Here is a 51,347-nt window from a genome sequence, read left to right on the forward strand (position 1 = left end):
CACCGACAACCAGACTTCTTCTCTAGATCTTTACTCAGGATTTTGCTAAGCAGGAATGGCCCCGAAGGAGGGAAGGACAGAGCTTAAGTAACAACCAAGTACCAATCAGCTTTTGCCAGGTGCTAACTCCTCATAGGTCAAAGTCAGAGCAAGGCCGCTCATCACAAGATTGTCCGTTACCCCTGCACAGCCCTTCACCATATGAGGACTTGTTTATCCTGGAGAGCACTCGCCAGCGGGAAGGCGGAAGGCGGAAACCGGTGCCATGTCAGGGCACGGCACTTCGCAGCTCTCCACACGGATCCTAGTTTTTTCCTCAGTCCCTACCACAAGCACAATGCCAAGATTCTAAGTGTCTTCCGTTTGATGGATGATTGACCCGCGATCTGCTCAGACCATTCCAGGATCCCTAATCCCAGCAGGAATGCTATGCTTAGTCCAGGCCTTAAGGAGTGTGTCCCGCTCCAGAATCCTTGCAAAGCTGGGTGTGCTTCGGGCCTTGCTTCTATTCCTTTACTTACTTTGGGTATCGAGGATGGTACATAGGGTCTCCTATACTAAGCAAGAGGACCCTGATTTGTATCCCCAGCGCTTTCATCGATTTATTTTCATTTTAAGATAATGTCTTAAATTCATTGTCACCCAGGCCCTCCTGCCCCATCAGCCTGTACCATCCGGCGGACATGAACGTGAATTTCCTGACACGGTTGGGATCGTTCCGGGGGGCAGCGAGACTCAGTGTCCACAGGTTAAGATGCTCATGGGCGGGATGTTCACAGACTCTTGACACCAGCCGGGCAAGTACGGGTGTAGTCGACCGCGCGGATTGGCCAGGCCGGGTATGCCCCGCCCTCCCGAGCGCAGCGGCCAATCAGGGCGCCGAGGACTGGCGGGCAAGCTCGTGGGCGGCAGCGGAGCTTTTCCGACGCCGCGGCCTGTGCAGCAGAGTCCGGAACGACGACGTGCGACGCGCGGTTCTCTCCTCAGAGCCATGTCTAGGCGGGAACCCGCAGCCAACGCTTCCTCCTCGGGCGTTGCTCCCCGGCGAAGCTCGACGGGGTCCCGAGGCGCCGAGCGGACGGCGACGGAGGAGCCGAACCGGAGAGGCCGGGCCCGTAGCAGGGGTGCGGGCGGCGCCTGGAGAGAGCCCTCGAGTACCGCGGAGGCCACGGCCGCCGGCCGCCGCGAACCGCCGCTCTGCTTCGGGGTGAAGAACGACGTGGTGGGCGCGGTAATAGGTGAGCTCGGGCGGGCGGGCGGGCGTGCGGGGCGGTGGCGCCAGGGCTACGGCAGCGCGGGGCGCAGTTCTGGAGCGGGCGGAGGTGTATGCGGGAGAGAACCTGCTGGAAGACTCGCGCAGCGTCCGTCCGCGGTGAAGCGGGTCTTTCAGGTGTGTGGCAGAGGGGCAGCTTCTCTGAAGTCGCCCTCGAGGTCGTTACCACAGAGGTCGCGTCAAGTCAGAGCCTCGGCTTTGTCTCTGTCTTAGTTTAACTTGGAGGTAAGTTTAACTGTGGAAAGCGGGGGAAACGGAAAGGCTGACAAGTGCAATCTTCAACTTCTCTGAGATGCATTTACGACGATGGGGATGTTTCCTTCAGTTAGTTACTGGCGTTAATTCCTGGTTCCAATTCTAGTTTGATTTTTGGTTCCCTGGGACTTTGATGTTAATATATTTAGTTCTAAATTTCTGTTTCGTGGCATATTTAATCATATGCTTTGAGGCTAGTTACTAGAGTAGACAGATTACGATTCCAAGATTCATGTCCCCCCTCCCCCCCGCAAATGTGGAGAACCCCAGTATTTGAATGGGAACCAGACCAGAGAGCCAATAGGTTTGTGGTAGAAATTAGACCCTTTGCAAGAAACAGTGAAGTGTAGGCTTTGGAAAACACACACTTGGGTTTGCATGCTGTTATTTTTGTTTTTCTTATCCTGGGTATTGATCCCAGGACATCAGGACACCCCAAATAACTAGGTGCAGACTCTGCTACTGAGCGACATCCCTTGCCTTGTAAACTATATGGCTTATTCGTGTGTGTGGGTGTGTGTGTGTTTTCAAGTATGACAATCCTATTTTCCCCTCTACTTTTCTTCTCCCTTCCCTCTTTCTTTCTTCCCTCTCTCCTGTCCTCTCCTGTCCTTCCTGTTGGTGCTCAGGGTTGAACCCAGAGCTTCAGAAAGGTTAAGCAAATGCTTTACTCCTAATCTGCTGCCCAGACCCACCTTATTTTTATACTCAAAAATATGTGGTACAGTATTAATGATAAACAGAAGATTGTGTCCCAGCTCTTCCATGATTGGAACTATACCATTTCTCAACTCATTTCTCCCTGTTCTTATGCCTCCAAGTCACCATTTAATGTTTTGTGATTGGCTTACATTAACATAATGTCCTTAGTCGTCAGGTTTTGCAGTATCTGAATCTTTCATTTTTAAGACTGAAGGTTAGTTCCTTAGTGCATATCTCTCCCACTGTTGCATTTACCCATTATCCCTTGATGATGTCTGTGCTGCTTCTAGCTTTTGGCTTTGGTGAACAGTGCTTCTGTGGGCACAGCAGTGCAGGTGTTCACCATAGTAGTGCAGGTGTTCGCCATCTGTGGGCACAGCAGTGCAGGTGTTCGCCATCTGTGGGCACAGCAGTGCAGGTGTTCACCATCTGTGGGCACAGCAGTGCGGGTGTTCGCCATCTGTGGGCACAGCAGTGCGGGTGTTCGCCATCTGTGGGCACAGCAGTGCGGGTGTTCGGCATCTGTGGGCACAGCAGTGCGGGTGTTCGGCATCTGTGGGCACAGCAGTGCGGGTGTTCGGCATCTGTGGGCACAGCAGTGCGGGTGTTCGCCATCTGTGGGCACAGCAGTGCGGGTGTTCGCCATCTGTGGGCACAGTGCAGGTGTTCGCCACTATGCTTCAGTCCTTTCTCTGTGTGGACCCAGACATGGCAGTGCTCAGTTAGTTGGCAGGGCTGTTTGTTTTCCAGTCACAATAGTAGTTCACAGGGTTCCAGTTTGACTAAATTTTTACTAAAGCATGTGCGTTTGTTTTATATAACAGGTGTTCTAGGGGCAGGAGTGTGGCTCCGTGGTAGAGCATTTGCCTACCGTGCACAACTCCCTTGATTCAATACCATGTACTGCAAAGTATCTTTTTTTTTTTTTAAAGAGAAGGACGAAGTTAGATGTGATAATGTACCCCTCTGGAGGTAGAAGCAGGCCAAGTTTATACAGAATGTCCAGGGCATGTTGGAACTATATAGTGAGGCCTTGTTTTAAAAATAAGAATAAGAGGCAATCCTTTTGTAGTTAGTGTGTGTTACCCTGTTTAGAGATGTTGAGCACCTTATACTTAAATGTTTCTGAAGAAATTCCCGCTCAAATCCTTCAGCGTTTGAATGTGTTTGATCAGTCAGGGATTATACACAGGGCCTTAGGCATGCTACTCAGGCAAGAGCTGTACCGCTCAGCAGTGCTTCATTCTTGTCTACTTTCTTAAAAATTGAATTATTTAGCTAGATGTGGCTCAGTGCCTGAATATATCACCACTTAGGAAGCAGAGGCAGGAAATTTGCCTTAAGTTAAAGGCCAGCCCGTATAGGATACATTGTGAATTCAAGTATGAGTCACTGTCTTAAAAACACACACGCACACACACACACACACACACACACGCGCGCGCAGGCACGCACGCATGCGCGCATGCCCTGGATTTTGTATGTGCTGGAACAGAATCTTTTTGTCTCCATCTTGGTGAAAGAAGACTACCCACACAAAGTGAAATATCATTCTCTTCCCCGATCCAAAAGAGAAAGTGTTAACTGCACGCTGAAGAGCCTTCCCTTGATTGGTTTCGGGAAGAACCCACACAAAATCCTTTGAGGAAAGTACATAGACCCCTTTTACTGATTTCAGTTTATAATCATATGTTTATTTTTAAAAACAGGTCGTGGTGGATCAAAAATTAGAGAAATCCAAAATACAACAAATACTAGAATACAGGTAAGTCATCCGTGTTCCTGAAGTCGGAGGCTATAGCTCTTCGTAAGGAGCGCGTGACTCCATCTGCTTGGTGCTCAGCATGGTTGTGTAGTGAGTGGCCAAAGCTCGTCACAGAATATTCTCCAGCACCTGCCTGAGTTGTTCTTTTCTAGTGTAGTGTTTGTGACTCTTGGAAGTGAAAACTAAAATACAATCTCACTAAAGAATAATAACTCAACCCCTAGATGAAGAGCTGCAGGCAATTACTGGCTCCCAAGAGAGGGAAAATTAGTGTTCCCCAAAATTGGTTATCCAACACCAAGTGATCAGACCTGAAAATACACATACAAGCAACAGTAAAGGGTCTTAGGAGAGAAAGAGACAGAGAGACAATAATAATTAAAAAGAGGCCATGAATTTGAGAGGGAATAAAAGGAGTCTAAAGGACAGGTTGGAGAGAGAAAAGGGAAAAGAGATATTATATAATTATATTTTAATTTAAAAAGTGTGGGACTGGAGAGATGGCTCAGAGGTTAAGAGCACTAGCTGCTCTTTCCAAGGTCCTGAGTTCAATTCCCATCAACCACATGGTGGCTCACAACCATCTATAATGAGATCTGGTGCCCTCTTCTGGTGTGCAGGTGTACATGCAGGCAGAACACTGTATATATAATAAATAGAAAATATAAAAAATAAATATAATATGTATATATAGAGAGAGGCTCTGGCCAGTAATCTCAGCTCTCAAGATGGCGAGCAGGAGGGTCTTGAGTCCAAGGCTAGACTAGCCAATAGATGAATTCTCCTTACCTTAAAAATAAGTAGTTAATCTTTGTGGTATATTCATCATGCCATAGCCTCCCTGCCTAAGTCCAGTACCTCAGACCTTAATCTGCTCCTGTGTTCTTAATTTTTCTGATATTGGATGGTATTGCTAAACCCTTAGGCCAAGAAAACGATCCTTATCATCCACTGAGTCTCGTCTTTATCCTGTACTTTTCATTTTCCCTTAGTTGCTCACCTTTCTTCTTGCCTCCTCTAACCATTCTTTACTACAGTCAGAGGTGTCTTCCTAAAATGCAATTGAACAGTTTCTTTTCTGTTGAAGAACCTTTAGTGGTTTCCTAGACTTTGATTTATTTAATTATTTAGTTAGGGAGATTGAACCCACAGTCTTGTATTATTCTAGGCAAGTTTTCTACCAAAGAACTGCATACCAGCCCTTTTATGTTTTTATTGTATTTATGTGTGTACATGTGCATACGCACACACGTGTGTTAGTACACCCAGCACCTGCTACAAGTGGAGGTCAGAGGACAACATTCCGTAGTCAGTTCTCATCTTTCAGCATGTAGTTCCTAGAGATCTAACTCAGGTTGCCAGGCTTGGCAGCAAGCACCTTTTTCCACTGAGCCATCTCACCAGCCCACCCCTTTTACTCTTGAAGCAAGGTTTCAGTGATTAGCACAGGCTGCCCTTGAGCATAGTGTTTAGAACAGGCTGTCTCATAACTCCAGATTCTCCTGTGCTGGAATTACATGTGTACACTACCCCAAGCAGCTAAAGCCTGTTAATCTAGACTCCTCAGCATAGTGTACTTGACCTGGCCTGTTCTAACCCCTGCTATTCATTGAAGACTGCCATCTACTTCCCAACATTGTCCCACTGTAGTTGTCTCTCTTTAGGCAACTTGTACTGAGGTTTTGGGTGAGCCAAGTTCTGACATCCTTGGGGAGCTTTAAGGCCTCCTACTCTCTTTTCTGTGTAGGTATCTCCATCTTCTCAGCATCTGACAGTGGTTTCATTCTAGCACTTAACACAGAGTTGTGTATATCTGTAAACCCTGGAGGTGACAGACATTGAATTACCAGCCAAGACAACACTTGGCATATAGTAGTTTCAAGATAAGTATTTAATAAATGTATATTTAAAGGTGTCATTTGCCAGCCCTGGTGCTCTGGGCCTGTAATACCATCTGCTCAGGAAGGCCACAGGTTCAAAGCCTGCCTGGCTACAATATGAGTTCATAGCCAACCTGAGTAAATTAGCATGACTGTCTCCAAGTACAAAGTGAAAAGAGGGCTGGTGATGTAGTTTAGTAATAGAGCACTTTCCTGGTATGTGTGATGCTCTCAATTCACTCCTCAGTTCTCATTTTACTAGCCTTCTGGAAAACCTAAATCTGCAGGATGGTGGTGGTGGCGCAGGTCTTTAATCTCTGAGTTCAAAGTTAACCTAGTCTACAGAGTGAGTTCCAAGACAGCCAGGAACACACAGAGACACCCTTGTCTCAAAAGACCACACTCCCCTAAAATCTACTCCAGCTGTATCTGTACGACCCTCCAAAAGTACTATTTTACAGGCTAGGGAACGACAACTCATAGTAATGTCACCCATCAGATTAGTATTTTACACTTATTGTGTGTGTGTGGAGTTAAGACAACTGAGAGAGTTGGTTCTCTCCTGTCTTAAGTGAGATCCAGAGATTGAACTCAAGTTGCCAGGCTTTGGGGACAAGCACTTTTGACTACTGAGCCATCTGGGTAGCCACTGTATTAATGTTTTATTTTCCCTCTACCAGAGTGTTCTGAGTTTAATGTACAGATTGCTGTTGTTACCCAGCAGGAGACAAATCCAGGTGAAAAAACATATATTAAATATATGTAATATATGTATTATACCTACAAAAATACATTCCCACTCAAACTGGACATGGCATAGTATAGTACAGCAAGGCCATGTGTGCATTCCTTCTTTTCTTTCTTTTTTTTTCCTTTTGATTTTCAAGACAGGGTTTCTCTGTGTATCCTTGGCTGTCCTGGAGTCATTTTGTAGACCAGGCTGTCCTCGAACTCACAGTGATCCGCCTGCCTCTGCCTCCTGAGTGCTGGGATTAAAGGCGTACACTACCACACCTGGCTGCATTCTTCCTTACAATTTGAAGTTGAGTAATTATTGGGGCATGGTAACAAGACTTGAATCTCACTTGTGTTTCTCCCTTTAGGTAATAAAAGGTAATTCTGAGGCAGAAATCAAAATTTTTGGTAATAAAGCCATGCAAACAAAAGCAAAAACAGTGATAGATAATGTTGTTAAAAAACAGCAAAATTACATTCCAGGACACAGAGTTGGTAAGTAATTTTTGCACATACACGTGCTTTAGTTTATTATTGCTGTTGTTAGTTTATTGTTGTTGAGGTTGTTGATATTTATTAGTTTGTTGTTACTGAGATAGAATCTTACTGTTTAGCCTTGGCTGGTCTGGAACTCAATATGTAGACCATCCTGGCTTGAATTCATAAAGATCTGCTTCCCTCTTACTCCCAAGTGCTGGGATTAAAGGCATGTGCTATCATGCCTAGCCTGCTTGAGAATTTTTAAAGATACTTTTTGTCAATGTTTTTATTGGTTTTGCTTTGTTACAGAGTCTTCAATGTAGGACAAGGTGGCCTCAAACTTATAATTGTCTTGCCTCAGCCTCCTGAAAGCTGGGAATATAAGTATGCTCCACCACACCTGATTTTTTTCAGTGTTATCAATATATTTGATTTCTTACCCCAAACAAAGGTTTAGACTTTTCAGATCTACACACATTTTTTTCAATAAAAGGCCATATTAATTTTGTTTTTTAAAATCACATAATGCCAGTAAGGTGCTTGCCACCAAGCATAACAAACTGTTTCCAGAACACATATAGTGGGAAGAGAAAACTACATCCTACGTGTCCTCTGACGTATGTGCCTATCACATATTCAGGGATGTGTGAATGCACACATGGCACACCAGCTGTGTGCCATGGATGAAAAAAAAAATACATACCCCCTGTGGCTTCTTAACTATTATGGTTAAATCTGGTTTCACTTTTAGCCACAGGTCAGTTAAAATGAAAAGACTCTTTAACACACAGGTTAGTATTGAGGGTAAAGATTGGCGCCGTGTGTGTTTATGCCTGTGAGTGTATGCTCTAGCTTGTATTCAGAAGCCAGCAGTAGATCTGAGTGCTCTCCACCCTGCCCCTTGGAGTTGACATGGGTCCTGGGGATCCAGATCTGGTCCTCATGCCTGCTTTGTGTTTTATAATAGAACCATCTCCCTGGACCCTGAAAATTACAAACTTGTATGCTTCAAGTATTAATGTCCTATTATGAATAAATACAATAAAATATTACATGGGGGATTTTGTGCTGTCAAGATTTACCCCAGAGCTAATTTTGTAAAAATCTTTTAACAGATATTATTGCATTCCAATCTTCTGTTGGAATAGATACTAGTACAAATGATAGTGTAACAGAAGATCAGCCATTGATCGACTGGGATCAAATTCGAGAAGATGCTTTGAAATGGGAAAAGAAAAAGTGGGCAGGTCAGTCCTGTACCCTAACGTGTATGTGGTGATGTTGTTTCTTTACTGTAGTTCATATCTTCTGTAACCCAGTTTTTAAATCCTGCTGTGGGTGGTGACCCACAGGGTTATGTAACTGAATTCAAGGGTCATGAAAACTGTGGCGATAGTACAGGTTTCTGAATACTCAGGGAGCAAACATTAATTCAGAATCAAAAGCATAATAGATCTGGGATGTTTCAGGCGAAACTCACTTGTGTTCCAACACAGGTCTTCACCATAGCCTTGGTTTGACACACTATGCACTCTGCATTGCACATTCTATCATAACATACAGCCTCCCCAGATGCCGCCTGAAATACCTCTGTTCAAGTTTGAAACTATTATATGCTGTGAATTGCAGTATCTTTTACTATACATGCAAAGTTGTCTGACTTTACAGAAACATCATGCTTCAAGTACAGAAAAAAAAGTTGGTATTTAAAAAATATTTCTCAAAATGTTAACTATAAAATTAATATATCTTCAAATTTATTGTATTAGAATGTTTGATTCTAAAATCACTGGCCAGGCATAATAGCACACACCTTTAATCTCAGAACTCTGGAGGCAGAGGCAAGGAGATACTTGTAAGTTTGAGCCCAGCCTGGTCTACACAACAAATTCCAGGCCCGCCAGGATGACATAGTGAGACCTTGTCTTAAAAAAAAAAAAAAAAAAAAAAAAAAAAAAATTGCTATTTGAATTGCAGAAGAATTTCTAAAAAAGAAAATTGTTCAATGAATTTGCCTTAGGATTAGGACAGAGTTTCCAACAACTGTGAAATATGACTGTTTTGTATTAAGTATTTATGTGAAGTGGCATTCTTGAGTAAAGATGATTAGACTGTAAAAGTACAATTTTCAAATTGTTGACAGTGCTCTATACCCTGTAGTGTTATTCAACTATTCAATTCTTTATATAAAAATAAGTAAACCAGGTGGTGGTGGCACACTTGGGAGGCAGTTGGATCTCTGAGTTTGAGGCTAGCCTGGTCTACAGAGCAAGTTCTAGGGCAGCCAGGGCTACACAGAGAAACCCTGTCTCGAAAATAAATAAATAAATAAGCTGGGTGTGGTGGCACCCACCGTTAATTCCAGCACTTGAGAGGCAGAGGCAGGTGGATCGATGTGAGTTCAAGGCCAGCCTGGTCTACAAAGTGACTCCAGGCCAGCCAAGACTTCACAGAGAAACCCTGTCTCCAAAAACCAAAAACAAACAAACAAGTATATTTAGCTCATTAAAATAAAATTTACTTTAATCTTTAATAAATGTTAATATTATATATGCCAAAAATTTTAAAGTAAATATCTGATGACTTATTGTCAGTGAGTATTTGATTTAATGTATATACCTGTTTTAGATACTACTTAGGGTCATGTAAAAATTTCACTAGTGATAAGTGGTTCTGAGAGAAATAGTTTAAGAAGCTCTGCTCCATAAAATCTCTACTTTTAGACTAAAATTGAGAAAACTTGGCTATTAAAATAGGCAGCAGTACAGCATCATTATTTAATATATAGGCTGGAGAGATGGCTCACTGCTTGAGTACTTACTGTGCAGACATGAGGACCCAGGTTTAGCTCCTAGGATCCCGCCCACATAAAAAGCTGGATGTGGTCCTGTGCATTTCTATAACTCCAACATGGGCTCGGGAGACGGATCCAGGAGGATTGGCTGCCAGCCTAACCACAAACCTCAAACTCTAGGCCAGCAAGACATGCTGCTTCAAAAGAGTAAAGTAGAAGGGGATACCTGATGCCCTCTGGCTTCCATAGGCTGGAGCATAATCTGACACACAGGTGTGTGTATACATCCTCACACACACTTCACATATACACAAGAGATAATATACTAATAATAAAGGAATCAAAATATTGGTAACTATATCATTATGTGGCCAGAACATCTCAAGTTTTTAGACAGTTGATGTGTTATGGGAACTGTGTGAGGATTTAAGCTTAGAGGTGGTATCATGAAATCTTATGCCTCAGGGGCTGCAAAGAGAGTCAGAACACTGCTTGCCTCTCAGCATGAGGACCAAGGACACATATAGAGCAAGGTGGGTCCTGGTCATCTGTAATCCCATGGCTTAGGGAATGGAGACAAGTAGGTCCTAGGAGCTCACTGGCTTGCCAGTCTAGCCAGTTGGTGAGCCTCAAATTCAGTGAGAGTCCCTGTCTCAATTAATAAAATAGAGTGCAACTATGGAGGAGACCTAGTTCTCTTCATTCTCTGTCTTGTACATGCACACATATATGCATACACACATACACAGAGAAAGGTAAAGACAACCTCAGAAAGTTGAGTGAGGATCTATACTTAATGCCTAAAAGTAGAATTATGGGGGCTAGGAATTCGTGACTCACTGGTAGAGTACTTTCCCTGAACATGAAAGTCTGGGTTTGATTACCTGTATTACAAAAATAGACACTAATGGTACAGGACTGAAGAGATGGCTTCATGGCTAAAAGACAGGAGTTTGGTTTCTAAGACCCCTGTCAGTGTCTCAGAACCACCTGTAACTCCAGCTCCAGGGTTCTTCAGTGCCTTTGGCCTCTGCAGGTACCTGCACTCACATACCCACAAGAGACATACACTCCTACACGTAATAAAAATAACCTGGTGGGATAGCAGATGCCTTTAATCCCAGCACACAGGAGGCAGAGGCAGACAGGTCTCTGTAAATTAAACAAGCCAGAGTGACAAAATGAGATTTGATCTCAAAAACTAACTAAATAAAAATCTAAAGGATTTTAAACTAATGGTATGGACCTTTGAAGAAAAACTAAAATCAATTCAAAATGTTTGAGAGCAAATTCATTTGTTATAGTAATATGGGCTTCTTTAACAATCATTGCTTTCCTGGCAGGCATAGTGGCACACAGCTTTAACCCTAGCACTCAGGAAGCAGAAGCAGGTGGATCTGTGTGTTTAAAGCAAGCCTGGTCTACATAGTGAGTTCAAGGTCAGCCAGAGCTATGTCGTTCTATCAGAGAACTCAAGTTCAGTTCCTAACATCCTTGTTGAGCGGCTCACAGCTGCCCGAGACTCCAGCTGCAGGGAATCTGACTTTCTTTTCTGGCCACAACAGACACCTGCACACACGTGTCATATACTCACACAGATGTGCACACACATAAATAGTAAGTAAGAAGATACATATATTTTTAAGAAAGTTTTCTTCCTGAGTAAAAAATGTAGTTGAAAGAGAAACCAAAAAGATCTTTTGACTGGCATAAGCCTAGGCGGCGACATGAAGAACTCTCTAAAACTGTGCACGTAGAGAACTTTATATTCTAGCTTGATACTTGTAGTTTTGAATAAGTGTTAGTAAATGTACATTCTCATTATTTATCAAAGTTTGGATTGTCATCTTTGTCCCAGATTTACCTCCAATTAAGAAAAACTTTTACATAGAGTCAGCAAGGACAAGCTCAATGTCACAAGTGCAGATAGACAACTGGAGGTGGGTAGTCATTTCATTACTCAGTGTGTGTTGACTCGATAGGCCAGGGCTTTGAATGACTGTATCAGAGCACTACACCCAACTGCCAAATTGAAAATTGGGCTGCATCTTACATGATGAGTTTTAGAGCACTGTTGCATACTACAGTGAAGAGTGGTGGCACATGTCTGTAATCCCAGCACTCAGGAGGCAGAGCCAGGAGGACCATGAGCTCAAGGTCAGCAAGACTATCACAAACAACAGATGTCCAATTTCAATAATGGAAGCTGATCTGCTTGTGTCTCGGTGACAGACATAACAACTGAACACTTACTGTGGCTCTTATAACCAAGGAACAGTAAATGCTGGGGATGTAACAGTTAACCTCAACCTGCATGATAGTGACCCCATAAAGTTGTGTAATGGCCCTGAAGAATTACTATTTTGAAGTGATTGTGGCTGCTATAACACAATGCAATGCATTATTCTCATGTGTGTGTGGTGACAGTGGTACAACTAAGGCTGTGACAGTGTGTCTGTGTACAGCTTATAAAACTTTATAATGAGAACAAATGACTGCTACTAGCTTGTATATTTGCTATACTTTTATCATTATTTTAAAGTATATTCATTCTGACAAAAGGATACTACGGCTGAGGGTGTGTCTCAGTAGTAGAGTGCTTGTCTGGCATGTACAACACTGTGCTTTTGGTTCCCCCCCCCCAAAAAAAAATAAAAAAATTATTATAGGATTGAGGATATAGTTGAGTTGGTAAAGTGCTTGCCTAGTGTGCACAGAACCCTGAGTTTGGTATCTAGCACATATATCCAGGCATGATCGGGCATGATGGCGCACACCTTTAATCCCAGCACTCAGGGAGGCAGAGAGGCAGGCGGATCTCTGAGTTTGAGGCCAGCCTGGTCTACAAAGTGAGTCCAGGACCGTCAGGGCTACACAGAGAAACCCTGCCTCGAAAAAACCCAAACCAACCAAACAAATAAAAGTCTGGAGTACAAGTTCTTGTGTCAAAAAAGAAAGAATTACTGTGTGTCACATTATAACATTATACTACCAGCAAACTTGATATCTTTCTCTATAGAAAAAAATTTATGTGTATGCATGAGTACTTACATGAATGTATATGTACCACATGAGTGCCTGTGGGGTTATATCCTGCCTTTTGTGGGTGCTTGGACCCAAACCCAGATCTTCTGCAAATGTAATAAGTGCTCTTAATCCCTGAGCTGTCTGTCCATTCCCAAACTCAGATATCTTACCTTTATCACAGACATTGACAGCATTAAGAAGCAGGTTATTGGAGGAGGATTTTGTGGGAAAAGATGAACAAGAACAAAGTAAAACTATATGCATGAGAATGTCATAGTGACACTGTTTTGTAGGCTAACTTAAATTTTTATTTATTTTTCACTACATTTGTGTCTGTGGGTAGAAGGGGGTGGTGCTCCTGCTAGGATCATGCCAGGAGGTCAGAAAACTTGCCACCTCAATTATCTCTTCCACTGTGTAGATCCAGGAATCAAATTTGGGTCATCAGGCTTACCAACAAATGTCCTTACTCAGTGAGCCATCTCTCCAAACCAAGATTAATGTTTGTTTTGTTTTGGCTTGGTTTTGAGTCAGGATTTCTCTGCGTAGCCTAGGCTGTCTTGGACTCACTTTGTAGACCAGGCTGGTCTTGAACTCATAGCGATCGCCTGCTTCTGCCTCCCTCAGTGCTGAGATCAAATGTGTGTGCCACCATGCCCGGCTCTAAAATTAATTTTAAAAGGGGGCTTGAGACACAGTTTAGTTAATAAAGTGCTTGTCACAGGAACAGAAGAGTCTGAAGTTAATCGCAAGAACAACAGCTGGCTTAGTGAGCATTAGGGGCAGTGAAGACAAGAACAACAGCTGGCTTAGTGAGCATTAGGGGCAGTGAAGACAAGAACAACAGCTGGCTTAGTGAGCATTAGGGGAAGTGAAGACAAGAACAACAGCTGGCTTAGTGAACATTAGGAGAAGTGAAGACAAGCAGCTTAACTAGGGCTTGATTATAGTGAGAATTTTGCCATTTTGGTTCCTTTAAAAAATACAAAAATGTTATGACAGTATGTTTTTGTTTTAATCCCAGGTGTGGGGACAAGAGGCTGCTTCACAGCAGATGACTATAATTTGCCTTGTGTTCTAGCTTGGGTGTGGTTTGGGGAGCTGCAGATAGTTTCTGCATGTGTGTGACATTTGGAATTCTGGGAACTTTTCAGAGAATATAAATGCTAGGGCCCCAAGAGGTGCTGTGGCTGTTTTTGTCTGGTTGTTGGTTAGATGCTGTCAGTTTGTTGTTACTGTTGTTGTGGTTTGTCAAGTAAGTGATTGAGCTCAAAGAGATAAGAAAAAGATATTAAGTGTTCTGACAGTAAAGATGAAACTTGCCCCTAGGAACTCTACACTCTTAATTAACAGGAAGTAGCCCAACAATAATGATACCCCCTTCCCCTCAACCTTTATTCTCTCCTACCTAGTGTTAGGGGTTGGAATGATGGAAGAGGATAAGGAACCCACAAAATAGCAAATGATAGCTGCATTCGACAGACAGCTAGTCTGCCTACCCTCCTCATTTAGCCCCAGTACAATGAGAGACCCTGCCTCAAAAAATAAGGTGGAACTATGTCTAGGGTTGACCTCCATTCTCCATATTCACACATATGCATTGCGTGTGCACGCGTGCGCATGCCAGGTTGACGGCTGGGAAGATGACTCAGTTACGAACACTGGCTGCTCTTGCAGAGGACTCGGGCTCAGTTTCCAGCACCACATAGCAGCTCACGGCTGTCTATGTAACTCCAGTTCTAGAGGATCAGATACTTTTCTTTCCTGGCCTCCTTGGAGATGTCACACATGAGGTGCATTTACATACATGCAAGTGAAACGCTCATGCCTTTTAAAAAAGGCAAGATTGGGCTGGAGAGTTTAATTTTTAAGAGTTTTAAAGGACCCAAGTTGACTCCCAACACCCGAATGTCAGCTCACAACCATCTGTAACTCACCCTCTTCTGACCTCTGTGTGCATCAGAAATGCATGTGGTGCACTTAAACACATGCAGACAAAACGTTTATACACATAAAATAATGAGAAAAAATTTAAAGTACATAAAATGATAAAGGCCTGGTCGTATTTCACAGTCACATATAGGTTTGTGTAAGCATACTGTCATGTTTATGAAACAGAAATGTCCAGTCAGTGATATCTCAGAATGCAACCCCCATCTTTAATTGGCATGACTGCATTTTAATTTCAAATTTAAATCATCATATGTGAGGGTGCCTGTTGTATTAGATAATAGTTTAGAGAGTGATTTCTCCAACACTGGGAAATCGAGGGTCTTTTAGGGCTGGCAAGGTGGCTCAGCAGTTAAAAGCACCTGAGTTTGACACCCTGGGATCCACGAGGGGCAAGTTGTCCTCTGATCTCTGCTTGGGCACTGTGGCAAGTGTTTTCCCCACCATCAACATATGCATACATACACATATTAAATAAATATAATTTATAATTTTTTTTTCCTGAGACTTCCCTTCCCGACTGGCCTAAAATTTACTGTGTAGCCAAAAATGACCTTGAGTTTCTTACCCTCCTGCCTCTGCCTGCCTTATGCTGAGATTCTAGGTGCACATCATCATGCCAGCGTGTGTCGTGCCTAGGAGTGAACTCAGGGCCTCATGCAGTCTAGACAGGGACTCTACAACTTAGCTAACCAGCCAACAGTGAAAAGTTGAAAAGGTAAAAAATGAGTTTTTTAACTACAACAATTCCTTTTTTTCAGTGAAACCCATTGCTTTTTATTTACACTTATTTATGCACACGCACACATACATGCATGGCATGGCACACATGTGGAGGCTAAAGGATTACCTGCAGGAACTGCTTCTCTTCTACTCTGTGGGTGTCAAGGATCGCACATTAGACTTAATGCCATACGCCTTTACTACTTCCTCTCAAATTCATGGTCTTTTTTTCTTTATTATGGTTACATGTCACTGTGACACCTGTTTGAGCCTATTCGTTGTTCCATGTGTGAATTTTTTTTAGGGCTGACTACTTGGTTTAAATAACCAATTAGGGGCTTTGTCTTTGACGAAGACTGGTTCTTCCTCATAGGTCATTAATTGCCTGTAAGTCTGCCTTTGTGGTGGAACCTTGTGATATTTGCCCCTATTGGCCTTGGCACGTCATTTGGTATAATCAAGTCTTGCTTAGGCAGCCATCTATTTGAGATTTCATGGGTGCAGCTTCCCTCTCATATCTAAAGGTCACAATTCACCAAAGATGCCCTGGTCCTCTGGCTCTTATAATCTTTCTGCTCTATCTTTGGTGATGTTCCTTAGCCTGAGATGTAGGGTCACCTTGTAGGTGTACCAGTTGGAGCTGGACATTCCAGGTAGCTGTCCTCAGCATTTAGCTGGTATGCCTTTCTGTAACTACTGCCTGCTACAAAACAAAGAATAAAATTTTAAACTCTTCAGTTCTTACCTGAAGTCTTAAGATTTTTTTTATGGGTTTGTGAGTGTTTGGCTGCAGGCATATATGTTCACCACATGTATTTGGTGCCCCCAGAAGAGGGCATTGGAACTGGAATCCTCTGGCACAGGAATTACAAGCTGTTATGAGCCACCGTGTGGGTGCTGGAAACTGAACCCCGGTCCTCTGCAGAAGCAACCAGTATGCCTAACCGCTGAACCATCTCTCCAATCCCTCAATAACAGCCTTAAAAACTGATGAATCTTAAAAATAGTCTGTTGTAAAAAAAAATAATGCCTAGGCATAGTAATGTATGCCTGTAATCTTTACACTCTGAAGGTTGGGGTAGGATGACCAGGAGAGTCAAGCTCACTGTAACCTACAAGCAGAGTTGGAGGCTAGCCATGTCTGCACGAGACTGCAAAAAGATAGATGTAGCAGGATGACTGAGATAATGCTAAACCTTGGTCAGATAACTAGGACCATTTGTTTAGTTTTGTGTTATAATGCCCATATTTTGGTTCCATTTTCCATAATCATTGGTTCATTCACCCACATAATTAAAGTAGATTTGCCTTTCCCTCTACACCCTCATAAAGAGGGAAATAGGTTCCTTTCTCTTTCTGTTTGTTGATTTACTTGTTTTAAAACAGAGTCTGTATACTCCAGACTGGCCTCAAATCCTCCTGTCTTCACCTCCCAAGTGCTGTATCCCAAGTGTGTGCCACCATGTCCAGCCCTCCCATATCTTAGTCTATTTCACCTTAAAATTCTAAAAGTCTGATTTTAGTCAGTTGCAAATGAGTGTCTAGCTGCTATCTGAACTGAACTGAACAAATCCACTAATCTTTGTATTCTCTATAAAGGAAAGAAAATTTTAATATAACATGTGATGACTTGAAAGATGGTGAGAAACGTCCTATCCCCAACCCTATATGTAAATTTGAAGATGCCTTTCAAGGTTACCCAGAAGTTATGGAAAACATTAAAAGAGCAGGCTTTCAAAAACCTACACCAATTCAGGTATGCCTTTGTTAGCTCCAATTTTTCATTGAATGTTTCCCCCACCAGATAGTATCTGTTAGAAGCTAAATCACCAGGGAATAGCTGTGTCTTAAAAGCATGTGCCTGGTGCCCCCTGCCAGCACTGCCACTGTCTAACAGGAATGTGTTTAAGATGTAGAGCTGAGGGGCAAGAACAGATAGCAAGAAGAGTTGTGCTCTTGTTTCAGTATCTGTCATTCTCTTTCAGTCCCAGGCGTGGCCAATAGTTCTGCAAGGAATAGATCTAATTGGAGTAGCACAGACTGGAACAGGGAAGACACTGTCCTATCTAATGCCTGGATTTATTCATCTAGACTCTCAACCACTGTAAGAATTTCTTTGGCTCCATTCTCTTACTAGGGACTGAATAGTTATAGAACCAAAACTATAATTAAGTTCCTGTCATTTCTTGCACTGGTCAAAGAGATGCCTCTTCTTGGCCGGGATGCACATGGCTATGCTGATGAAGAATACATTAATAAAACCATTTTAGGAAGCAATAAATCATAGTCGCCACCAAAGTCATAGTAGAAAAACACTGGAATCAAATTGTTTAAACTGTCCTAAGTCGTGATGTCTAATTAAAATTGTATTAATAAATTGTTCAGTATAGTTCTATTCAATGAGAAAATGCCATTTCAAATGTTAATTTAAAAGTCCTCTTAAATGAACAAGTAAGTATTTGGGACAGTGGATTTATGGTGTATGTGGCTTATTTTCCTGCTTTTGTCATTTTAGGTAACCATGACTTTGTAGTAAAAAAAAAATTATAGAAACTTATACCAGCAGCTTATTTTTTAGGTATGTTAATTGTTATTAATAAAGCAAAGTCTACAGGAGGAGCTTTTAATCATACAGTTCACCAAAAAGTACAAATATACCTTCTCTGTGTTAAACTCAACTTTACAAATCTTGCACTTAATGAACTTTCCATGCATCTAAGACAAATAACTTAGTATTATTGTTTCCCTTTTAAAGAGCTAGAGAACAAAGAAATGGACCAGGCATGTTAGTCCTTACGCCCACCCGGGAATTAGCCCTTCAAGTAGAAGCTGAGTGTTCTAAATATTCATATAGTGATCTTAAAAGGTAAGTCATTTCTATATAAGTGTTATATTCACTCTCATATCTGTAGTAACTTTATTTAAGTTTTGTGTGTGTTTTCTTGGGTGCAAATTCACAGCCTGGGCATATTGGCCAAATGTTCAACCACTGAGCTCTCACTCCAATTCTACAAATTAATTTTCAATTGGTATACAACAAAATTATACATATTCATAAAGTTCCATGTGCTGCTTCAGTATGTGTATACATTATGTAAGTTTTTTTTTTTTTTTTTTTTTTTGAGACGGGTTTTTCTGTGTAGCTTTGGCTGTCCTGGACTCACTTTGTAGACCAGGCTGGCCTCCAACTCACAGTGATCTGCCTGCCTCTGCCTCCCAAGTGCTGGGATTAAAGGCGAGTGCCACCACACCCTGCGTTGTGTAATGTTTTAAATTGGATTAAACCTTTTCTCAAACTTTTTTTTTTTTTTTGAGACAAGATCTTTTTGTAGTTCAAGGCCATTGTGAGTTCCAGGACAGCCAGGAAAAGGCAGAGAAACCCTGTCTTGAAAAACAAAAAAACGAACCAAAATATGTTATATTATTAAAATCAGTGCTATCTATGATAGCACAATAGTTTCTTGCTCTCAGTTTACCTTTTGTCGTTGTAGCTTCTCACATTTTCATTAGTTTCACACCTTCGGTATCTGATCTGATTAAAGCAAGAGCTCCACATTTGCCAGGAGTGTCTTAGGACCAAGGTTTGTACAGCTGCAAGCGCCCATGTAGTGTAGACTTTCCAGGGAGACATTTCTTCAAAGTTCAAACAGTCTTAAAACAATATCTCAGCCTCTACTGACTAACAATAGCAAAGGCTTTGCTGAAATGTTTCACTCAAAGCTAGGCACAAGGGCTTCCCTTTACCTATCACTACAAATAGTCAAGTCTAGAGGCAAACAATACAGAAGCATGGTTCTTTAGGAAACACTGCGGGCTGCCAGTGTGGATAGTTTCCATAAATCGCAGGCACTCCTAAAAGCATCAGATTCTTTATTCATCCTGTCCTGTAACCAAAGTGTTGTGATTTTGAGTTATGATGGGATGCTCTTCGCTTAAATGTGAACTTCCGGATTTCTTTTTTAGTGTTTGTGTGTATGGAGGTGGTGATAGAGATGGGCAAATACAAGATGTTTCAAAAGGTGTGGACATCATTATTGCAACTCCTGGAAGACTGAATGACCTACAAATGAATAACTTTGTCAACTTGAAAAGTATAACCTATTTGGTAATCATGGAATAAGGGTTTGGAATACTGGGAGGAAAAAGAACTGAATCTGTAGAAAAATTTGTGGAGTGGGGTGACTTTTATATAGTGCCTTGTATTCTGGGAATATTTCCAATTCTGTTTAGCATGGTAAAAAGTAGGAAAGTTAGCATTCACTTATTTTCATTCATTAGCCATAGACGCTATTGGGAATCAAGTGAAACAAATCCGTCAGAAAATTTACTCTGGTCTCTGAGAAGTTGAAGTGGTGATGGGGTTATGGGAGAAGTAAGTGTTTAGATAAGAGATTAGCCACATTCTTCTTTGAATGCAGGTTTTAGATGAAGCAGACAAGATGCTGGACATGGGATTTGAACCCCAGATAATGAAGATTTTGTTAGATGTACGCCCAGACCGGCAGACTATTATGACGAGGTGGGTATGCCTAATTGTGTATTCAGAATAGAAGTCAGTAGATTTATTTTTAAGATTTTACTTATTATATATACAATGTGTCTGCATGTACATCTGAACACCAGAAGAGGGCACCAGATCTCATTACAGATGGTTGTGAGCCACTATGTGGTTGCTGGGAATTAAACTCAGGAACTCAGGAAGCCAATGCTCTTAACCTCTGAGCCATTTCTCCAGCCTTAAAAAACCCATTCTATTAAATTAATTTCTCAACAGTATTTTAGAGCATTACTTGGAAGTATTTTGAGATTCTTAAATGTAACATTAACAATGGCTATGTTACCGTTGACTGTTAGCACTGTTTTTCTACATTATAGATAGGTTTGTTATTTTACTTGTTTGTTTGTTTTTTTGAGGCAGGGTTTCTCTGTGTAGACCTAGCTGTACTGGACTCACTTTATAGACCAGGCTGGTCTCGAACTCAAAGCGATCCTCCTGCCTCGGCCTCCTGAATGCTGGGATTAAAGACATGTACCATTGTGCCTGGCTGGGATTGATTATTTTGTGAGTTTTTTTATTTTGAGACTATGTAGCTCTGCCTAACCTAGAACTTGCCATGTAGACCAGGCTGGCCTCAAACTCACAGAGATATGCCTCCCAGATGCTGGAATTAAAGACACACACTATCATGCCCAGCTATATTTATTTGTTTGTGTGTACATGCACTGTCTCATATGTGAGAGGTCAAAGGACAACTTGTAAGAATGTGTTCCCTCCACATTTCATGTAAAAATCTTATTCAATAAATAATCACTTATCTTTAAAGATAAACATTTGACCTCTGATTACCTTTCCTGATATAAAACTGAGAAAGGAATGATTGATCTATAGAGAATAATTCTTCCTAGGCCTATATTCTTTGTCTTTATTAGTATTAAGAATAGGGTATGAAAAATAAAAGAATAGGGTATGGAGCTGGGCTAGCACTCAGGAGGCAGAGGCAGGCAGATCTCTGTGAGTTTGAGGCCAGCCTGGTCTACAAAATGAGTCCAGGACAGCCAGGGCTACACAGAGAAGCCCTGTCTCAAAAAACAAAAATAAAACAAAACAAACAAAACCAAAGAATAGAACATAGAAAGATGGCTCAGAGCTGGGCATGGTGGCACACAGCACTTCCCAGGAGAATCACTGAGTTCAAGGCCAGTCTGATCTACAAAGCAAGTCCAAGACATCCAGGGCTACACAGTGAAACTTTATCTTGAAAAAAAGATGGCTCAGTGATTAAGACTGCTTGTTACTCATGCAGAGGATCCAGATTCAGTTCCCAGCATCCACATCATGTGACTCACACCTGTCACTCATTTCCAAGGAATCTAATGCCTCTGGCCTGTAGGGGCACCTACAGTATTATGTACCTGTACACACATATACATGTAATTAAAGTAATAAAACTATATATTTTTTTGAAGAATAGTGTATGATTCCTCTCTGCCCATCACAGAAGAGGGGGCATAAAGAATATGAGAACCAGAATTCAGAGAGGACTATAAAACAGTATCTTCTGGACATGACAAATAGTTCCTACACAAGACCTAAATGCGATCAATCTAGTCATAATTCTAACTTAGATTGAATAGGCTCAGGGTGGGGGACTCAAGGCAGATGCCAGTGGAAAGTAAGTTTTCTTCTGGGATGGGGCCATGGTACATTGTTTTTGCTACAGTGGGTAGCCCACACCCACTTGCATGTCGCAACACATTTGAACTCAGTAGGGTGTGTGTGTGTGTGTGTTGTGAGAGAGAGAGGGAGAGAGAGGGAGAGAAAGAGAGACAGAGAGAGAAGGGGTAGTCAATAAGTTTGGAGTGGGAGAGCAATAAAAGGTGGGTTTGATAAAATGCATTTATGTGTGCATGGAAATTTTGTAATTTACAAAAAGGATAGTTGAATGACAGGAAAAATGCTAAATCACTTTATTTTCTATTATCTGTGATTTCAAAAAACTTAACTTATATTTCATTGTATATAGTGAGAAAAGGTGGCCACTTTCATTACTTTATATATGTTGAAGAAAGATATAAATTTATATATTCTCTAGCCAGTATACTTAAAATGACCTGTATTGGCCCTAAGTACTTGGTTTTCCTTGCTGATACTATGTGATAAATATAGATTATTTGCTTTTGATGGTTTTTGGTTTTGTCTTTTATACATGATGAGATAAAACAAGCCTTTTATTACTTTTTTACATATGAAAGTTTATTTGAAGTTACATAGGTGTCCTTAACCTTTAGATAATAAGTAAAAAAATAGTAAATAAAAAATGTTTTATTAAACCTGGTTAAAGGTTGCATGCAGTAACTTGACTGTAGCTGGACAACTCATAGGAGAATTTAACTGTCAATTCGTTTCACTTATTTAAAAAGTTTGGAATATAGAGATGCGATTCATGAGTAACATGGTCCACAGCGTGCTTAAAGAAATTAGGTAACGTGATAATAAAGTTTTGCTGTTGGTGTATCTTTTGTTTCCAGTGCTACTTGGCCATATGCTGTCCGCCGTCTTGCACAATCTTATTTGAAAGAGCCAATGATTGTCTATGTTGGTACTTTGGATCTAGTTGTAAGTTTGTGTTTATTGCTATTTTAACTCTTTAAAAATATGCTTAAAGAACATAGTTTACTAAATGAGAGACGCATGGGAGAACAGCAAAATAAAAGGATCCAGAGGGTCCTAGAAATCTACAAGTAGAACAATATGATAGGCAGATTTGGGCCCAGGGGTCCTGCTCAAACTAAGGCACCAGCCAAGGACAATACAGGAGGTAAACTTTAAACCCCTTCCCAGATCTAGCCAATGGTCAGAATATTCTCCACAGTTGAGTGGAGAGTGTGATACGACTTTCTCACGTACTCTGGTGCCTCACATTTGACCATGTCCCCTGGAGGGGGAGACCTGGTGGCACTCAGAGGAAGGACAGCAAGTAGCCAAGAAGAGACTTGATACCCTATGAGAATATATAGGGGGACGTAATCCCCCTCAGGAACAGTCATAGGGGAGGGGAATAATGGGAAAATGGGGGGGGGAGGAATGGGAGGATACAAGGGATGGGATAAACATTGAGATGTAACAAGAATAAATTAATAAAAAAAAAAGAACATAGTTTAAATGATGTTTAAAGAACATAGTTAAAGGGAGTGGGTGCACTTCAGTGATAGAGTATATATTTAGCACTCATGAGGCTTTGGGTTCAGTCCCCACCACCAGGGGGGAAATAACTGATTGTGTATGTCTATTCTTAGTTTACTAAGAGTGTATGATAGAAAATAGGGAGCTAGAGAGAGGACTCAGTGGATAAAGTACTTGCAACTCAAACATGTGGAATTCAGATAATCAGAAACCACGTGAAAAATCACAAAGACAGGATTCCCAGGACAGGCTAGTTACCCAGTCATAAGCTCCAATTTCAGTGACAGACTGGCTTAATTAACAAAGTGGGAGCAACTGAGGAAGACCCTGTCAGCTTTGGGCATCTACTCTTGTGTTGCTGCGTACATATGCATAAAAAAGAATAGTAATTAGGAAATAATACTGTGTTAGAATGATAGATAAATGTTCAGGACAAACAATGTGAGAATTTCATTCTTTAAGTGCTACCACAATCTATCTAAAGAGATTTTTTTTTTCATAATGGTTAAAAAATGACACCAGTATTAAATTACTCAGTATTAATTTCCAGTATTAAAGTACTCACTGACTTGAGACTCATGTTTCATCACATCACCCATCACTGAAAGTCTGACACCCAAAGTTCAGGGAGACGGCTCTTACAAACATGGTATTACTTGATGACTGTTCTTATAGCAGTAGCTGATAGCTTACAGCATGCCTGTCAATCATTCAGGTGTTCCCAGACTCAGTGTGGGTAAATCAATGGTAAAAATAAAAGACTGAGCTGTAAAAGCTGAAAAGAAATAGATAATTTTGTTATGGCCACTACCTTTCTGTTTTCAAAGTATTAACTGATTATAAGTGCGTCATTGAGCCGGCGCTATGGCTTCTCCCTGGTGCTAATGTTCTGTGATCTCTCAATTATTTAGGCTGTAAGTACAGTGAAGCAAAATATAATCATCACCACAGAAGAAGAAAAACGAACTCACATCCAGACCTTCCTAGAGAATATGTCACCTAAAGACAAAGTCATTGTCTTTGTCAGCAGAAAAGCTGTGTAGGTATTTCCCTGCGCTGCCATTTTCAGCAATCCAGTTGATTTTCTTATGACTGTTTCTGTTTGTAGCTAATTTCAAATGGGAAGACTCTGATAAACTGTTTGCTAGTTGACAATGGTACTAGAATAGACACCTAAGATCATTAACTTTATTCTCTGCCCCAGTGCTGATCACTTATCAAGTGACCTGATTCTCCGCCACATATCAGTGGAGTCTCTGCATGGCAACCGAGAACAGAGTGACAGAGAAAAAGCGTTAGAGAACTTTAAAACAGGTGAGTTATAGTTGCTATCTGTTGCAGTTTCAGGACAGTCCAGTAGCTGGGCTTCACTTATGATGGTATCTTTTCATATTTCCCATTTCTCAGTCTGTCCTTGCCTCATAAACCTCAAAATAGACTAGTTAGAAATCTGAATATTGCCGGGCGGTGGTGGCGCACGCCTTTAATCCCGGCACTCGGGAGGCAGAGGCAGGTGGATCCCTGTAAGTTCGAGGCCAGCCTGGTCTACAAAGTGAGTCCAGGACAGCCAAGGCTACACAGAGAAACCCTGTCTCGAAAATAAATAAATAAATCTGAATATTAACCTGCTTCTAAGAATTAACTAACCACCCCCACAAGGGCTAACACATGAACAAGTGTGTGAATATTAACTTGTAATGGCGACTGTAGCATGGTTTACCTGGAAGAACATATATCTTAGTTACTTCTTTATTGCTGCAATAAAACACATGAGCAAGGCAGCTTAGGGAGGGAAGGCCTAATGTTGGCCCATTACCATCATCATGAGGAGCTTGCAGCAGTCAGGCATGGTGCTGGAGCAGCAGCTGAGAGGCCATGAAGCAGAGAGCTGCTCTGGGCATGGTGGAAGGTTTTTGAAACCTCAAGTCCTTCCCTAGTGTCACACCTTCTCCCACAAGGCCACAACACCTAATCCTCCTCTAACAGTTCCACCAGTGGGCGGCCAAGCATTTAAACACAGGGTCTGAAAGAGCCATTTTCATTCAGACTACCAAAACATCCTCTTTCCCACATGGTTCAGGTAGTTCAGGAGAGAACCATTTGCTGAACTGTGGTATGTTGTGTTGTGATTTGCCAGTGGTGTAAAAAAAATAATCTTTTCTATTTTCACTATAAGTAATAAGGTAATTTTCACATGTCTTGGACTGCTTGTTACCAAACAGGTTTAGTGTTCATTTGCCTTTGCTCTAGGTAAAGTGAGAATACTTATTGCTACTGACTTGGCATCTCGAGGTCTTGATGTCCATGATATCACTCATGTCTACAATTATGATTTTCCACGGAACATTGAAGAATATGTACACAGAGTAGGACGCACTGGGAGAGCAGGGTAAGCCAGCTAGGTCTGCCCGGGGGAGAAGCCAGTTCTGGTTCTGGATTCCCATCATTCCCTTCAGGGCTGTTCTTGCCCAAAACCCTTTTTATTCTCTTGTAAATGTTTTGTTTTTCTCTTGACCCTTACTTATTGATTCTTTTATCCCTTTTCATCTGGATGAACTAGATCGTGCTGTGATTGGCTTCTTGTAGTTCGAGTTTTGTTTTGTTTACAATCTATAGTCTATAGGGGTTTTTTGTGTATGTTTCTTTTTAACACTTCATTCTTTTTTTTTTTTTAAGATTTATTTGGTTATGTATTTTATGTATAAGGAGCACTTGGTTGGCATGTATGTCTGCACACCAGAAGAGGGCATAGGATCCCATTATAGATGGTTATGGTGCTGGGAATTGAACTCAGGACCTTGGGAAGAGCAGCCAGTGCTCTTAACTGCTGAGCCATCTCTCCAGCCCCTGTGCACTTGTTTTTGTTCTTGGAGTACTGGGCATTAAATTTAAGACCTCACACATACTAGGAAGTGTTCTACCACTAAGCCACATCCCTGGGTCTCCTTGTATTCCCCCACCCCTCACCCCACAGGCAAATCTTGAACTTTGTGATCTTTCTGCCTTAGTTTCCCACGTATGTAATTGTTTATGCTAATATTTTAAGCCTTCAGTGTCCAAAAGTGAACTGTGCTCATTGATTACTTTTATTGTGATTGACAAGGTATTGAAATTTGCATTAGCGTGAGAAGAGAACCTTTACTCCTACTGTTGAACTATTGGGCTATTTTTAAAGGAACTGAAAATTACACCATCCTTCTGAACCCAGAAGGATGTCTGGGTCTTCCTTCTTGACCAACCATAAATCAAAAATGTTGTTAAAAACTACCTGTGCTGAACACACAGAGATATTTTTTTCTTGCCTTTTTTCCCAAAATGGATGATTATGACATCTATTTTTGTAGAGTATGTATGTGTGCACGAGCGCACAAATGTGGTAAGTAATTTAGGCACGATTTGCATTACATCAGATAATACATAAATGTGATGCTATTCTATATAAGAGGCTTAAGCATCCTCTGATTATATGTCCTTATGTAGTCCTGGAGCCAACTCTGATGAATGCTAAGGGATTTAAAATTGCTGTTTATGTGATACTAACTCTGTAACACATGAATGTAGAGGTTGAGGTTTCCTGTTTCTGTTCTGTTTTTTTGTATTAACTGAATTATAAGAACATGGTATAAAATAAATGACATGAATTTTTTCGCTCTTAAAGGCGGAGTGGCATGTCAATTACTCTTATTACAAGAAATGATTGGAGGGTTGCCACTGAATTGATTAATATTCTGGAAAGAGCAAATCAGGTGAGAATATGCAATTTAATAGAAATTTACTTGCTAGTGTTTCAGTCATATATTATGCCAGGCACTAAGGGCCCTGCTTGGCAATTAAGATATAACTGAACACTAGGCAAAGATTGGGCACTGTTGGAGTATATGACTGGGAACACTGTAAGTCCAGGGGATGAGACAGAATACATGAGAAGTGTACCATTAAAAAGGAGTGTTGGCAGACAGGAGAGGAGGAGAGTTGACAAAAATGAAAGATGTATGAAAAAACCATACAGTGGAAACCTACTGTTTTATGAAACAGTTAAAATCAGCGGTTAAGAGCACTGGCTGCTCTTCCATAGGGCCTGAGTTCAATTCCCAGCAACTACATGGTGGCCCATAACCATCATGAAATCTGGTGTCCTCTTCTGGCCTGCAGACACACATGCAGGCAGAACACTGTATATGTAATAAATAAATAAACCTTTTTTTAAAGATGTAAAAAATATATATAATTTTTTAAAAGATGTATTGGGGCCGAAGAGATGGAAATTAAAGTACACACAGTTCCAGAGGAGTCGAGATCAATTTCTAGCCACCTACATGGTGGCTGTAGCTCTGGTTCTAGGGAATCAGACACCCTCTCCTGACCTCAGCAGATACCAAGTGCTCAAGTGGTATATAGACATGCATACAAGCAAAACAGTCATATACATAAAATAAAACAAACCAAAAATTGAAAATAAAATCATGTGTTATGCAAGGTGTGGTGTTGCATGCCTGTAATCTCAGCATTCAGGAGACAGAGGCACACAGATCACTGAGTTTGAGGCCAGCCAGTTCTGCAAATCAAGTCTAGGACAGCCAAGGCTACGCAGAGAAACCCTGTCTCCAAAAAAACAAAGCATGTGTTACTGGAACTGTTTGCCAGCTAGGAAACAATAGAGACAGAGAAGCAGAATGAGGAGGACATTCAAGGTGTTCTTGGTCTGTAGCTTAGAAATATATTTAGGACTTAAGGAGCAAACACCTTTTTTTTTTTCTTTCTTTGTTTTGTTTGTTTCTTTTAAGATGTCTTGTAATTTTGAGATTTTCTGAAGTAATTTCAAAGTCATTCAGCGTGTCATAGGAGGGAAGGAGTGCAGAATCCTAATAACACATTTAATAATTTCAGAGTATCCCAGAGGAACTTGTCTTAATGGCGGAGAGATACAAAGCAAATAAACTAAAAAGAGAGATGGAAAAAAAATTGGGAAGACCTCAAGGAAAGCCCCAGAAGTTTTACTAATATCTTGTGTAGCACTAGTGTGCCACAGGTAAATTTTTATGGTGTAGACATTCAAATCTCTGTCTTTCTTTTTTGTTTGTTGTGTTGTTTGTGTTTTGGGACAGAGTCTCTCTATTACTGGATGTCCTAGAACTCACAATGTAGACTAGGTTGCTCCTGAATTCATAGCGATCTGCCTGCTTCTGCCTCCCAATTCCTGGGATTAAAGACATGCTCCATCACACCAAGCAAATCTCTGACTTTCAAAACAAGGCTCAAGTGGTTATGTATTACAATCAGTGTAATCTCTAAGAACCAGTGACATGATCGCTGATGACATCTTACTCTTTCACCCAGTACCAAAAGTCTAGTTAATATATCTCTTTTTAGACATATGCCACCAGGGTAGCCTTAAATCTGTCATCATTCTGCCTTAGCCTCCTGAATGCAAGGTACATAACAGAATGTACAATGCAGAGGTAGCTTGATTATTTGATCAAATGACTGTCAAAAATGTCAGGTGTTGACAAGCATGTGGAAAAATTGGACCCCTTGTTCACTGTTGGTGGAGTTGTATAAACTTACTTATCTCCTGTGGAAAACACCATAGTGCTACACATCATCTACGTATATGTTCAAAAAAATGGGAAATAGGACTCAAAAATGTATACCCTCACATTCACAGCATCATACTTAAAAAACAGCACTACTCTCTTAGGAGCAACCCAAAAGTGCAAGAATAAGTTAATACAGTGCATCACATATGTAACAATGGGACATTTAACCTTAGAAAGGTATGTCACTTGTTGCAACCAGAGTGAATCTTGAGGACATGGTGCTTTAACGAAAAAGTTACAGAAGAGTAAGTACCATATATGAGTCCAGTATGAGGCATCTAAAATATAAATTCCAGTGGAGGTAGCAAGATCAGGAGTTCAAGGCTAGCTTGGGCTTACATGAGCCCCTATCTCAAAGAACAGTCACAGAAACAGGATAGTGCTTTCAAGGGTGGGTGGGGGTAACCAAAGAGGGCATGACTGTCTAGTAGACAGAAAGTTTGAGTTGTGCAACTGAAAGCCATAGAAATTGCACACAGTGAATGTTATCAGCACCGAACTGCACACCTGAAAATGGTTGAGATAGTGTGTTTTATATTATGTAATTGCATGACCCTTTAAAATCAAGAATTTTGAGCTGAGCAATGCCTTTAAGCACTTGGGAGGCAGAGGCAGACAGGTCTCCCAGTTCAAGGCTAGCCTGGCCTATAGAGTGAGTTCCAGCATACCCAAGGCCACCAAAACCCAAGAATTTTGTAAATAGTAATTTTCCCCCCACTTGTTTCTTTTTTAGGATTCAAGATTTTATTCAAAGTGGAATTGTTGAATCGTACATCAATATGAAGAGACTTGACTGATTCTTAAAATAATAGTGTTTTAAAATGTAGAATTTTGTGTTTTATACTTCCTTTAATAAAAATCAATAGTTTTTAATGTTGTTGAATTTTTTTTCATGAATATTTGTTAAAGTTGTAGTGCTAGCATGTCTGTATCGTAAGTTTATCGTAAGTTTGATTCCAAGCAACCACATGGTGGCTCATAACCATCTACAATGAGATCTGGTGCCCTCTTCTGGCGTGCAGGCATACATGCAGGCAGAGCACTATACATAGTAAAATTTTAAAGGTTTATCTACAATATTTTTAAAAGAGAACTTGGGGCTAAGGATGTAGCTGAGTGGTAGAATGTTTGCCTAGCATGTGCAAGACCAAAGGTTCAATCCCCAGCACTGCAAAAGAAAAGAGACAATTACCACCTGTAATGCTGCTGTGCCAACATCTGTGAAGGGCTTGATGTCTGATCAGATGTTATCACAGCAATGGAAAGATACTGTGAGCAAATGGTGATTTTTGCAGTAAAAAGAAAAGTTGGCCTTTTTTTTTTTTTTTTTTTTTTGTCTTTCTGAGCAGCATTTTAGTTTTGTATTATACAAATAGTACTTTATATGGATATATGGATATACATTGTTCAAATAAGTACAAATCATCTTTTTGAAAGTGTGAAACAAGTAAACTGTGAGAGAAAATGTGGACCATTCGCTCATCTTTACATTTCAGCCCATAACTCTGTGCTACTGTTCTGGGAAAATCAAACCGCGTTTATACCACATTTATATTGTAAGGGAGCAGTGTTGTGTTACCAATTCTCTGCAAGTGACAGTTCCTTGTATACTTATGAACTCCAGGGTTTGGGTAGCTTTAATCTCTCTGTATGTAATTATGTTTGTGTGTTTGGTACTGGGATGGTGTTAGACCATTCTCACATCTACATTATTCATCCAGAGTGTTTTCTGAGATTACTGGCAAGATCAATAAGAGAACCTAATAGAAGAAAGGGCTGGAGAGATGGCTCAGAGATTAAGAGCCCTGACTGCTCTTCCAAAGGTCATGAGTTCAATTCCCAGCAACCACATGGTGGCTCACAACCATCTATAATGAAATCTGTATACATAATAAAAATAAACAAGTAAATCTTTAAAAAAAAAAAAAAAAAAAGAAGAAGAAGAAGAAGAAGAAGAAGAAGAAGAAGAAGAAGAAGAAGAAGAAGAAGAAAGAATACAGTCAGAAACCAACAGCTGAATCAGAAAAAAAAAAAAACACAAGTATCAAGTAAATATAAGGTTTTCAAGACAGGTTATCATATATCCTGCCTTTACCTCCTGAGGGTTGAGATTACAAGCATGTACTCAGCAACATTTCTGTCATTTTAAATGTCTTTCCCTTCTTTGTGTACCCTTTGAATTGTGGCAGCTAGATATATTCCCATATCTGAGGGGAGTGCATTCAAAGGCTCCCAGTGGATGCTTGAAACTGAGTAGTGCTGGACCAAATGTGTGCTGCTGTTGCCATGCCTACATACCTGTGATACGGTTACAGGCACTGTGGTGGGTAGTGTTGACAGCTTGACCAAATGTGCCTCACTAGGAGGCAAGCCTCCAGTTACAACCATGACGGATCATTTAGATTGGTTAATCTCTGACCAGGTCTTTGAGGAATTCTTTTAATTATGGTTTCTGAGGTGGGAAATCCCAGCCTAAAGGAGGGCAGCCCTGTCCCTAGGGTCCTGGGCTGCATAAAGAGGAAGTTAGCTGAGCATGAATGTTGCTGTCTGTCTCAACCACAAATACAATGTGACCAGCTGCTTCATATGCCTGCAAGGAAGTCCCAGCCATGATGAACAATATCCTTGGAACTATGAGACAAAGTAAACCCAAAACATTTCATCACAGCAACAGAAAAAGGAACTGAGGCACAGCACAAGATTTTCAATAGGTGTGCACATGTGTATTTGGGTGCATGTGCTTGTGGAAGCCAAAGGAGGGCACTGGGAATCATCCTCTAGAACCCCCTCGTTTGTTTGATGTGCATTGGTATGTCTGTCTGTGTGAGGATGTTGGATCCCTGGGAACTGGAATTAACAGTTGTGAGCTGCCATTGGGGAATTGAACCTGGGTCCTCTGGAAGAACAGCCAGTGCTCTTAATCACTGAGCCATCTCTCCAGCCCCCCTTAGCCTATTTTTGGAAGCAGGGTGTCTCACTAAACTTAAAGGTCATTGTTTTGACTAGACTGGCTGGTCAGCGTCTCCATCCCCAACCCAGGTTATGAGCATGTGCAATCATGCCCAGCTTCTATGCGAATACTCTTGTTTTCACAGCCAGAAGTCTTGTTCACTGAGCCATTTTCCTCACCCTTCTTTGGTTTTGGTTTTGGTTTCTGTTTGCAAGGTTCTTAAATTTTTATTATTGCTGGACGTGGTGGTGCACGCGTTAATCCTAGCACTCGGGAGGCAGTGGCAGGCGGGTATCTTGAGTTTGAGGCCAGCCTGGTCTACAAAGCGAGGACAGTCAAGGCTATACAGAGAAACCATGTCTCCAAAATAGCCAAACAAATAAAAATAATAAAATTTTATTACCTGACTGGGTATGTCATGCATGTGTGCCACTCCACACATGTATGTGGAGGAGGGTCAAAGAACAACTTCAGAGTCAGTTCTCTCCTCCTTTGGGTTCCAGGGATGGAACTCAGGTCACCAGGACCAGGCTGGCACTGCAAGCGCCTTTATCTGTTGAGCCATCACACCAGCCCCTCCTGGGTTTTTGGGTTGGTTGTGGTGGTTTGGTTTTTTGAGAATAGGACCTTGCTGTGCCCTGCTTTGTCCCCTAGGCTGATCTTGATCTCAATTACTGCAGGTACCATTGCCTATTTTAGTGGGGAGGTGGCAGGGGTGCAAGGGCTCAAAGCTAGTGCTTCCCATGTGATAGACAAGTGCTCAGTCACGTGCTGCATTCCCAGCTTTCTTCTTTGTCATTTAAGTTCTGCTGGAACTATGTCTGCAGCTTCTCCAGTGGTAGACTCTCTAGAAGTGTTTTCTGATGAACCCTGCACTAAACAACTCAGGCTTGATTCAGAGCCCCTTTGCTGGAATCTTCATAGGGGCTGAATACTTCCTGGGACACACTTTTCCAATAAAACATGTTTCCTACCAACAAATTAATACCTTTTCCATCTTAACTGAGCACTTATGTACAGTTAAGTCATTGCAGCAAAACGGGCCATTTTCCTTCATAATTTTACAGATCTATTGTTACTGTGCATGTTAGAAATGTTTGGATATTAGTTTTCCTTATTCAGACCATTTCACTTAAATTATTTTATGTGTATGGACATATATGCCTGCATAGCCTGTATTTGCAGTGCCCTTGGAGGCCAAAGAGGGTGTCAGATCCCTTGGGACTGGAGGTAGACATAGGGCTGGAGTTACAGATTATTGTGGGTGCTAAGAATTGAGCCAGAGTCCTCTGGAAGAGCAGCAAGTACTCTTATCCATCCAAGCCATCTCTCCAGGCCCTGTTTTACACTCTTGAAAGCATTGTTACCTTACTCTTTGGCGTATGCAAATTACTAGTGTTGGTACTATTGCATTTTAGCCATTATTAAGTAAACATAGGAGTTTAACAACACAAGGACTGCAATGATAGAATTTAATGACTAATCGCCCAATAGTGGGAGCTGGAGAGTTGGCTCAGCAGTTTAGAGCATTTGTTGCTCTAGCAGAGGGCTCAGGTTCCATTCCCAGCACTGACACGGCAGCTCAACCAACTGCAATTCCAGTTCCAGAGAACTTGACACCCTCTTATGGTCTCCACAGGCATGCATATGGTATACATGTATATATACATTAAGGCAAAAACACTCATAACAAGGAAAGTAAAAAAATTTAATGGTGCTATTATGTAAGTAATGGGAGGGTAGCATATGCAGTATAGATATGGTGAACAAAGGAATAATGCATGCCTTTGTAAGGTTTGAGCAGGACAATGTGATGCAAGATTCTAGCATGCCACTCAGAAATAACTAACAATTTTAAATATACATTTTTTTTTTTATTTCGAGTTTCCACTTCATGTTTTTGGACCACAGTTGATAACAGAAATCATGGAGAGCAAGACTGCAGGTAAGTGGTCTTACTGTATATAATCATAAAAAGCTGAGTGTAGGGACAGTGACTTGCTTCTCTGAGAGTGACAACTGTTATTTACAACCCATGCACTGGGTAGCTTCTAGCACTTTGTCTTCTAGAACCTGTACCCACGTACTGAGATGATGTGAGAACAGTCAGAGCTCTACTAACCCCTAGGTCAACTTTCCTTAAAAAACAAAACAGCCCGGTCATTGTGGTGCATACCTTTAATCGCAGCAAGGGGGAGGCAGAGGTAAAAGGATCTCTGTGAGTTCAAGGCCATCCTAGTCTAGAGAGTCCAGTATAGCCAAAGTTATATAGAGAAACCCTATTGTTTTAAAGAAAGTAAATCCCAACCATTCAATTTTATCAGTGAAGACTCAGGAACCAGATGCTGGGGTGAAAACTTGCTAGCACAGAGGCAGAAAAAGCACCCAGCTGACAGCTTCCTACTCAGCTCACATCCCAGAAGGAAAAGGCTAAAAGCCTAAGGCCAAAAGCTTGCTAGCTCAGCCAACAGCCCAGGAAGAGAAAGCCAAAAGCCCCAGAGCCAAAGAGCTAAATAGTTGAAGAGCTCCTTCTTCTCCAAGCTGTCTTAATACCCTTCAACTCAAAGCCCCTCCTTTCTACTTAATCCCTGTCAGCTGGTTTCTTGCTCTACTTCTTGACCTAGGGTTAAGTTTACTAAATCCTTGTGTACAGATAGCACTTGGATTAAAGGTGTGTGCCAGGGTTGGGCCACACCACAATCACCTGTTTACAATAAACAGGAAACTTGATTTAAGGTGTGTGTTAGGGCTGAACCACACCAAACAAAAGACAGGTTTTTACAGTTCCCAATCTCAGGGTTTCACAATGGGATCAAATATCCTGTGACATTTCCCCCTTTTGTCTTAATAAAAGGCTTCTTTAACGTCAGTAAACTATATACTATCTGGTAAAAAAAAAAAAAAAAATACATTTGTAATGTCCAGTTCATTAGTATTTGGCAACCTTGCAGAAAATATTCTACAGTCTCCTATCTTGGTGGGTCCAAAGTTCTGTACATAAATCATTTTATATCAAAACTTGTGTTACCAATTAAAAACATTTTATTAGACCTAAAACATCTTCTTAACTCCTGAACAACGTTAGCTTAATTGTAAGACTAACTATATAGTCTTCAACCCCATCAGAGACCTGAGAAATATAAATATTATTTCAATAAACAGTAAGTGCAGAGCAAGCAGCTTCCAAATGTATAGAAATGACAGAGTGCTGCAGCCAGGACAGTCACCCCAGATTTCTCTATAATGTTCGAGCATCATCTTCAGCCTTCTGGCTCAGAATATCTGACAGGCTTTTCTGTGAGGCAGGTAGTATGAAGGACTTGCCTACCTCGTCCTTGCAAAGCTCGGCAGTTGACTTTGCTATGTTCAGTTTGTCCATTTTATGCAGAAGTCTGTAGAGAAACAAGGACATTTTCTCGCCCAATGGCTAGCTGAACACGTATGAAGCCATCTTCTAAAGGAGAATTTTTTGATGATGATCATTATCATTGAAGTTGAAAGAGGTTTCTGCCAAGAGCTGACATGTCTCATCAAAAAATTCTCAAATTAATAAAACATCTTTAATGTCATATTTTGTAGATTTCAGGTTTTTGAAGACTATGCTTGTTTCTAGGTATAGAATGACTGAATAACTTAGAAAACACCCTTGATTAACTAAGCTAGTACCTAACAAAACCAGTGGCTAATAAAGCACTATTTTTTTGCATATTACAATATAAAGCATATTATAGGTGTACCAAAAATATCCTAAAGGACAAGCAGCTACAGAAAGATCTAATCACAACTTAAAAGATAAGCTTAATAAACAGAAGTGGGGACTGGAGACATGGCTCAGTGGTTAAGAGCACTTCCTGCTCTTCCAGAGGTCCTAAGTTCACTTCCTGCCACCCACATAGCAGCTCACAACTGTAACTCCAGTTCCAGAGAATCTGACACCCTCTCACAGACATACATGCAGGCAAAACACCAAGGCAAATACATTGTTTTAAAAAGAATAAACAGAAAGGGATAATAAAGACCCCCAGAGATAGATTACACAGGCTTTACTACAATTTTAAATACGTTAATGAAAAAGGAACAACAGGTGGAGAGATACAGTGGATCATAAGGGAGAAACTGCTGAATTAAATCAGTCTGTATATTTTAAAGATGTGCTGACCTCAGAATGGAAACCAGGATGTGTGTTATCTTGGGGAAGAGGCTTTGCCTTTGTTTCCACAGGAGAAGAAAAGCTGTGGATACCATCAAAACTGAGAAAAATTAGATTCTGAAGGAGAGACCTGAATAAAATGAGGCAATACTTCATCAGATAGCTTGAATATTCAGCCCAAACTAATTAAAGACTAAACAGTTTCTTCTAAAATAAAAGAGGATATTTTTGTTTGGGATTAAAAAACATTTAAGAGATTTAAAATATTTCAAGCAAATTTAAAGGGCTACTACAGTTAAAACTTGTTTTCTAAATTTCTAATGGCTGGGATAATTTCCTGTTTACTTAGGTAATTAATTTTACTCCTTCTCAAGTCTCTGATGGGGTTGAAAACCAGATAGTTGAGTTTCACAATTAAGCCTAGGTGTTTAGGGAATAAGATGTCTTTAGGTCTGGATAGATGTTTTAAGTTGATAGAGATGCAATATTATAGATATTAAGTTACATTCAGAATTTTAGACTCGTTGAGATAGGAAAATGTTTTCTTCAAGGTTGCCAAATACAAACAGCCAAAACACTATGAATATAACATGAATATAATTCCAGAATGTTCTGTGGTTCTTTTGCTGTATGTGGTTTATTTTATATAGGCGTAATAATATAAGTGTATATGTAAAAAAACTAAAAAAATAAAATTTTTAAGCAGGGCAGTACTAGCCCTGGCTTTAATCCAAGCAGAGAAAGGTGATCTTTATAAATTAGTTGTTTTCTAAATTCTAGAATTACATCACAACTCAAGAGACAGAAACATGCAGACCAGGTATGGTGGCACACACCTTTCATACCAGCACTTGGGAGGCAGAAGCAGGTACATCACTGAGTTCAAGGCCAGCCTGGCCTGCAGAGTGAGTCCAGGACAGCCAAGGCTACACAGAGAAACCCTGTCTCAGGAAAGAAGGAGAAGGAGAAGGAGAAGGAGAAGGAGAAGGAGAAGAAGAAGAAGAAGAAGAAGAAGAAGAAGAAGAAGAAGAAGAAGAAGGAGAAGGAGAAGGAGAAGGAGAAGGAGAAGGAGAAGAAGAAGAAGAAAAGAAGAAGTGGTGGACTATACAATAAGCTAGATATGGTGGCACACACCTGTAATCCTAGCACTCAGGAGACAGAAGCAGGTGGATCTCTGTATGTTCAAAGCCAGCCTGGTCTACAAAGTGAGTCCAGGACAGCCAAGGGTGCACAGAGAAATGCTGTCTTGAAAAACCAAAAACAAACAAACAAACAAAAGGTTTAAGTGTACTTGACAGCATATGTGGGGTCCTAGGTTCTATCCCAATTTGTGGGAGGAAAAAACAAAAAACAAAACTGTCTTTGACTGGCTTTGTAGTCAGAAGTACTTGCTGGGAATGGAAGATGGCTCAGGGATTAAGAGCACTGGCCAGGGCTGGAGAGATGGCTCAGAGGTTAAGAGCACTGGTTGCTCATCCAGAGGTCAGGAGTTCAATTCCCAGCAAGCACATGTATGAGACCTGATGCCCTCTCCTGGCCTGAGGTGTACATGCAGGAAGAACAGTGTATCCATAATAAATTTCAAAAATCTTGAAAAACAAAAAACAAAACAAAACTGGCTGTTTTTGCAGAGGCCCCAGGTTCACCATTGAACTGTACACTTCAAACTGTGGTGAATGCATTATATCTCAATAGAGTTCCTTCAAGTCTGTTTTTTAAAGCCATCAGAATAGTAACAAAACAGATGTCCAAAGTCTACGCAGGAGCTGAACTCAAAGAGCAATGAGAGCCGAGTCTGGCAGTGTATGGCTATAATCCCAGATACGGATGAGGCTGAGGCAAGAGGAACTGAAATTCAGGGCTTGTAATTTTCTTTTTACTTTATTTACATGCTAGGAACCTAATCCATGGTGTGTGTACTATTTGGGGGGAAAGGACACATCTGAAGACGTTAAATAAAGCTTGGATTTTTTCAGTGGGGTGTCTGGCATTCTACTTGTGACTTGTCCTCAACTTTCTCCTCATGTTGTCACTTTTTCTTTGATGTTCAAACCCAGTGGATGTGAAGTTCAGGGCACAGAGTCAGAGACAGATAAATTCAACTACATTAAAACTCTTAAATCTTTTTTATTCAATGATACCAAAAAAAGTGAAGACAACCCCATGGTAGACATTGTTACACAGGGAACTAACCATACAGAGCAATAGGAAAGCTGCTCCTGCAACAACACTTGCACAAAGAGCTAATGAGCATCAGCTGTCACTGAGGATGCTGCCTGGATGCAGAGGAGAGCCATCCTCTGTCCCACACCCATTCCTCTGTGTTAGGTACCACCGTGTTTGTAAAATCACATACAAACATAAAAATAAATAAAAAATAAGTTACATGCTTATCCACACATGAACAAGTACCTGAAGTAGAGATGATGCAGAACTTAATTTTCCTTCCCTTTCCTACCTGGGGACACAGGAGCAGGCACTGGGTCCATCTATGTCTTATGCTTGAACAAAATCTAAATAATCACCCTTTTCTTGTTTTTTTTGTTTGTTTGTTTGTTTTTGGTTTTTTTTTTAAAGATTTATTTATTATTTATACAGTACTCATACCAGAAGAGGGCCCAGATTGCATTATAGATGGTTATGAACCACCATGTGGTTGCTGGGAATTGAACTCAGGACCTTTGGAAGAACAGACAGTGTTCTTAACCTCTGAGCCATCTCTCCAGCCCTGTTTGTTTTTGTTTTTCGAGACAAGGTTTCTCTGTGTAGTGGACCAGGCTAGCCTCGAACTCAGAGATCTGCCTGCCTCTGCCTCCTGCGTGCTGAGATTAAAGGTGTGTGCCACCACGCCCAGCTTAAGTCAGCCATTTCTAATAAGGTCTCTCAACCTTCTGCACACTTACACTAAGTGAGAAATGACACTAAGTACTTAGACATTTAATTGGGAAAAAGCATATATTTGTTTTCCCTTTCCAATAACGTAAGGTTTTCATTTTTATTTTTAGCATTTTTATTATAATCCTTATATTTAAGTGAATTATGAGAAACAGTACCAAATTCTATTTTAGTCACTGAACATTTGAATTATTATAATCACATTTTGTGGGGTTTTGTTTTGTATTCAAAGAGGCTATCAGCCACATGATTGACAAACAGCCATATAGTGTATGTGGCGTAGGGCTAAGGGGAACTTCAAGAGAAAGAGCAAGACAGAACAACATGCGAGAAACAGCCTCGTTAGGTTCTCACCAGCACCATAAAGAAGAAAGAAAAGAAAATACACATTTCTGAGTCAGGACAGGTGAGCAAACCCAGGCCGAACCTCATGGTGACCCATAGGGACTGCTGCTGACTTTTGATTTTTTTTTTTTTTTTTTTTAAGACAAAATCTTATTCTGTAGCCCAGGCTGACTTTGTATTCACGGCAACTCTCACACCCCAGCTTCTCAAGTGCCAGGAAAATGCCAACACACTTAACATATCATGGGTTTATATCATAGTATCATTTTCTTTTTGAGCTCTTAAAAAATTGTGTGTGTGTGTGTGTATGTGTGTGTGTGCGCGCGCGCGTGCGCACATGCATGCCATGTGCAGGCAGGATCCTACAGTGGTAAAACTAGATTCCCTGGAACTTGAGGTATACCTGTGGCCTGTCATTGGATGCTAGGATCCAACCCAGGTCCTCTGAAACTGCAGTAAGTATCCTTAACCCTGAGACATCTCTCTAGCCCCTTTGTACTTCATCTTCAGCAGGTTTCATGTATCCCGGGCTATCCTTGAACTAGAAATACAGCCAAGAACCACAGTGAACTCTTCTTCTGCCTCCCCTTCCCAAGTGCTAGCACTACAAGCATGCAGCATCACAGTGAACTTAAGTCACCTTAACCTAATACCCAATTTCATTCCAAAAGACCATTTCAGGCTGGATAGATACATGGCTGAGTCACGACAGTATTTGCTTTGCAAGCATGAGGACCTGAGTTCAAATCTCCAGCAACACTGTAAAAGTAAAGAGGTGATGTTCACCTGTCGCCCCAGGGCTGGGGAAGCAGAGACAGGTGGATCCCAGGAGCTCACTGGCTACTCAGCCTGGACACCTCCATGAGCTCTGGGTTCAGAGGCAGGCCCTGTCTCCAAATGTCAAGTGTGAAGTCAGGGGTGGTGGTGCACACCTGTAGTCTCAGCACTCAGGAAGGCAGAGGCAGGCGGAGTCTTAGTTCAAGACCAGCCTGGTCTATAGAGGGAGTTCTAGGACAGCTAAGAGAAACCCTGTCTTAAAACAACTGTGACGACAACAACAACAACAAAGTGTAATTGAGGGACACCAACCTCTGGCCTAAGTGCACACCCACAGGAGCACATTATAACACATACACAACTTTATACACAAACCTATGATTTTAAAACTTGTCAAAAATGGGAAATCTATTGTTTCTTTCATATTCAATTTTCATTAACAGAAAGTCTTTACTATTTTGGTCAATTAATTCTTGAGAGAACAGATTGAACTTTGGAATAAAAAAATGGACCAGATTCTCTGTCCTGAGGCACTCAACAAAGAACATCAAAAAATTATCAAAGCAGGAATTTATGTTCTTGGAGTCCCACTGACTGTCCTGTGGCTCCTGGGTCCACATGTGGAACATGGCGGTTTTCACATGATACGAGCAGAACGGTTCTAGTTCTTCATATTCTTTTTTCAACTGCTCTAAAAGGTATTTTGTTAGTTTTAAACAGTCTTTCCTGTTAAGGAAAAAAGAAGATATTCATTTTTACTTATTTACAACCTGTTTCTTTGAGACAAGGTCTCTCTATGTTACCCTCGATTTCCGGACTGAGGTGCACCTGACTCTGCCTCCTGCATACAAGTGCTGAAATTAAAGTGCACTGCTTTGTCTGTCTTTTTTCTTTTTAAAACATACTTTGTTTTTTGTTTCCAATTTTTTTTTTTTAAGACAGGGTCTCATATAGCTCAGGCTGGCCTTAAACTTATCATGTGGCAGAGGCTAGCCTTCAGTTTCTGATTCTCCTTCCCCTCTCAAGTGCTGGGATTACTGAGTGTACTATATTGCTGGGTCAGCTTTACTTCCTTTTTTTGGTTTTTTGAGACAGGGTTTCTCTGTGTAGCCTTGACTCGCTTTGTAGACCAGGCTGGCCTCCAACTCATAGAGATGCGCCTGTCTCTGCCTCCAAAGTACTGGGATTAAAGGTGTGTGCCACAACGCCCAGCTCAGCCTCACTTCTTGATAGTATATAGTCTAACAAGAAAACTGACCCACTTAGTGTGATTTCAAGTTTGGCCTACCAGTCCCTAACAGCAACACAGCTACTCCATCCAAAGCAGCCTCCACTAGCCAATAAGTCATTCCTCAGCCTCTTCGTCTTTCATGACAATAGCACACTCAATCAGCCAGGTGTAGAGTGTGTGCTTATAACCCCAGCTCTTGGGAGACTGAGGCAGGAAGATGACAGTGAGTTCAAGATCAACACTGGCTACAGAGTAAATTCAAGGCCAGCCTGGGATCTACAGGGAGATTCTAGCCCACACCCCCAAAAGGTTTATAGTACAAATACTGTGTATATACACATATATGTGTGTATATATGTGTATATATATGTATATATTATAAATATTCTCTGTGGGGTATATATGTATATGTGTGTATGTATATATATATTGATATTCCTTCTCTGCCTTGTTCCGTTCCTCCCTCTCTCCTCTTCTTGCTGGCTACACAAGGTCATCTCAGCACCACCTTTCCCTCAACCCAACCTTGTGATAATCATCCTCACATCTGAGCTATGGCTCCAAGAAAGCACTTAATGTTAAAACATAGGTAATTTGGCATCTAAAAAAAGAGGACATTACCTGCAACATTTCACTCCAGCAGATTCACAGCATGTTTTCTCACTCCCATGATTCTTCAAAATGAATTTTTCAGTGTGAGAGAAAGAGAGGCGCCAGGTCTGTCCTTAATTTCAGAAAGAAAAACAGAAAGCTATTTTACAAAGGGCAGCCACGTGTGAACAACACAATGGCTACATTTAGATGCTACACTAAAATAATCATCCTGAAGCAATGTAAGCAAAGGACAGATAAGCTGCTGCCACACAAGTTTAAAGAGGCGTCAACACTAGCACAAGGTCACACTGCAGGGCTAAGGAAGCCCCGAGGTGCACAGCCACAACAGTCTGAATCCAAGGCAGTACTTAAAAAGGATCACAGTTTAAATACACAGACCTTTAGACATTTGAAAGTGAAGCGATTACTGTTGCTGTGGTTTGAGAATTATTTTGAGACAGGGTCTCATATAGCCCAGCTTGGCCTGCAACTCACCATGTAGCTGAGATGACCTGAAAACTCCTGTTCCCCCTGCCTCTGCCTGCTCCCTCTCAAGTACAACAGCCACACGTTTCTCAATTCGAGCTGGCTACACTCATTCTGTGGCCTGTTTAACCCGATGGCTCTCATAATGCCAGCACGTTAGTGGACTCTTGGTCTTTACTATCCTGGCGGATTAACACTAATGAGCCTTTTACATCCTTCCCATTAATCTTTACATGTAACAAACCTTGAAAACCATCGCCATGTTTTGCATTCTTCGGTACAAGATAAAACGGCTGTAGTCTTAGCTGGGTCCTAACTTTTGTGCCAAGCCAGCTTTGGATGGGTAGTCCTTCTTTGGTACAAATAGGCCAGCTGCCTTTTGATTCCAAAGCCAGAATTATATCCACAGATATTTCTTCGGGATTCCTGATAAGAAGGGTTACCGCAGGGCTTCCTGGTTTTTCTTCCTCCACACTGACATCTGTATCTGTGTACACATATTGAAGCAGAGAAAGGGTTGATCAGTTTTCTCTTGAAATATGACAAAGTAACAGAACCATGATCTTAAATCTATACCCTGAGCCCTAACTCACAGCCCCAATATAGAACGACACCCCATGAGGCAGTGTTTTCCCATGTAACCAAGTTGCTATGTGGAGACACCGTGATGATTCTGTGTGTGACCTGTGAGGAAACATTCCTAAAGGCTTTGGGTTTGGGAGTGCGTAGCTGGTCTTTGCATCTTTGTGGGTTCTTCTTTTCCCACCCTCTGTCTTTCTGGTTTCACCCCCTTATCACTAGAAAGGAGAAAAAGAAGAATAAAGAGGAGAGAGGAGGGAGGGAAGGAAAGAAAGAGAGACAGAGAGATACCTGAATCTCAATTTCCTTTGAGCACTCTGGTTGCAGTCCTTGTTCTGAGAATCTTCTGTGTCAGTGTGTAAACTCTGCTCCCCAATTGTCCTCTGATATGCCAATAAAGCAGCTTAGAGCCAATCACTGATCAGGGGAGAGACTAAGGATGGACTTCCTTGTAGCCAGGGGAGGAGGAGTTAGAGGAGGAAATAGGGGATTCAGCCACAAGCAGAGGTCTAGGAGAGTTCAGCAGAGAGGAGCTGGAGCAGAAAAGCTATACAATGCAAGCATTACTGGGATTGACGCTTTAGGAAGATAGACTAGCTTAGAGGGTTCAGAATAGAGTAATAACTGCTCGGTTATTGTGTTATGAAGCTTATTTAAAAAAATATAATAGAGCCTCAATTATTTGGTTGATAGTTGGGATAAGAAGCTGAAAAACAAACACGTTTTTTATAAAAATAACTATAGTAGAGTATAACTGCTACCAAACCAAAACCAAGCACCCCCCAACAACCAAACACCCCTACGGGGCTCTAGTATTTATATACCTTCTGCAAAGTCCCAGAATTTCAAACATCACAGAAACTGTCTGCAACTGGCAAAAACCTGCCTCAGCTAGAGCACGAGGCAAATCACAGTCAGCCGCTCTGGACAGTCTGAAGCAGCCCCATATCCCTACACATGGGATTAAAATAAGCGCATTATTATAATATTTCTGTGTTTTCAAAAGAAACCGACATTCCAAAATTGTTACTATGGAAGTGCTGTAATTAAATTTTCATTTAGAATCTTAAGTGGTACTTTTGAGAGAAGCCTGCAAAAGAAGCCACACAGCACCAGGGATGAAAGAAAAATAGACCACAGCTACAGCCCAGCATGGAGGCAGCAAGTATCGAGAAACAGCAGCAGCAGTGACAGTAAGAGCAATTACAGAGGTTCAAATCGGGTCTCGGGGGAAGGCTTATCCAATATACACAGGATTTTGAGTTCAACCCCTAGTGCCACCCAAAAAAATGTATTCAGACCCAGACCAGGTAATATATTGATACTCTATCTCTAAGGAAACCATCACACAAATAGTTTCAAATCAACAGAACTGGGACAGGCACTAAGTCTGTGAGCTAAGGAGGGAAGGCAGATGCCTTAGATCTGATTCTACGGGTCTGTCCTATAAAATGACTGATGTTGAAGACTGTGCCAAAACGGAAATTCAGCATGAGCTTGCTGGGTGAGGTGGTGTAAAGTTTTGACGTCAGCATTCAGGAGGCAGAGGCAGGCAGATTTCTGTAAGTTCAAGGTCAACATGGTCTACATAGTGACCTGGTAATACGTAGGTCAGCCAGGGTTACATAGTGAGACCATGTTTCAAAAGATGGATGGACGGACAGAGAGCTAACGGGAGCTGTAGATGCGCATGTGCAGACAGACCTACCGTGTCAGGTAGAGTGGTCAGTTCAGGGAGCTCTGGGAGGTGGCAGTAGACTGCTCCAAGAAAAGACTTCTGGGAGTGCCCAAAGAGAGGGGGAGAGTGAAGCTGGGGAAGGAGATGATGGGGTACACACATGGGGGGGTGCTGGGGAGAAGGACAGAAAGTCGGAGTTCAGGAGAGGAATGTATATGAGCAGGAAGATCAGATCTGCAAGAATCGAAACCCAAAATCTCACCTGTGATTTCTTTGACGACTTCTTTAATGATTTCCCTAAACTTTGACAGCATCTTGGTAGCTGATAATATGTCCCCTTCTAAAAAATGACTCAGAGGATTTCCTCGCGGAATTCGTTTGAACTTCACAAAATAAAAAGCACCAGTGTCATCATATTCTTGCAGGTGAATTCTGGGAACTTCCAGCTTAAACATAACATCAAATTCATTAGGAGCAGAAATCTAAGGAATAGTAAAAATGACATGGAAATATTTCCTTGTAAAATCTTTCCAAACAATTGCTCTCCCCCAACCCCTTTGAAATTTTTGCTTGACAGGACACATTGAAAAGCAATTCCCCCAGAGCTGGAGAGATGGATAGCTCAGCGGTTAAGAGCACTATCTGCTCTTTCAGAGATCCTAAGTTCAATTCCCAGCAACCACATGGTGGTCACAACAATCTATAATGGACCATATATGCACACAGAACACCCATACATAAATAAAATTTTTAAAAAGAAAGAAAGAAAAGTAATTCCCCAATATGTATTTCCTCTCAGAGCAGGACCACGACACCAGAGAATGGCAAGTGCCTGTTACCATATACCACATTATTGGTTTTTGCTTGGAGATTCTCTCAATTTTCTTCCTTCCTTTCTTTCTTTCTAGCACAAGGAATCGTGTGTGATTTGTTTGCTTTAAAAACAGGGTCTTACTCTGTAGCCCAGGCTGTCCTGGAATGCACAACATAGCCCACTACCCACATCAGGCAGTTCACAGCCACCTGTAACTAAAGTGCCAGGTGACATGACACCCTCTTCTGGCCTGCATGGGTTCCTGTACACAGGGTGCCTATAAACTCATACATGTACATAAATGACATATATAAGTAAATATTTTTAAATAAAATAAAAATCTTTCCACAAAAATAACTCTAGTAGCCAGGCAGTGGTGGCACACACCTTTAATCCCAGCACTTAGGAAGCAGAGGCAGGTGGATTACTGTGAGTTCGAGGCCAGCCTGATCTACAAAGTGAGTCCAGGACAGTCAAGGATACACAGAGAAACCCTGTCTCAAAAAAACAAAACACAAAAAAATAACCAAAACTAGTTTGTACTGCTTTTCTGGAAAAGTGTTCCAACATGGAGGGGGGGGAGGGGAGCGGTTCACATAAAAATTACATATCAAAAATCCTAGAACTAGCCGAGTAGTGGTGGCGCATGCCTTTAATCCCAGCACTTAGGAAGTAGAGGCAGGTGGGCCTCTGTGAGTTCGAGGCCAGCATGGTCTACAAAGCAAGTCCAGGACAGCTGAGACTACACTAAGAAACCCTGTCTCAAAAAACCAAAAACAAGCAAAACAAAACAAAAATCCCAGAACTAGGGGTTAACTCTAGCACTCAGGAGACAGAAACAAATAGAGCTCTATGAGCTGAGGCCAGCCTGGTCTACCTAGTAAATTCATTCAGCCAGAGCTACATAGTAAGACTCTATCTCAAAAAACAAAGACAGTCACCAAAAATGAGGTGTTTTTTTGGGGGGGAGGTTGGAGTTTTTGTTTTGTTTTATAAATAAAATTAGAGACCTTAGTTGGGAATAGTGGTGCACACCTTTAATCCCAGCACCCAGGAGACAGAGGCAAGTGGGCTGCCGTGGGTTCAAGGCCAGCCTGGTCTACAAAGCACGTCCAGGACAATCAAGGCCACACAGAGAAACTCTGTGTCAAACAACAACAACAAAAAAAAATTAGAGACCTTGCAATGTTACATCTTATAACACAAAATACACATTCCTGATACAGAGGTGACAGAAATGTGTTGAGGTAACACTCACTTGTAACCCTAGCCCTTACACAACTAAGATAAGAGAATACAAGTTTGACAGGCCAGCCTGGGCTACACAGTATAATCCTATCTAAATACAAGTTTGACAGACCAGCCTGGGCTACACAGTGTAATCCTATCTAAAAACAAAACAATAACATCCATTTTGATGTTCCCAACAACAGTCATAGCAGTCACGATAAACACCTTTCCTATATTTAACACCAGAGAGCTACGAAGAGGGTTCGGTTGGTAACTACTTTGCTTCGTATGACTGAAACCTCGGTCCAGTGCCCAGCACTGTATAAACTAGGTATGACGATGGCAAAACTCCTGCCCAGGGAGGAAAAGTCAGGCTCCACAGTGAGTTAGAGGCCAGCCTGGGACACATGAGACCCTGTCATAAAACAAAATGATATAAAGAAATAAAATAAAGAAATAAAATAAAATAAAAATACCACACAACATTCATCAGTGTGAGCTGGGCTTTTAAAAAATTATTTATTTATTTATATCAGTGATTTGCTTACATGTATGTCCTTATACCATGTATGCGTGTGGTGCCTGTGGTGCCTGTGCAAATCAGAAGCAAGTGTCAGATCCCCTGGAACTGGAGTTAGAAATGGTTTTGAACTACCATGTGGGTGCCGGGAAGTAAATCCTGGTCCTCTGGAAGAGCAGCCAATGCTCTTAACCTCTGAGTTATCTCTCTTGCCCCTTATTTGGTTTTTATTTCATTTGCACTGGTCTTGCTAACACATTGAAATAGCTGGTTTTAGTTGATTGGGTTTTGTATCTACTAATCTTGCTAGTTCACTGATTATTTTAATACTTATACATAATTGTGTCATCTGTACATAATAGTTTTGTGTCCCTTTGCCAATCTTACTCGTTCGCTTTCTTTCTCTTGCCTTATTGCAGTGGCTGCATGCATTAGTTTGCTTTTACAATCCATCATGTTGTAACTTGCTGTAGTTTGTTCCTTTTATTTTTATTTATTTTTTTGTTCTTGTTGTTGTTTTGTTTTTGTTTAGAGACAGGGTCTCTTTAGCACCCTGGCTGTCCTGGGACTCTCTATGTAGACCAAGCTGGCCTCGAACTCACAGAGATTCCACCTCTGCCTCCCTGATGGGATTAGTGGTTCACCACATTATTTGGATAGAACCACTACATTTTTATTTGCTTCTTGCAATCTTCACTTGTGTTGTCTGAGCCACCCTGCCACCATGTTCAGGAATTTAGCTGAGCCTGTTCTCCAAAGGTCATTAGAGCTAGGCTTGCTGACTGTTGATGTTCACTCAGAGAAGGAGGTGGGAGAAGGTCACAGGACCCTCACCTGAGTACCCAGCCACCTCTCCAACTAGTTGTATCCAATTCTGCCCTAATGGCAAGTAGTCCCAGGGTCTCTGGAATGGGCTAGGCTCCATCTAGAGGATAGAGTTGGGGAAGGATTAGGAAAGGTGACTCTCATTCTAGGAGGCAGAGGCAGGTGGGTCTTTGTGAGTTTTGAGTTTGAGGCCAGCCTGGTCTACAACTCCAGTGTAGAACAGCCAGGATTATACAGGGAAACCTTATCTTGGAAAAGAAAACAAAAGAGAGGGGAGAGAGAGAGAGAGAGAGAGAGAGAGAGAGAGAGAGAGAGAGAGAGAGAGAGAGAGAGAGAATAAAAAGAAAAAAAAAAGAAAGACAATAAAAGAAAAGAAAGGTGACTCATCCATGCTGGGTGCAGACCTTCTACTGTGACCTTCGGTCTATCCTCCTACGATAACTCCTCAGGAGGAAGTCCAGGATTCCTCCAAAGCAGTGTTCAGAGAAACTAGCTATCAATATTGGTTGCTGCATGCTCACTGGATGAAATAAAGAAGCTGTCACCCAAGGGGAGGGGCGATGGAGGGAGAGAGGGAGAAAAGAGGAAAGAAGGAAAAAGACAAGAGGAAAAGAGAAGAGAGGAGAGGGAGGATGGAAGGAAGGAAGGAAGGACAGACGAACGGGTTGTTCCAGAAGGGAAGTAGGTGACCCCAAGGATGTGGGGAACCACAAACAGCCGAGGACGAAGGTGAGGAGTGGGCCCGGGGCCCCTCCTCCAGCAAGCAGGTCTTTGCAGCTCACCTTTACATGCTCATAGTAGCTGCCAGTGTTGAGCTGCTCCACGCCTTTGAACTCAGACTCCCGCTTCTGCATTCTGCGTAGCAGGTGATCCACGACCCTATTCACAGTTTTAGCAGCCACAGAGATCTCATCGCGTTTCAACCGCAACTTGTCCAGCACCTCCTTTAGCTTCTTGTCCCACTCCTTCCCCGACACCCGTGGCGCTCTGGGCTGCCCAGCGGTGGAACGCCCGCCCCTCCTGTGGCTTGGTGCCTTTGCCACGCCAGGCACCTCGGGGTCCGCGGGCTCCCGCACAGCGGGCTGCTCCACCGGAGGCTCGACGTCTTCTGCCGCGCCCGGGGAGGAGGTCTGCGAGTCCTTGGTGCGCACAGACGCCCTTCCCGGACGCACTCGGGTTGCTCCGGCCCTTGGCTTTTCCGTGAGGTCCCCATTAAGTTCCGCAGGCCGCGATCGCGCCCCCCTTCGCGGGCCGCAGCTTCCCGCGTGGGGCAGGGCGTCTGGGTTCCCGCCAGGCGCGGTCGTGGCGCGCTTTGCAGCCGGCTTTTTAGCGCGGGGCGCCGACGTCCTTCTTCGTAGATCTTCCATATCTATGGTCCTCTGCACGGGAAACAAGAATTGGCTTCGGGGAAGGGACCTGGGAAGGGGAACTCTCAGAAACCGCTGGAAACGAAACTTAAATATCGGCGGGAACTCTGCCTGTCTTTGCCGCCGCGAGCAGGCGCAGGAGCCCACGTGATCGCGCCAGAAAGAGGCGGTCCAGGAGATGCCAACTTTCCCACCCACGGGGACCAGCTGAGCCACTGGCTGGGAGACCGCCCATGCCTCCTTAAGGGCAAAAACAGGGAAAATACTGATAATAGCGTAGACGGCCAGATTTGCTGGCCTACTACCAAGATATATTTGAGGATACTACGATCTCTCGTACATTTGAAGTTGGTTTAAACACACACACACACACCAACATTTTCATTGTGAACTTTAAGAGTTTGCTGCTCTTGTTAATGAGAAATTGAAATACACTGAACCTTTACAAGGTAGATTGTTTAGAATTAGTATTTCAACTTCTCTAGCTTTCTAAAACGCTCACAAAATCTTAAGGAAATTGTTTTAAGTACTTATGTGATTTTCATAAACTGAGATTCTAAAGCACTTCAATGCAGACTTCCAGAAAACGATTTCTTTTTCTTTCTTTCTTTCTTTAAGATGTATTTATTTTTTTTAAAAAGATGTATTTATTATGTATACAGTATTCTGCCTGCATGTATTCCTGCAGGCCAGAAGAGTACACCAGTTCTCGTTATAGATGGTTGAGAGCTACCATGTGGTTGCTGGAATCACGTTTAACAAAATGCCATTGTTTTATTTCTGCTAGCAGGCACAGGCTGCTTGCTGTGGAGGGTGTGGTGGGCTCAGTGCGGCGTGGACGGTAGAGGGAGTTAGACACGCTTCTGGGAAGCCTGGAGGAAGGACTCGTGGCATACTATAGCTAAGACGCCAATAGGGTTGAGAAACTCCTGGAAATCTAGCTGCCCATCACAGTTGAGGTTCAGCTTCTTCACCATGCCGCCAAGGTCGCCGGAATTCTTCCTGAAGGCAGGATGAAGGCAAGGAACTTAATTTTGGAGAGTTGACAGCTGTTCCCATCCTTTAACCAGGGACTCAGTACATAATCGCTCAGTCTCTGTAGGCTTGGACATTTTTCCCAAGTTGAGGAGCAAGGTCGGGCTTTGACTAAGGCTGACAGCGGATGGAACAGGAGTGTCCCAGAAAGCAATCTATTTTTCTTTCTTTCTTTCTTTCTTTCTTTCTTTCTTTCTTTCTTTCTTTTCTTCCTTCCCCCTCCTGGTTTTTTGAGACAGGGTTTCTCTGGGTGGCCTTGCATGTCCTGGACTCACTTTGTAGACGAGGCCTGCCTCGGCCTCTTGAGTGCTGGAATTACAGGCGTGCACCACCGCGCTGGCTCAGAAAGTGATTTCTAAAGCCGATCTTGTCTAGGGTGGCTGCTTCTTTGAAAGTTTATTTTTGCCTCCCTGTGACAAAAAACAAAAACCTGCTTTCTGTAGATTTACACAGGCCAGAACACCATTCAGTTTTCAGCTAACATCAGAATGTGTAAGTCCACGGATTACTGTGATGTTTAACTTATGGGGGAGGGAGGGAGTAAGGGAGGGAGGGAAGGAGAGAGGGGAAGGAAGGGGGGAGGGAAGTGTGCCATAGACTATGGTATACACATAGCCAGGATAAAAAGATTAGTGTGATGCCATCCCATCGACCCTGGAACTCTCTTCCCTCCTTCCCATGAATGCCTGAACAATCATACACATAAAACAAATGTCTTTTAAAACGTTTTAAGTTGGCCGGGCGGCATGGCAGACACCTTTAATGCCAGCACTTGGGAGGCAGAGGCAGGTGGATATCTGTGAGTTCGAGGCCAGCCTGGTCTACAGAGCGAGTTCCAGGACAGCTAGAGCTGTTACACAGAGAAACCTTGTCTCGAAAAAAGGAAAACAAAACAAAACCAAAAAGCATTTGAGGTGTCTATAAATAACAGAGGTTTGGTTTCGGGGAACAAGGTATTGGTGTGCAGACCCAGATGGACTTGAACTTGAGGACCAGAACACGGGTT

The 51,347-nt window shown here is 41.9% G+C and overlaps 2 protein-coding genes across 2 annotated transcripts; one reads left to right on the top strand and one right to left on the bottom strand.

Annotated features, from left to right (window-relative positions):
• The first annotated feature begins 961 nt into the window (after positions 1-961).
• Positions 962-29,677, top strand: Ddx43 (DEAD-box helicase 43). Its single transcript, XM_051140134.1, has 17 exons — positions 962-1,238; positions 3,940-3,995; positions 6,979-7,105; positions 8,206-8,337; positions 11,743-11,824; positions 17,184-17,340; positions 17,570-17,688; positions 18,340-18,450; positions 19,548-19,689; positions 20,003-20,103; positions 22,614-22,701; positions 24,180-24,307; positions 24,473-24,582; positions 25,519-25,657; positions 26,927-27,014; positions 28,156-28,297; positions 29,599-29,677. The coding sequence occupies exons 1-16, from the start codon at positions 992-994 to the stop codon at positions 28,267-28,269; spliced, it is 1,941 nt and encodes a 646-aa protein (XP_050996091.1). The 5' UTR covers positions 962-991; the 3' UTR covers positions 28,270-28,297; positions 29,599-29,677.
• Positions 29,678-40,347: 10,670 nt separating this feature from the next.
• Cgas (cyclic GMP-AMP synthase) lies at positions 40,348-49,454 on the bottom strand. The gene is made up of 5 exons (XM_051140135.1): positions 48,722-49,454; positions 44,813-45,032; positions 42,538-42,780; positions 41,835-41,937; positions 40,348-40,708 (listed from the first exon to the last, which is right to left on the bottom strand). Exons 1-5 carry the CDS (start codon positions 49,304-49,306, stop codon positions 40,366-40,368), a joined length of 1,494 nt encoding a protein of 497 aa, XP_050996092.1. The 5' UTR covers positions 49,307-49,454; the 3' UTR covers positions 40,348-40,365.
• Positions 49,455-51,347: the final 1,893 nt, after the last annotated feature.

Source organism: Acomys russatus, chromosome 32 (genome assembly GCF_903995435.1).
Source record: "Acomys russatus chromosome 32, mAcoRus1.1, whole genome shotgun sequence".
NCBI lineage: Eukaryota > Metazoa > Chordata > Mammalia > Rodentia > Muridae > Acomys > Acomys russatus.

Excerpts from the sequence above, each read along its gene's own strand:
- Cgas (XM_051140135.1), bottom strand. The coding sequence starts at position 49,306 with ATGGAAGATCTACGAAGAAGGACGTCGGCGCCCCGCGCTAAAAAGCCG. Across the intron at positions 42,781-44,812 it reads AGTCGTCAAAGAAATCACAG|ATACAGATGTCAGTGTGGAG; the intron begins GTGAGATTTTGG and ends ATGTGTACACAG. Across the intron at positions 41,938-42,537 it reads ACATGGCGATGGTTTTCAAG|GACAGACCTGGCGCCTCTCT; the intron begins GTTTGTTACATG and ends TCTGAAATTAAG.
- Ddx43 (XM_051140134.1), top strand. The coding sequence starts at position 992 with ATGTCTAGGCGGGAACCCGCAGCCAACGCTTCCTCCTCGGGCGTTGCT. Across the intron at positions 18,451-19,547 it reads TCATATAGTGATCTTAAAAG|TGTTTGTGTGTATGGAGGTG; the intron begins GTAAGTCATTTC and ends TTTCTTTTTTAG. Across the intron at positions 27,015-28,155 it reads TTCTGGAAAGAGCAAATCAG|AGTATCCCAGAGGAACTTGT; the intron begins GTGAGAATATGC and ends TAATAATTTCAG.